Raw genomic sequence first — 72,089 nt, forward strand, 5'->3', positions numbered from 1 at the left:
AGTATCCCGTAGAGCAGTACAACAAAATCCGAAAAATCTTTATGGGCAATATTGACCAAAAAACGTGTTTACTTAAGTAAGAAGCAGTAGCTTAGAATGTCGAATATCCCGCGGCTAGCCTTGATTAATTAGCCAGTGACAATGGACCCCCAAATTATTAGTCCCCTTTGCTTAGATCTGCGTGCCTTTTTAGCATATATTGCCTTCTCTAAAGAGTAAATTGAGTACAAATGAGCTAACCAGTGTCCAAATACGGGAGGGTCTGGATCCAGCCAGGATGTAGCTATACAAAGCCTAAGAACAGCCTTGGCCATGAAGATTAATGCTCCTCCCTTTCTTCGGTCAACCGAATCCGCTATACCCAACATAATCGTAGGAGGGGCCAGCTCAAGATCATGAGATAGCACCTCCCAGAAAGTGTTGAATTCTATTTAATAAAGGTTCTAGTTTGATACAGGTGGCAAACATGGGAATTGAATCAGGTTTGAACTCGGAACACAGGGACAATAGGTTCCTTTGCCTGAGCCCCATTTTGCGATCTTACTAGGGGTATGGTATAAAAATAAACAGGTCTTATAAAATCTGCCTGAAGGTTAGAGGATTGCAGATCGCATTGTGCGGACTTGAAAGCAAGTAAAAAAACTTTTCCAGTGATGTCCAGTTTCTGTTGCCACTTAGAAGATGTTAGAAGCAAATCCTTGGGCATAAAGGTGTTAAATATGTTATACATAACTCCAATACGTGGTATCGAGTCCCCACAAAGCTTCTCCATCAGGTTACATTTAGTGAAACCCATCGGACCCCCGATCTTTCGTGTGAAGAAAGACTTCACAGCATAGTATTTCAAAGAATCCCTCTTGTCTAGGTTGTATAATAGCTGAAGATCTTCAAACGCCAAGATGTTACCTGCTGAACATAGGTCTCCTAGTTTAGATACACCTTTGTCTACCCAATTTTGAAAATAGAATGAGCTAAAAATATCCGGGAGGTTAGTGTTGTTTCTAATAGGGGTATACAAATTTAACCTACCTATGCCAAGACATTTTTCGTATGGCTGAGAAGACTTTAAATACCCCCAAAAGAGACTTAAATGTCACCCTTTTGTAGTACCCTAGTTCTAAATGCCGCCAAAGCAGCCCCTGGCATCAGGTCCTAGCAGATGTTCGAAAGGCGAGGGCAAGCCTACGGTGGGCGAGGCGGGGATATCTTGTAGTAATATAGGGCAGGATTGTAGTACTGTGGCCCAATAATAAAGTTTTAGATTAGGACGGGCCCAACCCCCTTTATCCTGAGGAAGGGACAAACATTTAAAAGCCCTTCTAGGCTGAGAATATGCCCAAACAAATTGGGAAAACAGTTGTTCGACCTTTGAGATGGTCAGTTTATTAAATTCTAGAGGTATAGCCCTAAATAGAAATAATATTTTAGGGAAAAAGATCATTTTTAGTAGATTACAACACCCAACAATGGAGAGATGTAAGTTATTAGGGCGATTGAGGGCTTTCCTTGAGTTGGAGATAAAGGGGTCGGCGTTGTGATGTACTATGAGGTCAGTATTGGCTAAGATGTTAATGCCCAGATATTTGGTTTTAGTCACTATCCTTTTGTTGACCCAGCTGATCTTGCTATTAATTATTATTTGAGTTTTTCCCTGATAAAGAGCCCAATAGATGAGCCTCAGATTCAATTACGGGGATAGCCTTTCTTGGATTTGTGTCCAATACCAGGTCGTCGGCATAAGCCATAGTTTTGTTTTCTAAGCCAAATCTTTTCACCGATGGTATAGCCTGGTTAATTGCCAGTTTTTAAATGAGAGGGTTGATGTAAATGGCAAAAAGCAATGGGGAGCAGGGACAACCTTGGCGGGTCCCCCGCTTGATATTAATAATTTCCGTCAATCCCCAGTTGATGGAAACCCTAGCCGTAGGGGTGATGTACAAAGCCTTTATCGCTTGAATGGCTTTGGGCCCAAAATTCATTCTCTGCATGATGCATCACAGATAGTTTCAGGAGACCAGATCGAATGCTTTTTCAGCATCTAGAAAGATTGCTGCCATACGGTCTCCTGAAACCTGTGAGGCATCTAGCACAGTAATAAGCCTGCGAGTGTGTTCGGTGGTACCCTTCACAGGAATGAACTCATGTTGCCAGCTGGAAACTAGCCCTTCGATTCTAGCCTAGAGCCGCGAGGCAAGAATTTTAGAGTATGCTTTAGAATCACCATTGATTAGGGTGATCGGTCGGTATGAGCCCATCTCTGCCGATAGTTTATACTTTTTGGGGAACACTATAATCTTAGCATTAGACCAGTACTCGGGGGGAGAGATACCCTGAAAGATTTGGATCACGACTTCAAGTAAGATAATTTGGATTTGAGGAAGGAAGACCTTAATAAATTCCACTTGGATACAGTCTGGTCCAGCTGCTTTCCCATCTGGCAGACTGTTCAGAGCTGTTGTTATCTCATCCCAGGATTGCGCGAGTTTGAATAGTTCACGATCTTCTTTGCTCAAGGTCGCTAGTGAGATAGTGTCTAGGTAAGTATCTAGATGGCGGCTAAGGTCCGGTTGCTCATCCTCAGAATACAGGTCTTGGAAGATTGCTGCATGAATTTCTACAGGGTCACTCGAGATAATTCCTGCAGGTGTTTTAATTCTCTGAATTTCGCTAGCAGAAACCTGTCATCTAAATCTTATAGCTAATTGGTGGCATATTCTTTTGCTAAATTCATATGTTTTCTCGCGAGCAGCCGCCCATTTAGATGCTGCTTTATCGGCCAGTAATGAGCAAATCTCAGCCCTCGCCGCCACTACCGCCAATTGTGCAAGGTCGATCCCCTATTACCCTGAATAGCTGCAATAAGGTTTTCCTCCGTTTTAGCTAGTTTTGATTGTAAATCTATCAGCTTAGCTTTCTCTAGTTTGTTTTTATTAAGTGAATATTGTAAAGTTTCTCCACGGACATAGGCTTTTAAAGTGTCCCATACTATCATAGTGGGGGCTGTGCCGCGATTGGTGTTAAGAAAAGATTTTAGCCACCGCTTCATGTGGGACTGCTAGCCTTCATCCTGTAGGAGTGCCCTTCCATAGCTCCAGGAATCAATTTCCTTACATGTATTCAGCCCCCGGATACTAAAGCTTAGGGGATTATGATCAGAAAGAATACGGGGGAGTAGTTCAACTTCGCTACAGTGAATTAAGGATGAAGAAACCCCCAAAAAATCTAATCGGGCTAAAGATTTATGGGGAGCGGAAAAAAATGTGTAACCCGGTATATTAGGATACATATGGGACCAAATATCAACCAGCCCATGGGTGTGCAGGAGATTCTTGAAAGCCACTAGCACTTTTGGTTTACGAGAGGTGTGAGGGAATTGCAGGTTGTTACCCCAGCTCGCCGGAACATTAATATTAAGATCCCCACACAGGATGATGGGCAAAGGCCAGTGAGCCAATTCAGTGGAGATTTCATTGAGTACCGTAGGGTCATCTAGAACACTCCCATATACGGAGCATAGAGTAAACAGGAAAGTGGGAGTAATACGACATACAGTGAGCATCTATCTCCCTTGAGAATCTGCTTTAGTTCTAGTGATTTGGGGAAGATGGTAATGCGGGGCAAGGAGAGCTACACCCCTGGTGCGGGTCCCTTGTGTAGTAAACCCAATAACCTTGTACCCTAAGCTATTTAAGAGGTATAGTTGTGGCCCTTTTATGTGTGTCTCTTGGAGACATACTAGATTAGCCCCAGATAATCGTAAACTTTGGGCTAATTTTTGCCTTTTTCGGGTATCGTTGAGCCCACAGATGTTCATAGAAAATATTTTAAGGTTAGTGGTACTCATTAGAGTGCAAAAACAGTAAACCATAGATCCGGGATTCCTATGAATTGGGAAAAGTACAAAACATATTGACAACCCTAGTGAATAAACTTATGGGCGTCACAGGTCACATCATTAGAGTATAGGTCAGCTAATGAAAAAATATATTTTCCTATAGAGTCGGCCTTCCTTTCGTAAAAACCCCGCTCTTAAAGTAACACACATATATAAATTATCCGCAAGCATATTTAATACTTTAGGAAATCACCCTAGGTCGTAACTATGGCGCGTTCCCAGAAATATGTGCCAGCACCGTGTGCAATAGTGTCGCGGTCCCTCAATATTTTTAAAATCCGTTATTAATTTAACTATAACTTAACTACAGATTGATTTCACTGCTCTGGTTTGAAACTATTGCCCTTAAAATCTAGATAAAAAACTATTTTTACTGTATTTTATGCTTGTACACATATAACGGGTTTACACATGTAATGCAGAGGACTGCGTTTGGTACGCAACTCAATTTTTATAAACAAAAAAAGTGACGAACAAATAACATTACCACCATATAATCACCTATCCTTACGTATTTTTTTAACTAATTATAAAAATCTATTTAACCTTTTTTTACATTACATAATTTTTTTTTACATTTATCTAAAAAAACAAGAGATTACAGCTATCTTTTAACCAATAAATACTATTTTAAAATAGTATTATGAATTCTTCTGAGAACTACCAGAAATAGAGGTATTGAACTTACACAAAAGCTTTTAAAAAACCTTATAAATTCACTGCAAAAACATACGGTTAGAGGGACGTTATAGATAGAAATTAGCCTTTAAAAAATCATAGAAATTCACTGAAAAAACTAAAGGTTACTGGGACGTTATACTTAGGAATTGGCTTTTAAAAAAACTATTAGATTCACTGAAAAAAACAAAGGTTACAGGAATATTTTAATTAGGAAATGGAATTTAAAAAACTTGTTTATCACTGTAGGAAGGCTGGCTATCCTATATTAAGGGATTGGGTTATGTTATAACATCTTGTACTGCACAATTCCAGTTTGGAACTAGCTATAAAATGGATTCAAATACTCATTGGAACGGGTATTTAAAATCCAACCTGATGATCAAGGCAGATTATAAAATACTATTTTGATAATGGCACTTTTCAAAGCTTAGTATTTTCCTGCCTAAGGCACACTTATACCTGGGCCTACCTGTCCTTTGAGGGAAAGGGACGAACTGACCAGTACCAGTTTAAGCATTAGACAGATGTGTTTCCCTAAACCACAGGCTAGCACTGACCATAAAAGTGGTATCCCCAGAACTTGAAATAAGAACACTCCTCAACCTGAGAAGAATTAACCAGAAGGGCTTCCTTGCTGTCCTTCCTTAGACTCCATGACTCCGAAGGTCAATTGGCTGAACTATTTGAGCTTCCATAGGCCTTTTTTGCTTTGCAGCTGACCAGACCCAACTGGCCCTGATATGGTCCCCGCTGCTAGCCTCAGGGGAAGTGAGTCCTTTCCCCCAAGTGATATATTCAAGGTCCTGGATCCTTGGCTGTAGCAGAGTGTATCTCTCCCTGCTTGACTCAAGTTATCATCGGATCTGATGCAGAGCAGTACAGAGCGACACAGGGCCTTTCTTTGCAGCACTACACAGCTCATGTTCAATGCCTTCACTTGATCTGACTCAGGGTGACAAATAATCTTGCATTGCAGCACCATACAGCTCCATATCAATGGCTTCATTTGATCTAACACAGAGCCTTATAATGCAGCATTGCACAGCTCCTGATCACCGACTTCAATGGACCGACTCAGAGAGATACAGAGGGCTATGTAATGCAGCACCACTACACCCCTGTACCAAGGACGGAAGGTGTAACTCCCAGAGGGCCGACCTTGGTTCTGTACTTGACCCGCACCCCATTGTGGTTTGCCTGAACTTTTTACTTTGTCCTGGTCTGATACGACCAGATGCCTTTAATTTAATAAGATTTACAATATTTTTCTAAATAGGTTTGGGCATTTTCATGTGCAGAGTTTTTACTTTATTTTTGCTTGAATGCTCCATAAATGATTTTCACATTGCCTCTAAATCAATGAAGCTTGACTTATTTTGTGACAATCTCCCAGAGGGTTGAGCACAGGTATATTTAGTGACTTTTTTGGTTCACCCTGATGAGGATTTTGATCATTCTTTGTAGTGGTTTCTCAGCCCCTCCAGCATATAGTTTACTTTCTTACACCGGCGCTTAGCTTATTCATTACCAATATAATCCCTGCAGTCTAAGGTATTTTTTTTCAAACTGCGGGCGGAAGATTGGCGGTAAATCACAGATCTGCTTCACTGAGGAAGGGGAACAAAAAGACTGTCTGAAACATGGGTAGTGGGGAGAGAAAATGGCCATGCTGTGGGAGGTGCTCTACCTCTGTGAAAAATACCATGTTTTAACAGTGGAAGTAATCTTTATTAGGATTTCTGTTCTGCAGCAATTCCTGAGCAAGAATTCCCCCAGGAGAGGTACTACAAAAAAGGGAAGTGTTTCTTTTTTCTACTAAACCTATCAGATGAATATCAGTGCTCAAAGGGCTGAGCTGTGCCACTGCCCACTATACTCACTGAAAGATACCAGAGCTGACTGGCTGCATTAGCCTTAAACTTTCTATAGTTCCTTTTGTACTTGGAATATATAGACATTCTAAGGCATAAATATGTTTTTTTCATCTCAAATATTCATGGTTTTAGTGCTAAAGCCTATTCTAGTGCCCTACGATCTCTGAGTCAAAGCTCTGATTTTCATCGTAAAAACCTGAAGGAGAACCCACCTATGGATTTATACTAGTAAGGAAGTTTGGGCTTTGGACAGGGTTTTGGAGTAAGGTTCCCTTTGTTCCTCTAGATGGAAATTGAGTTTGCTGAAGACCCTGGAGTTGATGGTGGAGGGGAAAGTGCATCAAAATAAATAGCTGGATGCACCAAAATGCCCAAGTTCCACCCATGTAGAGCCTACCCGACGTGAAGTAATGCATGGAAGTGGTATGTGTTGCGTTGCAGTACTTTGTATTTACTAAACCACACAAAACAATGCGAGGTAGGTCTGCTTAGTAAATGACAAAAATTATTTTGCATTAGTGCACACCAAAAAAGTGACGAAGCCTGATGCCAAATCATAGTAAATCTGGGCCATCATATATATGTAGTCACTCATTTTAAAATCCTTCTTTATTAAGAGAGCTATCAAATGCTTTTGTTTATTTGGTCATGTTTCACACTCTTCTCAGTTTGGATATTGTAAGCATTATTAATACTGAACTTCATTGTTAAGATGCTTTGCATTTAATTTTGAATACCAGTTTGATATGTAAACACTATTTTCTACACCTATTTCGGTTCTACATATTAAAGCACTGACATTACTAGAAGCTGCATGTGGTTTATCACACATGACATTGTGTGTGAATTGATATTTACCACTTTTTTGCTCAGTGTGGCCTTAAATCCAACACATGACATGTTCCTGGAGATATAAAGGGCCAAAGGGCCTAAAAGATTGTGTCAATTTGTTTTGAATTTGGAGTTGGATGCCTGGTAAAATACCTTAGCTCATTTTGGAGTTATAATTTTAAATAACTTTTCTTTAAAGTTAATGTTGGAAATCTACCTGTTTTGAATACATTTATATACACATCATACTGTCTCCAATTTGGATGCGACAAAGCAGTCACCCATCTGTAATGTACTAGACTTCCCTATATCAGTTTGTCAGTTACTTTTTTCTATTTTTCTGTATTGTAAGGCCATATTTTAGCCATCTAGGTATGAATCATAGAAATCCTGATAGCAAACAGAAATAGAACTGTATTTGGAGGTATTTGGTTCAGAATATTCTAGAAGGTCAGCTGCCATGTCAGATCCTGGGATGAGGCAGTGTTAATATATGCATTTCTGTATCTCTGAGAGGCTTCCATAAAAGAAAGAGTGGAAATGTATGTTTGATGGGTCACAGTGTAATCCACCGAAGCCTAGTTGTAGATGGAGGAGAGACTAAAATAAGAGGTATGTTAAGTGGTCAGTCCTTCAAAATTTACACCATGCCAACATAAATTGAGGATGATGAAAGGAAAAAAGAGTCAAATAGGTCAGGATATTAAGCATAGAGCTAAATACCTATGCATGGGATGTTTTGCAGAGGTACAAGGCCTCAGTTGTTTTATTCCATTATTAAAGGACCATGGATGATGATGTAGTATTTAAACAAGGCAATGGTAGGCAGCTTAGTGTAGGTAGTGCTAAACCTGACTGACTTGGAAATTAATTTGTTTAAACGCTGTACTGGTGCCTTTTTGGAGATCACACTACTGTAATTCTCCTTTTACATGCTTCTTGAAGCCTACAAATATTTTCTTAAGTAATACAACTGACAAATTTTAAGTCACTTCGAAAAATTGGCAGGCTATTTAACAATGAATTAAAAGCGCATACCTTAAACAACAATATGTCAACTGGCAGTTCACAAACCTTTGCTCCGAGAAAACACTCTTGGATGGAGGAAACACCTTGCTCCAATCTACCAGAGAGCACACTGGCCCACCCTTAAAGGCATTCTACCCACACCTGGAAGCCTCATCCAGGGCCAAAAGAAATATGATCACATACTCCCATCCTGATGGATCTCAACTGGCTTCCCTTGCTGGCCTGCACAATTTTAAAAAACAGCTGCATCATTTAGAAAGTTATCTCAACCAACACCTCTGCATCTAAATGGCATGCTTGCCATTTCTATTGGCTCTGGGCACATGTGCAGCCAGAACACCTTCAGACTGTAGGCAGTAAATTGTAAAAACAAAAAAAACAAACAACACAAGGCAACCAGACATTTTCATCTATGCACAAAGGATCTGGTACACCATCACAAGTATTCACCAGGACCTTCCAACCCCTGCGCCAATTCAGTACCAAGTTTAAGATGTATCTTTCAAAGAACACTACATCACTATGATGTAACAACACTCATCAGCTCCCAGAAAACCAAATAGCCTTTCAATCACCTTGCCGCTGAACCTATACTGCACTCAGGGCTCTCCAGCCCTCGAAAAGATTTTATCCAGGAACGTTGTGTATGCTCTATCTTTGTAAAATGCAAATTCCTAGTGAAGATAGTGGATGCTGCAAAAAACTCTAATTGTCAGTGATGTAGCAGAAACTGCACTTTATTTGTAGGGGTGCAATATAATCACACCTGTAAAGCGCATCCCATATAATCTTCTGTTGTATTAGCTTGAAGTGTTAGAATTTTGAAATGTAATAACATGAAACATGATGTGTTTAGGCTGTTAAGGAGTAACATGGAAAATCAACGTAGAATAGTGAATGTAACTAGCAGAAAATATTAACTTGAAAAACTCGTGTTGTGGTATTGATATCTATTCATTTACTAAAATCTTTGTTAGTTGTGCAATTTTACATGTATTAATTGAACATGCCTTATTCCCTATGCAATCTCGTAAAGCTCACATGCCATAGCTGAATCTTGTATGCCGAAAGTGCATTTCCTGGGAAACTCTTGCTTTAGAATTAATAGCTGAATTTCATCATAAACCCGAGTCGATAAGGGAAAAGCTGCTGTGCTTCACATTGGTGAAGGCCTGCGAAAGAAGGTTAGCTTGTTGCAATTCAAGAACACCGTTATCCCATGGAAAGCTATCTTTGAGATCGTGTTCAGAGCAAGGACTCTTGGCAAAGAGCTTCTTAGAGCAAGCTCTGCTCTCTATCTTTATGTCACATGAATCTCTTATTTTGGGGAGACTTCTTAGAGAGACTCCACAGACTGACATCTTTTAACTTTCTTGTTTGAAGATGCTTAAGTAGGGATGTCATTTTAGCGTTAGTGTAGGGATAGATTAATGCTTTATATTCATCAACCCTTGATGCAGGGAAAATTGGACTCATGCTTTCTGATCCTCCGTAGTCTGCTGCTTGTATTCATTTTTTTGTTTATGTTGCATAATTCAAACTGGATGCACAGTTTTGGCATTATGCTGATTCTGATGTATTTCTGCTCTCTCTTCTTGAGGTGTCTTTATATCCAGATATTTTTGGCTTTATAATAAATTAACTAACCTCATGTGGTTGTCTGTGGTTACTATGTGTTGAGAGAATTTCCTGTAAAGTTGATTGGCAATAATAACGAGTTTCTCCTCTCTACGGTGACATGCTGCACATACTGCTAAAAAGAGCCATTGGATTGTGATTCTAGAATACGTCCAGAATTTATGGGCCAGGCCCTTTCACCTGAAATGTGTGGAAAGGTGCAGACTGAATTAATTTTTGTTTGACCTTATCAATGGCTAGTTTATTTTGAATTTCTTTGTTTTACTGAAGTTCTTTTTTGGAGTGTGTTTATTTTTCTTATTGTTTGATACAAGATTGAACAAAATGTTATTTCACATAAATTTGTAATTTTTCAGTACTTAAAATTAATTTAAAAAGTTAATAGCCTTCCTTTCATATCTACAGTCAAGTAATTGATTATTTTGTCAGAGTATCTGCTAGTGTTTGACATTTTTAACTCATCATGTATCATTTCTCCAGTTAAGCACCCCATTGTTTTCTTTGTAATTGTCACATTTCTCTTATGTTCTGAATCATATTCTACTGATTACAAAAAATATCCATTCATTTAAATTGTATTAATTATTTTATAAAAACAGATCTTTTTTTAGGCACGCAAGTATCTGTAAAATATATAGGATGTGGCCCTTATACTGAAAATGTGGAGACCCTTTCTTATGCAAATAATACATGTATGCATTCATACATACATATAAAACATATGCCTAGTAGTAACTTGAAATATGTGTGCATACTTATCTACCAGTCAAGTGTAACATTTTGTTCAAGAAAAATCATGACCATTGTGTACATTGAGCCCTGTTCATTGGGTTGACTCAATTATGGAGAACAGCTTCCATAAAACGGAAAAGTCAAGAAAACAATTGAAGGAGGGACATTTGGAGAGCCTTGCGAAACCACAAACATAAATTCAAAAGTGTAAGTCTGTAAGCATAAATTATAACTCACAAAAGTAAAGATTAGTTTGCACACAGTCAGTTATCATGCTCGTTTCCACACATGAGGGTCAAATATACCAATAAAATGCACCTTAAAATTATACTTTAAATAACAACATACTTTAAACAAAACTTTGATACATTATACTGTCAGAACAAGAGACATGTAGTTTCACACGATGTCATAAAACATGATTTTTTAAATGAACATACTTATAAAACGCAAATATGCATGCACAAAATACCGAAATATTGAACAAAATGAACAACTAAAAATATCTGAACGGATTTACCAAACGAAGAGAGCCATTGAGAACACTTCCACCAAATATCACTGCAGTTGCCGTTCTTTAACCTACCTAGCACCCAAATATAGGGCTTCACCATTATCTAAACATACCAATACCTGATTATTGTGACATACAGTGGGTCACAGATAATGCACAACTTTAAATGTGCACATTACAAGGGTCTTCACCAGAACCCAGACCATCAACAACTGATTATTGTTACACACTCTGGTCATCAATGGAGTACCAGTCTAAATAACCACATACAAGATGGAGTGAGGAGTATGTATGAGAAGATCAGCCATGTCTGACTGCAATGGGAGTGGCATTCTTATCCAAGGAGGAACGACCATGTCCATGGCTACGTTGGGCAGATCCTGATTTGGGTTCTTGCTCAAGTTCATCAGTGGGAGGAGTAGAAAGTGTGGTGTTGGGGCCTTTAACGTTGCTTTTGTACACCAGGTAGAACAGGGGAATGATTAGGTCCTGCAGCTGTGACTGGTGTCATATTCGTCTGTGCTAGAATTATTTGTAGGACCTGACTGTCTCACCTGGTGTCTACTCCCTCACCATTTTCAGATGCATTTTTTTAAGGATTACTTTATAATGCTACCATTATGGGTGGAAAGTTACATGAAGAATAACGCCTGTACCCTTTTAGGGTAAAGGCATCACTGCTTTTGTCCAATGTTTCTTTTAAAAAACACCAGAGTGGATGAATATTTGGCACATCATAGCAAGGAAGGAGGTTATTCTATTGCACACAATATGCAAAGTACACATTTAAATGCATATCTAGTCTAAAAAATGTGGTTGCATGCATGCTTTATGCATAATTGCACTTAAAATACATTAACTATGAAGAAAGCTCAAATTAAGTACTGCACTTAGCCAATATTGTTATGTGGTCAGGCAACAAATACCTTTCTGCATACTTAGGGCCTCATTTATAGCAATTTGGCATTAGGCAGCACAGCAAGGCACCTTGGTTCGCTGCCCTATGCCAAAGTGAAAGGAAGGCACTATATTTAAGCAATATGGTGCATTCCTGTCCTTTATGCCAGTGATGGTGCCATTTGGCAGCCATGCCCCATCATAGGTACCCTTGCACGATGGTTCAAGGGTGCCCCATTGCAGGTACGATTGTTTGAGTGAAGGAAGAGGCACCTTCGTGCACAAAAACAATCATATGAGACATTATCTTCATTTTTATGCACCACACATATAAAGAGCAAAACGAGGAGAAATTAACATATCTGTCCATGTTATGCCTCACCTTGGAAAGCACACAGATGTGATGTTTCCCTATGTTACATCACTTTGTAAATCTGAGGGAGCATCAATTTCCATGGGTGTTCCATGGGAAAACCCACTGCAATTCCCATGGAATGCCTCCCAGGCACAAAGTAAAGCAACTCAGTGATTTGTGCTGCATCACCATGCTCATGATTTAGAGGCCACTCAAAGCCTTCAAAGATGGCTTTGCATGGCTTCATAAATCTTTATGAGAGCTCCGCATCATGCATGTACCCCTTTCCGTGGTGCAAATGTGACGCAGAGTTGTCATAAATAAGCCCACTGAGGGATGAATTTATGGCAATTTTGGCATAGGGCAGAGCAGCAAGGCACTTGCTGTGTTGCCCTACACCAAAGTACAAGGGCAGGAATGCACTGTATTTAAGCAATACGGTGCATTCCTGTCCTTTCTGCCTGGGCTTGTGCCGTTTTGGCTGTCTATCACCAATGTAGGCACTCTTGCACCATAGTGCAGGTTGCTTCCATTGCAGGCAAGATTGTTTTTGCACAGGAAGGGGCATGTTCCTGCACAAAAACAATCCTATGAGGTAAAATAAATATATTTCTCCTTGTTACACCTTGCGTTGGGAGTCGTTACAGATTTGATGCTTCCCTAGGTTTGAATCACTTTGTAAATCTGAGAAGGATCACATTTCAACCCGCTGCAGTGCTCATGTAACATCTCCTGGGTGCAGAATAAGGCAATGCAGCTGTTTACGCAGTGTAGCCTTATTGATTAACAAGGCCACTCAAAGCCACGCTGGGTGGCTTTGCATGGAATCATAAATCTTTATGAGAGCCCTGCGTCATCCATGTACTACTTTACATGGCTTAAATAAGGCCCTCAGGGTCACAAAAAACATAGCATAGAAAGGACCCATTTAACATTAGGCATTTCAAGTTTTATTTATTAACAATCTAGATTTGTTCTTTATTCTCCCACTGTAGGAAGTTATAATAATTGTAATTCTCTGCTCCATAAATATTTAGAGATTATACAAAACTTTCAATTAAATAGTGTTGGAAATGTAAGATTATCTACGTTTTGAAAAATATAAAAGATGCAACACTTTTTCTACCTCTCAATTTGTTATTATTTCTTAAAAAGCTTTGAAAATAATATTGCACCCATGGGGTTGTTTTCATTACTTTCCTTAGCAAAAAACCCTTTACCATACCTATTATATTGAATATAAAGGAGCTGCTCCTCTCTAAGTTAAGCAATTTGAAAGCCCATAACCTTGATGTTATTAAAGATGAAAGTTACCATTAAAGTTAAGCTGCTAAAATCATCCTTTACTTAGATTTTCCTGTCTTTTATATGACAATCTCTAACGTTTCTCTGAAATCATTTAATCTACACCACTCCTTTTCACAATCATGATTATGAAATGTTTCACCGAATTTGCTTACACAATTAAATACTTTGGAGCTTATTTACAAGCCCCTTGCATCACAGGTGGATCACCCTTTATGACATTCCAGCGGCGTAGAGTGCACACCAAATATAAGAGGCCATGCAAAGCTGCTTTGCATAGCTTTTCATGACCTCATAGATATGGTGTAAGAAATGCAGTGACTGTGTCAGGTTGGAGTTCCATGGGGGTGGTGGTAAGTGTTCCCTGGCAACATCAATGAGTTTCTGATGCATTCCCAGATTTACAAGAATCTGTACACCTGGAATGCATTAAAACTGTACACCTCTCAAGGACAGGCATCACAAGGAGAAATATGTTTATTTGTCCTGATTTTTTCCTCTTTCTATGTGGGCTGGAGAATGCAGCACACATAGAAAGAGGAAAACACCTCCATGGATTGTTTTTCTGGCAGGAAGGTTTCCCTTCCTGGACAAAAACAATCCTGAAAACAATGCAGACACCCTTGTATCCTAGTGCCAGGATGCCTGTGTTGGTGCTAGGCATCCTATTGTGCGCCAGCACTAACAGAAAGGACAGGAATGCACCATAGCTTGTAAATATGGTGGATTCCTGCCCTTTCGATTTGGCGATGGGCAGCACAGCAAAAAGACTAGCAGTGCTGCCCTATGCCAAATCATTGTAAATGAGGCACTTAATTTCTTTAAACAGACATGAAATACTGAGGGCTAATTTATGAGAACCATGCATCACTTTTGCACCACATAAAATGATACAAACGTGTTTCAGAGCTCTCATAAAGATTTATGAAACCACAAAAAGCCACCCTTTTTGGATTTGATTAGCATCATAAATCATGAGTAAGTCGACGCTTCACACCCATGGAATTTTATGTTGCCCCACGTCCCCAAGTGATGTGAACATGGGAAAGCATCAAATCCATATGCCTCCCAAGGTGAGCAGTGAGGAGGAGAAATATGGTCATTTCTTCTCATTTTTTCCTCTTGCTATGTGTGCTGTAAAAAAAAAAGAAGTAAATGCCTCTTAGCATAGTTTTTGTGGAGGAAGGTGCCCCTTCCTGCACAAAAGCAATCCTGCCTGCAATGTATTCACTCTTGCACAACGGTGAAGGGTGCCTATAATGGTGCTTGGCTGACTAAACAGCACCATCACAGGCAGAATTGTCAGTAATGTACTGTATTGCTTGAAATTTGGCACTACTACACAATTACAAAGTGATGTAAACCTAGGGAAGCGTCAAACTCCTACACCTCCCGAGATGAGGCATAACGATGTGAAATATGTTTAATTTCCCTCAACTTTTCCGCTTTCCATGTGTGCCGCATTTTGCAGCACACATAGAAAGAGCAAAACACCTCTTATGATTGTTTCTTTGCAGGAAGGTGCCCCTTACTATACAAAAACAATTCTCCCTGCAAAAGTGGCAACCTTGCACCCTGGTGCAAGGGTGCCTACTTTGGCGCTAGGCTGCCAAAACAGTGGAGGCACAGGCAGACAAGGCAGGAATACACCATATTGCTTAATAACGGTCCATTTCTGCCCTTTCACTTTGCCATAGGGCATTATGGCATTTTGGCATAGCGCAGCGCATCCAGGCACTTTGATGCGCTGCCCTACGCCAAAATGACATAAATGAGGCCATGAGCATTTTAGGTCAAGCCTTAATTATCCAACAGTGACACCACTCACAGTATAGTTTCTTATGAATGAAGGATGGAGACGTGAGGGCCCGTGGTTGGAGTTTGGCACCAGGGCACACCATCAGTGGCCAAGCCCTCTCTAAGTACTTCTGATCAACCTTGCCAATCTACAAGGCTGGACATGAGGCCATTCATAGGTCGTTGGACTCGTATTGGTAAAGAATATCCTTTAGTCACCAGCAGCTACCTCCCCAGATATACAGGCTTCGACCATTGTATGAAAAGCACGATGAGTGACACCTTAATTACCGACTAGTCAGTATTATATATATTATGACAAAGGCATGACCAAGACTTCATGACATAGATGATATTGCGAAACAACAAAAGGAGAGGCAGGGAGAATCAGGAACACTCTCTTAGTCCCCGGTTATCGTATATAAACAAAAGAAGAGAGGTTAAATGTATCTCAGAAGCCACAGAGACGGAGCGATGCAAGGAAGGAATATCAAACCCAATTTGGGTAGATAAGAAAGCCCTCACACACCGACCTAGTCAGTGTCATGCTTCATCATAGGGCCCCACCAAAGAGGCCGAGTGCCTCTTTGGTGTGCTACGACGCCAGAAGACTGCGGAGCTGGTTGTGTGAGTGGGCGTGCAGTGAGGTATAAAGATAAAAGTGCCTATAGAGTATCTCAAAACCAAAAAATGTTTATTGGTAGATCCCTATGACACGGTTAAAAAGTTCCTATGTGTCTGAATTTACAGCCAAAGGTAATGGTTTGGTTTAATTCAGAAATTGCATTAAGTCAGTCAACATGTTTCAGCCTTTTACAGTGGTGTTAATTTACCTAGGCATTCATCAGGACTAGTGTAAACCCCGGCGGTATGGACTCTCTAATCGTCCACCCTAACCTGGGGACGTGAAAGTGAAAAAGTAAAAAGTGTAGTGAAGTGCAAAAGAAAAGGGGGGAGGAAGAGCAAATAGCCCATTCCTAAAAAACTCCTGATTTAGGAGTGTTTCTGCACTTTAGGTTATGGCGCTAGCTGCACCATGGGTCTCGGGAGGGGGGTAGGAGCGTACCTGGCACACCGCCCTCAACGCTCGCCACCCGCTAAGCACCTAGCTTAACCTCTGAACCGGACCCCGACGATATTGCCTCACGAGCCATGAGTTTTGAGGGACTGATGAGTACATTTTCCTATGAATAAAGTGTGCCCCTTTTGTTTCCTGGAAGAAGTGTTAGTATATCCCTTGGGGTGTAGGACATTTTTTACTTTGTCTCATCTAAATCTTCTACATGACAATAGAAAATGAGCTATTTACAGGACCTTTAAAGTGCCAGTACAAAGTCATGGGTGGATTTGAAGCAGAATCCATTGTCATAGTGTCTTATTGTGGCGAGCGATAAGGCCCGAAGATAGCAGAGGTTGACTCCATGCAGCCCAAAATCCACTCACATAGAAATACGTTCATATTTGATGAACCAGATGCTTTCCACCCTTGCAAGTTTGGTTCTGAATCCGTTTGGTTTCATGTACTGGGGTTCTTACCTGATGACAATGTATGCCCTTCCCCCTTTAAGTGCCATTGAGAGCACTCTTCTGAACAGAATTCAGTGGGGTACTAATGAACGTTCTCTAGTGTGAGGCAGAATAAGAGTGCTCAGAGAGGGAAGGGGTGTGGCTATTATACTGATTCACTGGGAGAGTATGTAATATGCCAATGAAGAGTACTTTCCATAGGAGTCTCATCGATGATATGCCTGCAGGAGAGAAGCCCAAGTGTTCTTGATGTGAGAATGATCAGTAAAAAGTAATTCTGAAACAAGTGTCAAATAGGCAGCGGACCCTTATTCTATCTGGAGAGCTGCAGCCCGTGTATGAATGTCCTCGGAGGCTCAAAATGCCTGCGATCAGGTAATCAATAAATTACCTTTTATCGCGATAGTTTTATTATCAAACAATAGTAAAAAGCTCGCTACCAAAATACACAGTGCAAAAATTAAACCCAAATTAAGGAAACACAGGAGAAACTGCTGATCTGATGTTCTTATTTATGAATACCAAGAAAGAGGGTGGTAAAGGAAAGCTGTTTACATCCTCCAAGGAAGGCACCAGCTCTGATTATCCGTACAAGAAGACTAGGGTGACCAACTGGCATGGTTGCAAATTCAGGATGGTACGTGTAAAAATACAGGACAAAGGGTCAAAATTCAGGACCAAAATTCAGGACAGAGGGTCAAAATTCAGGACAAATCTTTGGGACAAGAGGTACGTTTTACAGAGACTTTAGAGGAAGTTGGGCAATAGTATAAAAGTTTGTAAATAGACAACCACTTAAGTACAAGTCACCTTTGAGCAACTGTGCAGGTCTTTTTGGGGTACTTCATATGATTACGATCTGTTTATATGGTTACTGCACTGGGTTGTCCAGTCTGATATTTTGTTTACAGCCCATGGACCTGAGCAGGCATGTTTGGTGAGAGAAGTGCTCAGGAAGATCTGCTCGGATAGTCTTTGTTACTAGCATCTCATATCTGAGTGCCATTGTGAGATGTAACGCGGCAAGCATAGATGAACTAAAGGGAGGATTGCTGTGATTACCCACTATAGGGAACGCATTATGGGTGTTTCAGCAAGTGGAACTTAAAATAAGGAATCTGACTTTGCTTATGGGTGCTTGGCAGAGAGGTGCCCTAGCTAACACAAGTCACAAAGGTGCTTTCTTAAAGAAGGCACTTTCAATACACTATTACATAATTCATTTTTGACACCTTGCCTATTGTTATAAACACAATATACAGCTCATGGCATAATGAGCCTCTCCCTAAAACCTTACACCTAAAACAAAGCATGAAAACATTTACAAATAATAGTGTAACATTCAAGTAGCAGTTGGGTGTCAATGAAAATGTCATATGCATGATGTATGGATCCCACACATAAGCACGTAGCAAATAAAGAATAGTAATACATAATCAAGGGCGTAGCCAGAAAATGAAAATACCTCCCACTTTAAACTCAAGCTCTTATGGCACCAAGGAAGCAAAGTAAGTCATCACAACCCTCCCTGGAAGAGCTTTCTTGTCCAAGGATCTAGCCAGTCATCCTTCCGTCAAACTCCTGACATCCACCATTTCAAATGTACTTTCTGTTAACTATTAATTCTTTCATCCACCATTCAGTCTTCCACCATTCATTCTGTCCTTCCATCTGTGGTCCCATCCATATCCAAACCTTTTCAACCATTTGCAATCCTATCCATCGTCTATTCTTCCATCCATAATTTCACTCATCCATCCCTCCATCCACCCTTTCACTCATCCATCCATCATCCATCCACCCTTTCACATAATCCATCCTTTCACTCATCCATCTTCCACCCATCCTTCTAATCATTTACCCTTTCACCTAAGACATCCGTTCACTCATCCATCCACTCTTCCACCCATCCATCCATTCTCTCCTCCATCCTTCCATTTACCCTTTCACCCATCCAGCCACCCTTTCACTTATCCATCCATCAACTATCCACCCTTTCACCAATTTATCCTTTCACTCATCCATCATCCATCCACTGTTTCACCTTATCCATCCTCTCACTCATCCACCCACTCTTCCACTTATCCATCCATTCACTCATTCATCCAACCATTTATCCTTTCACCCAAGCCACCGTTTCACTCATCCATCCACTCTTCTACCCATCCATGTCATCCATCAGCCATTCATTCACCCTTTCACCCATTTATTCATATATATCCATAATTTCTCTCAACCATCCACCCATTCACTCGCCCATCATTCACCCTTTCACTCATCAATCCATCCTTTTACTGATCCATCTTTCATAATTGGTGGTGTGAAGGGTGGGAGCCCCCAGGACAGCGCACACATGCACACACCACTGTTCTTTCACAACCTCTACTGTTCACCTTTACTGGCACAATCAAATATTTTCTACTGCTGCCTGCAGTAAGTCTGGTATTTTTATAAATGGCCCTTGTATTATTATTGGAGCTGTTTGTGTTTATTCTTGTATACAGACAGACATGCACAAACATTTCTCTTTCTCTCTCTTTCATTACAGACAATAAAAACAACAGATTGATTTACATTTCTTTAACAGTTTCATGGCGAGATAAAGCGTTGTCCTTTCCTTTCACACTACAAAATGAAATGGCACCGGAGAGTAACAAGATCTCACAATTTATCAAACACAAGCAGGTACATTTGTTAGAAGATAGGCATCTTCTTATGAGAGAAGAGCAATATTATGCTTTCAACTGCACGGCTCCTCAGAGATTTTGAGCCAAGGCGCTTTAGAGGTTCCAGGGTGGGAATTATTCTTTAGCCGCTTAAACTGCCCATTGTCATTCTGTATGTGACAATCAGCCACAAACAGAATGACAATGGGTGGGTGGGGCTGCTCTTGTGCTCCGAGGAGTAGTGCGAAGCGCCCCATTAGTGAGTTGAGGCCTTTGGCAGGGAACAGGTCTTCTCCCTGCAGGGCCCAGAATTACGGACAAAAGGCGTCCGTAAAAGGGAACCTCACAGACAAGACGAGGTCAAAATTACGGACAGTCCGTGAAATTTACGGACGGTTGGTCACCATAAAGAAGACGCTTCATTGAATGGCCTGTGGCGTCAAGGTAACAAGCATGTAATACCATTATGCATACACATCAGGTGTCACGTAGTCTGGTATAATGCTTCAATGATTTTTTTATTTTTTATTTTTATTTTGTGTAATTCCTTATATGACAGTCGAAAGTGCTATCCTTGCGGCATAAGTAGGAAAGTCGTGATGTCCTGTCAAACGGTCTCATGTATTCAAAACCAACCATCTCATGAAACTAATTAAAACCCTCATCACCTCCAGTATTAAAATGTCTTTTACATTGGCCTTCTAAAAATGATAATTGTCAGACTACATAGACCACAACATGAGGCTGCCAGAAAATGCCTCACCATATGTAAACTATGATATATCAGACCTGTTCTGAAGGTTTTCACCGGATTTTAGTGAAAAACATGATTCAATATAAGGTTCTCTGCACCGTCCACAGAGCGTTCCAGGAAAAATGCCCAAAGCACCTGCAGAAATTAGCCCGACTTTGCATCCCAGCTACAGCTCATTGGCTGCTAACTGAACTATTGAGACTCATCACAGAGCATAGGACATATTGTCTCCCTACTTCACTTTTTTTTTCTAAATATAGAGTGATTTATTTACCTTCTTTCACTCTGAATTAAAAATAAGGTCAAACATAGTGTATTTTGAAACTCCCACTTAAGAAGAAAGAGTATTCAATTGAAGCCTCACCTGTCTTACACCGTATGGAATACAACTGAGCACCAGGTGTTGTGGAAATTCTCATAGATAAAAATGATTGGAAATCTTAATCTCTACCATGCAGAAAATGTTGTCAAATCACGTGAGGAGAGTGTATAGTGGTTGGTGGAGGAAATAGACGCAAAACAAACCTAAATAATGGAGGGAGCACATATTTATATACAAGCCCCTTGCATTACTCCCTCATTGGCAGTGGGTGAAAGTCAACACATCCAGGTTCAAACAAACAGGACCGTCTCCCCTTTCTGTGTGTATTCAATTGCATTGTGTGGGTACTTTGAGAAAACCTAAATCACCAATTCAGAAAGTATGAGGACCCAAGCGACATTTGTTCTGCACACCCATTGGATTTTTTTTTTAAATTACTTGTGCATAAGCCATGCCCACCATCAGCATCAATCTGTTTATTACGGTGCAGTAGAGATTACATATTAGGTTGAGTTGCAGTGCAAAATTCTCCAGTTACTGGGGGAAGGGCCTGATCTAGAACACAATTCGCCAATGACATTTCTTTCCTTATATTACGGTATGTAAAATGAAAACATATTTATTTTCTTCACTTTGATGTAGCATGGTGAAGCAAGATGTAGCAAGGCAATCTTCTCTAGATTTACAACTCCCTTCAGAAATCAGAGGAATTTTCATCACTGTTCAACTCTAAAACAGACCGTAAGTGTTTGTGATTTTTGTAAATACTGTAATTGTCGACCGCCATCAAGAAATCTCCACTGGTATCATCTGCTTTATTTTCCATATTATGTTTTTTTCAGTTTGTTCCTCTTTGGGCTTATTTATTAGCCCCTTGCGCTTGCCTTACTCTGTGCAAGGGAGGTGTTCCATGGGTGTTGCGTTGGGTGTTCCCACTCGACTCCCATGGTTTCTGGTGCATTTCTAGATTTACAAGGACTGGTAAACTTGGGAATGCATCAAAATCGTACTCCTCCCGAGGTGAGGTGTAACAAGGAGAAATATCTTTTGAGCGGCTTAAAATCAATATTCCTGTCCGGTATGAGGAAGCTGTCATATGTATAATGTTAGGAGCCAGTGGCATGGAAGGTGGGTCAGACTACCATTTTGAGAGATTTCCTACATGGTGGCTTCACCTCTTGTGCTTTTGAAGCATATTTTGAGTATTGTATAAATCCTCCACAAATGGAAGGGTGCGATTTTATACCTTTTGTCTCAAGAGCAGGAGTGATCCTCCAAGTTACTGTATTTTGGCTACATGGTGTCCTTCCACATAAATACTTTTGAAATTAAGTTTAAAGGATGTGATGCTTAGGCCCACGCTACCGGTGTCATTCTTCGTACACAAACATGGCTAAGTAAGAGTGGATGTATGACGTTACAACGAATACTTTTACAACGCATACCTTTACAACGCATTTTTTACAACGCAACATCCATTACAAAGCATGCCATTACAACGAATTTTTAAAATCTACCTTTACAACGCATTCCATTACAACGCATAATACCTTTACAACGCATACCATTACAACGCATAACATTACATTGCATATATGGTAAGTATTGGATAGTGTAGGGGTAAAAATTACTATTCTAACTCCAGGGGGTGCAACCGTAGGGTAAGTGTTGGATAGTGTAGGGGTAAAAATTACTATTCTAACTCCAGGGGGTGCAACAGTAGGGTAAGTGTTGGAAAGTGTAAGGGTACTATGCGTTGTAATGTTATGCGTTGTAACGGTATGCGTTGTAATGACATGCATTGTAGTGGTATGCGTTGTAGTGTAATGCGTTGTAATGGTTGAGTTGTAATGGCATGCGATGTAATAGATGTTGCGTTGTAAAAGTTTTGTTGTAATGGTAGTGCGTTGTAAAAGTTACGTTGTAAAGGTTGTTTCCCAGTAAGAGTTGTATGACAACCCATGATGTAGCTGCCCTAATCCTGATGACAAGCCTCATGTAAGGAAACAATACCACTTTACAGGTACTACGTTCACTAAATTATATAATAAAAATGAATGTGGCAAATCAGAAGGAAACTAAGTGACAGCATTGCTTAAATTGACTAACTTTTGTGGAGTGAAAAGACAAATTGTGTTTGATAATTCTTCATTAGGTGAAGATGAAATATGTTTCCAAACATTAACTACAGAATCATTAAAGAGTTCACCCAAGCCGTTGCAAGCTTCTAGGTGCAAAGATGTGCTATAAACTGGTGAATCCAATGGGCTGACAAACTTGGAGATCAGGGAAAGATGACCACTTTTGAGTCTGAAGACTTCAGTAAAGTTGTCAAATAATTGTATAAACTCTCTGAAAAAACGCATGTGTAGGTCCTTATTCATAACTGGCCTTTAAGGCTTACTTGAACGCTAACAATGTATTATACCCGATTCATTATTGATAATCATGTGCATATTTTGTATTGACCCAAGTGTTTTTCCTCTGAACACATTTTTCCCAGTAACATCTGGCAACTTTTGCGCAGGGAAAACAAGATGTTTCTGTTTTTTTCACAGCCCAAGTCAAAACAGGGAAAGGATCCAGCATTATCAGATTATCTTCATACCACAATAGTGAAAAAACACAACTTGGGGTATTGGTATTTCCTTTGGCAAAAGATCGAGTATTTTCCCAGGTAACTCTTTTTCTGCATTTATTTGACTAATTGCATGGTCCAATTGACATCATAACCCCTGAATACACGTGCAGATCATCATGATGTTGCATCATACATTGTTGAAAAGAATTCTAAAGAATAACAACCGTGATTTTTAATATATTGCTAGATTAAACATGGCAAATATTGACAGTCAAACACAGTCACCTGCAGTACAGCAGACATCTAGTGTTGAGTAATCAGCATGAGATTCTGGACTCTATCACATTAAGAGAGCACTGTGAGACCTAACTGTAGACTCAATTCCTGACACAGTTTTGGACATACTGGGGTCTAATGTAGTTGAAGAGCTGGGGCAGCACTGTTTCATTAACAAACTATGGTAAAGTGTTGCCTATCACAGGGACTTTCGAGGCATGTGTTGTATTTGGCTGGTAATGTGGCAGCATTTTTTGACATACCGAAAGTAAAAAACAGAACATTATGCATCAAAATATGTAAAGCAACATTAACAGTACAGTTAAAACATTACAGAGCATAAGACATCAAACATTCAGCATGGAATACATCACAAAAACCACAATAGAACACACCTTCACATTGCAATAAAGCTGTACAAAAAAAACAACAGAAAAACAAAATACCAGACAGCAAATGTACAGAAACATTCTTGTCACTTATTAGCACCTATAAAAAGAATAAACAAGACAGCAGACGTTTTGCATCAATGCACCCAACATCCCCATATCAATCAGGTCCCTCCCACAGCTGCTCCAGTTTAGGAAAGAATTGAATGTTAACCTCTTTAAAGAGCTCTCTATCACAGTGCATTAACCATCCACAAATCAAATTCCCCCCCTATTATTCATTGACTTTATTTATGCTCTTCTTTGACCATGTAAAGCGCTCCACTGCTTTTTGGCCACGTTTGCCATACAGAAATACCATGTGCACACACACACACACACATACAAACATAGCTCTAGAATGCAGTTTAAGGGTGTTTAGAACAAGCACTGACATGGCCTTCCCCAAAGAACAAGAAATAGCCTCAGTCGAAACATTTAGTAATCTATTAAGTGTCAGTGATAGTAAAAGATGTAGTTGACCAAGAGATTTCCCATCTGTAAACCAAAGTTTCAATTGGGGCTTGACAAAAAATGGGTTTTAGTATGATATACAAAATATATCAAGGCCTTTTGTTATATTCATCCCAGTGGATCATGTCCCCTTCTTGCAGCAGGAAAAAAGAGAATGTGATTAAATTATTTAGGATGTCAACATACATTTCTGTTAGGTTGCAGAGTCTTGCGAATTAGAAATGGGGGAAGCCTTTTGGCTCCAGATGGACTCTGTAGAACTGTGATGTAAGTGTTAGAGCCAAATGCACTTAAGACTATTATAGAATGTGGAGTTCCCAGTTACACACAGAAGAATAAAGACTAAACTCTGTGTGTGACATAGTCCTTTAAAGGGACCCAGGCTAGGGAGGATGCTACAGAGGTGACTAAGATATCATTTGGCAAATACAGCAGCAATACATGTCTCAGTCAGAGAACAGCCCTAAGACCTGCAATATGATGGTATTCTTTGTCATGTCGAAAACGTGGGACAATGGGGTTGCTTCATAAAAAAAAAACGTATATTACAAGCCCAGATTTATATTTCCTCCTGGATGTACTGTTCAGTTTTTCTTTCAATTCCTAAACACTCCAGGTTGCAAGCCTGGTAAAAAACGGTTGTTCTTTTTTTAGTCACAAGGAAAATATTTTCCATCATATAAACACCACTTCCCCTACATCACTCTCAAATTTAAGGGTGATCCATCATGGATCAATGTCCCATAATTTCCAGGGTGTTTAAGGAACTATATTAGTGTTTGAAAATACCCATTAATGTATGTTTGCGGGTGTTCACAAACGTACCTCAATTTTTAAAGCCCACTTCTAACACTGATTAGGGATCTACTACTGCAGATATCTCAATAGCCATGGCACATACTTTGATAGTAATAACATCATTGTATCCCCTCCAGAAATCCTTTCATGAGATCCTGTCAGGCATATCTTATGGTATTTTCAGTTGAGAATGTTTCTCTCGTCCAGGAATCGGGAATACAATTCATACAAAATGTTTCAGTATCAACATTGCCATGAGATTCCAGGCTGTTAGCCCTAATGCTGTACTCATCAGGCATGGTAAGCCCTTGAAATCTATGTTGTGCGTGTAATTTCAGGCAAATACTGGAAAGCAGGACTAATCCAGCACAGTTTATTGTGACTACTCGACGAATTTCTCCTTAAACTGTTGTACTTTCCTGTGTGTAGGTACGACTAAAAGTACTTGATTAGCCTGTTATTTCCCTCCATGTTTACAACAGTTCGGGATTCATGATAATGTACCTCCTGGCTACTGTATAAAGTGCTCTAATTCCTCAGTGTGAAAGAAGAACTGTGTCGAACTAGAAAATAAATAACAACCTTAAAAGTTAATCTGCCATTTCAGAATAATTTATAACAAAACGCTTCAGACTAACAGAAAATGTTTAACTTTATTTAGATCACAATTTGGGATTTCCAGTAGGAGGATTATATTAAGTCAGTTGTAAGTCAATGAACTGCCAAACGTGGAACAGTGTGCCTTAACTACAAATGTCTAAAACATTGGGAAGGGGTCTAGTCCTTTGATGGCAATATTTGAAACACAGGGACCGATTTTCCAAAATTGTGCACTAGGTTTGCATCACAAAAGTGGCACAAAACAGTGCAAAATATTTATTTGGAATTTACTTTCCAGCACACTTTGGGCCCGATGTAGGTAGGACTTATTTACCGATTTTTAATTACCGAATTTTACCGATTCGGTAATTAAGAATCGGTAAATAAGAAGGGGGGGTATGTAGGAACATCCAGATGTTCCATTTACCGAATCGGTAAATATCTGTATTTACCGAATCGGTAAATACCGACCGTTAATGCTCCATTTATTCCTATGGGCTTTGAAGCCCATAGGAATGAATGGGGCATTACCGGTCGGTATTTACCGAATCGGTAAATACAGATTTTGACAAGGGTGCAGGGGGTGTCACTTTGACACCCTCTAGCACCCCCAAAAAAGGTTTGGGGGCCATTTGGCAGGCATACCTGCCCTAAGGGCAGGTCTGCCTGTCATATGGCACAGGTGTACATGCACACATGTGCATGCACACCTGAATCGGTATTTTAACATCAAATTGGAAAGGGGCGACCGCTCGGTCCCCCCGAACGTATGGATGGGAGCCCGAACCTCCCGGGAAGCCATTTTGGGCGGGGTGGGCGTGGCCCGGCTGGTATGCCCAAAGCGGCGTAGCCGGAGCGCGCCTTCCCCCGCCCGAGAGGGGTTGTCCTAGACACCTCGAAGGAAGACCACGCCCAGTAGGCGTATCAGGGACGGGTACACGCCCTCCCGCAGAAGGATAAAGGAGCGGGAACCCAGAAGATCGTCCTCTTGTTCCTCGGATCGGAAGGCTGCTCCCACTCGTTGCTCGTGAGCCCTCGACGGAACAAGCAGCAAGTTTGAACGTGGTAATCGGATCGGAAGGCTGCACCCACTCGTTGCTCGTGAGCCCTCAACGGAACAAGCAGCAAGTTTGAACGTGGTAATCCTGTTTTTCTCTTTCAGTTCAACACGGTTTTTCAGGACCTCGTGGATCGACCAAAGGCGGAGGACTCGTAACCATGCCTAGCAAACAAGCAGGAAAGGGTTCCGAGATGGAGAAGATGTTGCGCCTATTGTCGAACCGGATGGCTTGTATGGACCGAAAGCTCGGTCAAGTCCAATCGCTCGGTAGAGGTTTGGCGGAGGTAAAGAAACAATTGGCGACAATGAACGACCTAGGTCAGCCGAAAAAGGTAATAGGCCCGGCCTTGCCGGGAGTGGTTCCCGGGTTAAGAGGGAAGCGGATCAAAGAAAGGGCGGTCTCGGGGGGGGTCCCGGCACCAGAGGTGCCACCCATCGTCCCCCTAGTACCGGCTGGTGTCCCGGTTCAGGAACCAGTTTTAGGCCAGCCTATCCCAGTGGTGATCACCTCGACCGAGGATGATGAAATGCCCCCAGAATTGGCCGCACAGTTGACCGCATGGCTTAAGACAAAGGTGGGGGGCACAGCGACCCCGGGAGATCCGGCCGAAGAGGCCAGAGTGTTAATGAAGCAGTTGCGGCAATCGAGAGATGACGCGAAGGCGAGTGTTCCTCTTGTTCCCCCACAGGTGGCGCCAGGAGTACCAGCAGCTGGTCAGGAGAAGGCGGCGGCAACAATAGCCGATCCGGGTAAGATCGCATTGCCAATGGTGGGGGAGGGCTCGATACCCTCAAGGCGGGAAAAGGTTGCACAGCACGTTCCCTTGGCCACAAAAGAGTTAATATGGGGAGACAAGTATGTCAACATGTTTTCATTGTTAACGGACCATCGTGAGATGGAGTATGCTAAAACGCAGAAGGATTTGTGGCACCCTAGTGTATGGCGCGCCAAGATGGCCGAGTTCAGGATGGAAGAGACAGTGACGAATTGGGTTAAGGCCTTCTCTATATTTACCGCAGTTATGGGGGAACGTAAACCTGATGTTATGACTGAGTTGGTTTGCTATCAGAATCGCATTATGGATTTTTATTCAATGTATGAGGGGGAAGAATGGAAAGGCTATGACATGAAGTTCCGAAAAGCAAAGGAATATGATGCTTCTCTGTCTTGGGATTGTTTGGACTCGGTGTCATGGCACAAGCAACTCCTGCCAGGGGCGACAGGTACGTCCTCGCCAGGCGGGAGCGGGTCCGGAGTTGTCCGCCAAAAGCCCGGGGTGCCCTTTCGAGCAGGCACAGGTGAGGGCTATCAGCCTAGAGTTGGCGGGAAGGGCGGACAAGGAGGGGTCTGTTGGGGCTTCAATCGAGGCAATTGTAACAGACCGCAGGGGACATGCAAGTTTAAGCATGTGTGTGCCGGCTGTGGGAATTCCTCACACCCGGAAAGTACATGTAGATCAAAGAATGGCGGGATGGGTGGAAAAGGAGGACCTAAGCAGGAGTGAGGTGGACCTTTGTAACCGTTTGCCTACACCCGTTGATCTAATGGTTATGATTCTGTGGTTAAACAAATACCCTGATCATGTGTCCGCTGGGGTGTTGAGGAAGGGATTCTTACATGGCTTCCACATCCCGGTGGGGGAAGTTCAGGGGAATTCCTTTTGTAAAAACCAGTTATCGGTACGGCACAACCCGGGCGTGGCAGAAAAGAAAATAGCAAAAGAAGTCAGTTTCGGCCGAGTGGCTGGCCCCTTTTTATGCCCGCCGGTGGCCGATTTCATATGTTCCCCGTTAGGGGTTGTCCCGAAGAAAGACCCGGGGGAGTTTAGACTCATACATAACCTTTCTGCTCCCAGGGGTTACTCGGTAAATGACGCCATAGACCCAGAATTTTGTTCGGTACGATATGCATCGTTCGACGATGCCGTGGCCATATTGAACCACCTAGGCCGTGGGGCGCTGATGGCGAAATGTGATATCGAATCAGCATTCCGGTTGCTTCCGGTGCACCCGCAGGATCAGCGCCTGCTAGGTTTTGCATTTCAGGGAAAGTATTACATGGATAAATGCATGCCCATGGGTTGTTCCATTTCATGTGCATATTTTGAGATGTTTAGCTGTTTTTTGGAATGGGCATTTACAGAGGCCACAGGGCATAGACATGTTATGCATTATCTGGATGATTTTCTGTTTTTGGGGGCAGCCGGTGATATGAAATGCGCACAGGCGCTGTATGATTTCTGCATCCTCATGAATGAATTCGGTGTCCCTTTGGCACCAGGTAAGACGGTCGGACCATCTACTTCACTGGAGTTTCTGGGTATTGAGCTTGATTCTGTGGAGGGGTGTTTCCGACTACCAGTAGACAAAGTGATCAAGTTCCGGGCTTCCTTGATGCAATGCCTGAGTGGGAAGAAAGTGACCCTGCACCAGTTACAACGAACAGTGGGTCAGCTTAATTTTGCCTTGAGGGTGATTCCTATGGCCCGCCCGTTTTCGCGCTCTATCGCGCAGGCTATGGGTGGTCTCAAAGAGGCTCACCACCGTACGAGACTGTCTGGAGAGGTTCGCCAGGATATGCGTATTTGGTTGGCATTTCTGGCGGACTTCAACGGGCGAGTCGTCTGGAACTCCCCGCCAGAGTCTTCGGAGGAATTAGGTCTATGGACCGACTCGGCGGGGAGCGTGGGTTTCGGCGCCATCTTAGGTGATCGATGGTCGGCACAAACATGGCCAACATGGTGGCACTCCGACGGCCTCACAGGTAACATTGGATTTCTGGAGTTATTCCCCATCTGGGTTGCTCTGATGACATGGGCCGATGACTTCAGGGGACGCTCAGTGGTGTTTTGGTCCGACAATATGACTGTCGTAGATTGCATAAATCAACAGGCAGCACGCTGCAAAATGATTTTGAGATTGTTGAAAGAGATTGTGCTGCTGTGCATGAGATTGAATGTACTGTTCAGAGCAAAACATGTGCCAGGTGTACTGAATCATGCGGCTGATGCACTCTCTCGTTCACGTATGCAGGCATTCAGTGGTTACCTGCCCACAGCAGACTTAGAGGCAGCACCATTCCCAGAAGCAATGTGGCTAATCGGTGCCTCGGATTACAAGACCTCGGGGCAGCGAGTTTAGCCCCCAGGACAAGAAAAGCATACGAAGGAGCGTTTCGTTCTTATTGCACATATTTGGGTCCTGTGGGGAGTCTGCATTGGGGGCAGGAGGAATCCTTCCTGGGGTACCTGGTTGCACTACACAGGGAGGGCCGATCAGTGGCAACGGCCGGTAGGCATAGGGCGGCCATTTCATTAATGGCCCAGGTACACGGCATAAAAGACCCTACGGGTTCCTTTTTGGTGAAGAAAGCCCTTCGCGGCTGGCAGCGCCTTGAGGGTTGCAAGAGAGATACGAGGCACCCGATTGGCTTAGACAGACTGTCTCTGCTTTTAGCAAAGCTGGACGAGACGTGTTCCTCCCATTACGAAGCAGTTCTGTTCCGGGCAGCGTTCACACTGGCATTTCATGGGGCCATGAGGGTGAGCGAACTTGTCACGAGGAACAAGAGAGATATGGAGGGAGGTTTGTGCAGGGATCACATCCAGATAAGGGGTGATTCGATGGTAATCATGATAGCCAGGTCCAAGACCGACCAGGGGGCTATGGGAGATAGTGTGGTCGTACAGCGCAAGCGAGGGTCCCCCGTCTGCCCGTTGAAGTGTGTGGAAGACTATTTGGCGCTGAGAGCGGCCGCCTGGGGGGGGAGCTTGCTCCGACACAAGGATGGCACCCCACTGACGAGATTTCAGTTTCAGAGGGTGCTGGCACTGGCAATTGCTGACGCGGGCATGGACCCGTGCGATTTTGGGACCCACTCCTTTCGGATAGGGGCTGCTACTGAGGCTACAGCCAGGGGTCAGAGTGCCGAGGAAGTGAAACAATTGGGCCGTTGGTCCTCGAATTGCTTTAAGAGGTATGTGCGATTGCACATGTTGTAAGTGATCAATTGACATGCACTCACGTTTTCTGTCTTTTGTTTACTTTGCAGTTTCGCGGGCCTGCCATGCAGGGCGGAATTGGAGGTCGACCCTACATCAAGAGACCAGTGGTCAGAGATCACCGACTGGGGAGAGGATGGTATGGGTCGTGGGCCACTCATACGTGAGGCGCGCCGGTGACGTATTCAAGGAAGGTGACGCGATTCACGCACCTGGGGAATACGGGTTCAGAGTGGCTTTCCATGGGAAAGGTGGGCTCGTTTTTGACCAATTTGAGTCATATTTCGATGGACTTTTAAGGCGGCATAGGTCACCGCCATCTATAGTCATAGTACATCTGGGTGGCAACGATTTGGTGACACTGGGTAGACGAGTGTTACTTGAGCGAATCCTGTCGGCTGTTAGCTGGTTGGCTAAAAGAGTCCCGGGGTGCACGATTGCCTGGTCCCACATGATTCCTAGAAGGAGGTGGCAGGGGGGCCTTTCGGTGTCAGCTCTGAACCATTCAGTTAAACGGGTCAATAATAAGATTAATAGACTGTTCCGTTCTGCACAGTTGCATGTCATTCCTCATGGGTGTATCCGGGGTGACCATATGTATCTGTATGATGGGGTTCACCTGTCCAGGGAGGGGAATGATTTACTCATAGGAGACTTTGTTGCATGGCTAAGAGGTTTGAGGAAGCATGACCTATAGGAGGAGTTGGGGGGGACCGGATCGTCGGTCAACTATCCGGTCTGTGGCGGTAAGGTCATGATCGGTGAGCAGGAATTTAAAGGTCCCTAGAGTGGGGCGCCACCCACAATGGATGGGAGCGCCCGGGGGAAGACGGCCATTGGCCCCTTCCACGGGGAGGTGGCACCCGCTAAGGATGGGGCGCCTAGGGGGAGATGGCCATGGGCCCCTCCCAGGGGGGGAGGCGGTTAAATGCCCCTCCTGACTAATTTCCCGGGGGCCGGATATCCGCGACGGTGGATAAAGAGTATGGGGTGGGGGGGAGAGTCCACGCTGTCCTTCCTACAGAGACCTCATACGGGAACTCGGACTACCCTTAAGATGGCGTCGAGTAGAAAGGGGGCCCCCACCACGACAAGGGAAGTTACAGTTGGCAATGAGGGTAGAGCCCTCTGCGCATGCGCTGCTCACACGGTGAGGGCGGGAGTTTGGTAGTAGGGATCTGACACCGGTAAAGACCTTGCCGTTGGCCCTTAATGCTAGGATGTACAATTTGAATTAGAGTGTATGCATTTTCAGGATGTTAGCCAAAAGTACATGACTGCATCGAAATGTAATAAATGTCAAATTGTACATAATGCATAATGATGAAACTTTTAATTTAATGTTTTAAATTTTGTTTCATATTTTAATAAATACGGCCGGGAGGGTGACTCCCTCCCGTCTTCCAAAAGTTCAACAATTGTCCGACTTCCCATCCTTGGGGATGTGTGTTGGGAGGGGGTGGCGGGCATCCCGGCCATATGGAAAGGGGCGACCGCTTGGTCCCCCCGAACGTATGGATGGGGGCCCAAACCTCCCGGGAAGCCATTTTGGGCGGGGTGGGCGTGGCCCGGCTGGTATGCCCAAAGCGGCGTAGCCGGAGCGCGCCTTCCCCCGCCCGAGAGGGGTTGTCCTAGACACCTCGAAGGAAGACCACGCCCAGTAGGCGTATCAGGGACGGGTACACGCCCTCCCGCAGAAGGATAAAGGAGCGGGAACCCAGAAGATCGTCCTCTTGTTCCTCGGATCGGAAGGCTGCACCCACTCGTTGCTCGTGAGCCCTCGACGAAACAAGCAGCAAGTTTGACCCACCCACCAGCCCCTGATAGCAAATGTTTGGAGAAAATAAAGTTTTCTGAGTGATGAAAGTATAGGCCTTCTTTTTCCTTGGTAGAGTGAATAAAGGAATGTTGAGAAGGTGAATATGGTTTGCATTGGAGAAGTTTCTTCTTGCAGAAATGATCAGTAAATGAACAGTAAGATGATGCTGAATTTTTTCTTTTTAGTAGGTAAACAACTGTCGTATTTATTTGTCGGGCGGTAAGGTCATGATCGGTGAGCAGGAATTTAAAGGTCCCTAGAGTGGGGCGCCACCCACAATGGATGGGAGCGCCCGGGGGAAGACGGCCATTGGCCCCTTCCACGGGGAGGCGGCACCCACTAAGGATGGGGCGCCTAGGGGGAGATGGCCATGGGCCCCTCCCAGGGGGGGAGGCGGTTAAATGCCCCTCCTGACTAATTTCCCGGGGGCCGGATATCCGCGACGGCGGATAAAGAGTATGGGGTGGGGGGGAGAGTCCACGCTGTCCTTCCTACAGAGACCTCATACGGGAACTCGGACGACCCTTAAGATGGCGTCGAGTAGAAAGGGGGCCCCCACCACGACAAGGGAAGTTACAGTTGGCAATGAGGGTAGAGCCCTCTGCGCATGCGCCGCTCACACGGTGAGGGCGGGAGTTTGGTAGTAGGGATCTGACACCGGTTAAGACCTTGCCGTTGGCCCTTAATGCTAGGATGTACAATTTGAATTAGAGTGTATGCATTTTCAGGATGTTAGCCAAAAGTACATGACTGCATCGAAATGTAATAAATGTCAAATTGTACATAATGCATAATGATGAAACTTTTAATTTAATGTTTTAAATTTTGTTTCATATTTTAATAAATACTGCCGGGAGGGTGACTCCCTCCCGTCTTCCAAAAGTTCAACGATTGTCCGACTTCCCATCCTTGGGGATGTGTGTTGGGAGGGGGTGGCGGGCATCCCGGCCATATGAATTTGATGCTAAAATACCGAATCGGTAAGGCTTGTGGGACTCAGAAGAGTCCCACCTACATACCAAATTTACCTAATCGGTAGAAATACCGATTCGATATTTTACAGAATCGGTAAATTTACTGATCGGTACATTTACCGATTCTGTAAAATATGTGTCCCTACATACCAAAGCTCAAATACCGGTCGGTAACGGCCGAAAATACCGATTTTCGGCCGTTACCGGCCGACCTACATCGGGCCCTTTGTCTTTTGTGCTGCAAAGTTATCCAACAGTAACGCAAAGGGAGCATCTCATGGGAGGTACCTGATCATTCAAATGCAATCCCCAATCGATTAACAAAGGTAGACATGGTTTTGCTCCAAATAAATAATGCCTTTTTGAGGCAGTTGTAAAAAAGAAGAAATGTTTGCATTTTACTTAAACTTTCAACATTGGCATTTGCGCTGCACGATGGCGGCTGTGTGAGAGGAGCCGCGGAGCAGTAATGTGTGGTGGTGGTGCAACAAACCCCTGGATACCCCGAACTCCTACCGTATGGCAGTGAAACTAAGGACTGCTTACATACCACTGTAGAGCCTGTAATTGCCGACTCGACTCCTGATGCAAGGCGGTGTGTTTGGCCGCGTGAGAGTGAGCCCCGCAGCAGAAGCAGCCTGATAGAATCAACAGCTGAAAGCTGAAGCCGCGATCACAGGTGCGCTCGGGCTGGTTACATCGGTACTCGCTTCCTGGTCACGGAGCGTTCGGATCGTCGAGCCTGTCTCCCGATTCCCGGCAGCTTCTGCGACTCGGCGGAGGGTGAGGCTTTGGAGCAATTCCTGTGGGTGTGGGCTGCTTCAAGGGTATTCGAATTTGAGGATGGCCCCGAAGGTAGCCTCTGGTACAGTAACCAAGGCGGCGGCAGCGGCGGCTGCTAAGAAAAAGGCTCAGGCTACGCGGGCTGCCTCTCATACAGCAGCTGCTGCTTCAGCTGAGACTGTAAACTCGGTACGAAGAAAGGAAGTGGCTGGAGCAGTACAAGAGCGGCCAGAGGTCTATGATCAGTCCAAATCGGACAGTCAAACAGCGCCGAGGCCGAAATTGAAGCAGACTACATCAATTCTTGAGCTTTTTGCTCGTAGTGGCCAAAACGTAAAAAACACAGCAAACAAAATCCCTTTCATATCAGCTAAGGAAGGGATACCTGAGTCTGATTCAGATGTAAATGCTGCTCCAACGGTGGCCACTACGAGTGTGATACAAACATCTACAGTGGAATCTGTAACAGAAATCAATGCAGTTTCAGCCGATACAAGGGGAGAGGGAGGAGGAGAAGGAGAGGGAGAAGGAGTAATCCAGCTGACTCCAGGACCAGCCCGCGTAGAGCTACTCGATCAGGAGCATCAATTAAGCGATGGGGTAGCAACAGGGGAAGATATAAATGGGGATGTAAACATTGGTGTTCCAGTTACACACCCGCATATGGAGGATTTGACGGCTGTTGAACTCATGGATACCGCTGCCACTCAGGACATACGGAAAGGTACTTTAAAAGAACCTGACTGCAGGAAAAAGGACAATGTATCATGTCTCTCCCCGGCTGCAGTGATTTTGGCAGAAGGAGTGGAAAGTGAGCAAGAGAAGGAGAAGGATAGCAGTGAATGCTTCTATTCAGTGACCGAAGAGGCAGAGTGGTCCGATGACGAAAGGAGCTCTTCTCAAGAGGAAAGCAATATAGAGACGGATAGCGACCCCGACCTAACTCCCTCTAGTACAGCTAAAAGATCAGATGGTAACGCTAAGTCTCATAGTCAAGCACATAGGGATTTGAGTTGGGATCACTCCTCAACTACACCACTACAGGGAATCCAGGAGACCGAGGCCCCTCACCCCCCCCTTTTGGATGTTATCTACCAGACAATGCTTACGCACAGAGAAGAAGCCAGACAGGACACGAGGAAGTCGCAATCAGCAATGCGTAAGTTACAAACTGTTGTCAGAAAGCTATCAAAAGCACATGCTAATGTGGGGGATAGAGTCACGAATCTAGAAGAGCGGATTGTAGCGACTGAGTCGGAGGCTGCCTCTGCATCACTTAAGGTTGACTCTCAGGCGGTGCAGGTTGTTGATATCCAGTGGAAGCTGGAGGATATGGAGAACAGATTGAGACGCAACAACCTGCGCGTCCTCGGGGTTCCAGAGGGGATCGAGGGGTCGGACATGAGGGCTTTCATCATTACCCTATTTAAGAGTGCATTTCCTGAATTGGCAGACTGGAACTGGTCTTCTGAAATTCAGAGAGCCCACCGAACTCCATTTAAAATCCGAGCTGGGGGCTACTTCTGACAGACCAAGGGCAGTCCTTATATTTTTAGGAAACTTTATCCTCAGACAAATCATATCTGATAAAGCCAGACCTGATGCCAAAAGAACAAGTGAGGGCATATCTTTCTTTGTAAGACCAGATTTTTGCCACGCAACGGTCGAGAGGCGCTGGAGACTCCGACAACTGATCAAGCCTCTTCAGGAAAAACATATGCAGGTCTATCTGGTAAATCCAGCACAACTTAAAGTTGTGAGAGAGGGCAAAACTCAATTTATTTCATCTGAGGTGAAGGCTAAGGAGTTTCTGGACTCATTATAACCCGCTAACAGGGGGAAGTGGTATTAAATGAGCCTTGATAAAGATATACGGCAGGCCAAACAAACAAATGTTGATGTTTTCCTTAGGGTGTTGTGTTTAATCTCCCCTTTTCTCAAGGGGATAGGGAGCTAGGAGGGGGGGTATCAAGGGGTAGGATATGTTCTGTTTAACGTATGATTTTGGTGATTCACAAGTGCATCCACACACCACACTGCTGCATCCATCCATCAACGCACAGACCTCGGTCTGAGTGCTTCTAGGGGGAAAGGGTGGGATGGAAGGGGGGGGAAGGGTGACCCAAGGGAGGGTCATGCACTCAAGGGTGGCGGAGGGAGGGGGGGGGGGAAAGCAAGGAAAAAAAGAAAAAACTGAGAATTGACGCTATAGAAATCAGACCTGTATGGCTTTATTTGTACAGAATGGCTAATGTCAGTAATCAAACCTCGGATTCAAAAAGAAGGAGATGCATAAAAACCGACAATGCTTAGCCTTACTACCTACACGATTAATATAGGGGGGCTGAATGATTGGCGAAAAAGAGCCAGACTCACAGAGTTTGTTAAATCTGAACCCATAGATATCCTGTGTATGCAGGAAACGCATCTCTCATGGGCAAAAAGAAAGTTGTTAAAATTTGGTGGCTTCGAGATGCTTTCATGTTCTTCCCAGACCTCAACAATAAGAGGTGTGGTAATCTTGGGAAAATTAACTTTGGGAGGGGTCAAACGGGCTAAATCAGATCCAGCAGGGAGATGGGCTATAGCAGAATTAGGATGTGGGTTAACGGTCTGTGGAATCTATGGATCAAACCATGATGATCCCACAGTATTTGAAGTAGTGGAAAGTGAGTTGTCAAGCTGGCCCGTACCAATCTTGGCATGTGGTGATTTTAACATTTCAATTGACTTCTCCAGTAATGTTCCCTATAGTGGAAGGAAACCTAGAGTTTCAAGGGCACTCCTATCCATGATGACATCACATGGTCTGGTTGATATATGGAGCTCAAAACACCCTGACGACCCAGGCTTCACGTATTTTTCCTGCCCCCACCAGAAGTACTGCAAACTTGACTATGCTTTAATCTCCTCAGGAGAGATTGGGAAAGTTAACATTAAAAAGCTCCCCAAAATCCTATCGGATCACAACCCATTAATGATTAGCCACAATGGTTTAGGTCCAACTAGGAAAAGAAGATCTTGGACATTTAACCGTAAACTATTAGCTGATGCCGCATTTATAGAACATCTGCGAAACTGGACATGCGAGTTTTTCGACGCAAATCAATACAGTGCCTCGAGAAACTCGGTCTGGGATTCATTTAAAGCAGCACTAAGAGGGGAAGTAATTAGCTACACAGCCCAGCTAAGGAAAAAACAACAGGATGACAAGAATAGACTTCTGGGTGACTTGGTTAAAGCAGAGGAACAGCATTGTCTGGCATTAACTTTGGGGAAGGAGAGTGCTCAGAGCCAAACTAAAATTTGCCTGATTAAAGCCGAGATACAGAAGCAACTGGCGGATAGGGCATCTATAGATTACTGGACCTATAGGAAGAAAATGTATGAGACAGGGGAGCAGGCCGGGAGGGCACTATCCTTAAGAATTAGGCAAGATAGTGTTAAAAATGCCATAACATGCATACAGGATGAGGGACGAGACTATACTGAACCCCAAGATATTGTATCTATATTTGAAAAATTCTATGAGAATTTATATAGGGAAGATGCAGGGGATACCCCCCCAGACACCGCATGTAGGCACTTCCCAGACTTAGTCCCCAAGCTAAATCAAGACGAAATGGCAAGCCTCGAGTGCGATATAACTATGGAAGAAATACTAGAAGCATTGTCTCAGTTAGCCGCAGGTAAAGCTGCTGGCTCTGACAGTATAACCTTAGAGATCTATAAATGCTTGAAGATCGAGATAACACCATACCTGCTAGATCTTTTTAACGGAATTATATGTACTGGTATAATACCAGAAACGTGGAGAGATACCAACATTGTGGTATTCCATAAAAAAGGTAAGCCAAAAGAAAGTACTGGCTCTTATAGACCAATTTCTCTTATAAATTCCGATAACAAACTATATGCAAAAATCATAGCCACAAGGCTGGGGAGGGTCATCGGTGGCCTCGTCTCCCCTTGGCAGCATGGGTTCATCCCTGGTCGTGGCACAACGGACCATGTGAGAAGAGCTATATCTATATTTGAGGCCCATGCTGGGGGGGGAGGGGGTCGCCATGATCCTCCTCGATGCCGAGAAGGCATTTGACCGTGTTAGATGGCAGTATCTCTGGGATGTACTACAGGGGAGAGGCTTCGGTCCAAAAATATTGATATCTATTAGGGCCATGTATCGCGACCCGATGGCTTGCATACAGATGATGGGTCTGAGTTCGGCTGGGATCAGGATAGAAAGGGGCACCCGCCAGGGATGTCCCTGCTCACCAATCTTATTTGCCCTGTATATTGATCCATTGATTAGGCAGATATTGGTGAGTAACAGCATAAAACCAGTCATAACCAATGGGTTTGAGAGCAAAATCCTTGCATACGCTGACGATCTAGCAGTTTTAACACCTGATCCAGTAGAGACTATGCGAACATTAGTAGAGATTACCAAACAATTCGGATATTGTTCTGGATACAGGTTAAATGAGGAAAAAACACAGGTGATCTGCTCAAAGAACATAATAAAAATGGATCAACGGTATGTCTATTCTGCTACATATCTGGGGGTTATTATCAGAGCAGAGACTGGGCTAATTATACAGGATAATTTCAACCCACTCCTCAAAAAAATAGAAACAGACTTAAAACGTATGGATGCATTACATCTATCTATCATTGGCAGAACAAATGTTTTGAAAATGACAATGCTGCCCAAACTTCTGTATCTATATAGATCTATACCCTTCTTGATCGAGGAACAAATGTTAAAAAAAACTGAATCCATCTTTTACAGCTTTCTGTGGCAATATGGCAAGATTAGAAGAGCAGCTAAATATATGTCTCTTCCCCAGGAACTAGGAGGTTTGGGTGCCCCAAATATAAGATTCTACCACTGGGCATGCTTAATAACCCAGATGTCTATCTTATTCCAAGCTGGTGGTGGGGAGAATCATATCAGGGATCCAGCCTCTAATCTGTATATTCCTCCCTCAATATACGAGCTTCTTATGGGGCAGGAAGCCGTGGGTGCCTTATTGAGAAAATATGGTCACAGATTTTTTAAGAAAACTAGGCTTAAGATTATACTGGGAGCTTGGGACTTATGGAAAAGAATTCAGAAATACCTGCAGATTTCCAGAATTAATAGATATTCACCTTCTTGGAAATCAGGTTTCTTTCCGAACCTTAGTATGGATGGGGCATGGAAATGTTGGGAGCAACACGGCATCCAGACGATAGGCGATATTATGTGCAATGGTAAGTTGATGTCATTCGAAGCTATTCAACAGAAATACGATCTATCTATAGGCCATAGCTTTAAGTATATCCAAATTGCACGAACTTTCAGAGCAGACGTAATTGCCGCTTGCTCTCTCGCTCCTAGCCCCATCCTCGATTATGTAGTGAACGACGGTGACAGGATAAGGGTAGTTTATCAGGAGCTGCTGGGCAGGCTACCTAATGATCTTGAGAAGCATGAGGCAGCTTGGGCAACGAAATTACAGGACCCAGATGCAGATCTTGATAAAGCCCTATCCTTAGACAAGCAGGTACTTAGGTCCTCTAATTTGAAGGCTCAACACTTCATGACTGTTTTCAACTTATACTATACCCCCGCTAAGCTACATGACTGGGGGATGAGAGAAGATAGTAAATGTCCTAGATGTCAACAAGATTCGGCCGATCTGGTTCATATGTTTTCTCTCTGCGACAAACTTGCCACAATTAAAACTGAGATCGAGAAATTTCTGGAGGGGCTGCTAGGTTTGAAGATCAGCCTATCCCCAACAGTTATGATACTCGGGATTGATGGCAAACTAGGGTTGAGTGGAAGGAGAGAGGCAGAGGCTTTAATTTTTCTAGCAGCAGCCGTTTTATGAATCTTGATATCAGCTAGCTGCAAGGACGCCCCCCCCCCCCCCCTCCACTTTCTCAATGTGGTTGGCCAGATTCCTCACTATACATAACATAGAATCCTCTGTGTATTCTTATAAAGGTACAAAATTGCGGGATTTCGGCCTTGAAATGTGGGCACCAGTGAAGTTATGGAGGGAGGGTACGGCTGCTAACGGTGCTTTTATGTAATTTATTACTATTCAGTTTGAATTTTGTCAACCTTTTTAAACAAGGGTATATATGTACATAGTTATAAACCGATCTTTTTATATGGATTGATTATCTTACATACTTTTTGCAAATTCAGGTAATAACAATATCAAATCTAAATGCTGTATTGATGTATTAACGGGATGATTTAGTATATGAATTTTGTGATTTTTTATCGATGTATCACATCTGTATTTTGATGTCTGTTTTATATTATGTCAATTCTCAATAAAAAAAAAAGAGATGGCATTTGCGCTGCACTGTACAGTACACATACAACATTTGAAAAAGTTGTATGTTTGCCCTCAAATAGTATTTTGTACTGGAAGGGTCCCTACTAATGCAAAAAGATTTGTTAGAAATGATGCAATCATCTTTAACTATGGTGCAAAGGTGTGTGTCTAATGCTAGGCAGCTTGATTGTAGGCCAGCACTAGTGAGAGGGCAGCACTGTGCCATATCTGAGTAGATATGGTGCTGTCCATCTCTATCCCCCTCACACAGTACATCAACGTTGGTTGCTGTGCTGCATTGCATGACAACTTTGTATATCTTAGGCAAAGTTTATTGATTCCTTGCTGAGGAACAGCAAAAGGCAATTTTGCAGGTAAAATATGTATTCTCAGCACATTGTTAAGAAAAAATACATCTAATGATAGGAGATCATTTACTGTCTGAAATTTTTTTTCTCTTCATAATGAGCAAGGATTTTTTTGTATCTACCTGAAATATCTAATCTTACTTTTAACCAAGTTTGATGTCTCTATGCACTGCAAAATCTTGCATGCGCTCCTGACATAGTCTAGCGCTTGAAATTTCTCTCAGGCATGAAGCCCAGACTTACTAAGAAATCTTGCAATGCAGCAAGTAAAGCTGCTTCACTGTGCTTCATTTAGTGGATAGTGCAGTACAGCACCATATTGAACAAGATGTGGTGCTATTCTGCTCTCTCCCTCCACTGGAGCACTTTATGCCGCAATCAGCAAATGCAGACACCCCTTACCGTAGCATAAGGGTGTCTGCATTGTGGGAAGCACAGTGTGCTGTAGAACATAGTTTGTGTTGGATTATAATTTGTGAGGCTAACCCATGGTAGACCATTCCCTGAAGACCTTTCTTTTATAAATTATGGTAGGTCCGCAGTCTTATCATACTGCTCCTTTCTTCTTGTCCAACACACCATTCTAAAAACTCACCCATTTCTCATTGTACAGGCTGTCCCTTGCATCACCTTGTTCTGAGGAAGACCCGCCGTGCTTATTAGTAAATCATGCACCCCATTGAGTCAAAACGTCCACGTGCTTGTGATAATCCTGATTTCTCTGCCCCACGTGAAAAGGAAATTTGAAACCCTAAGCGGCGCAGAGCTTTATTGACCAAGGGATGGATGTCTTTTGAATGACCAGTTTCAGCATTTCATACAGCACTGTATATATGTTGTTCACATTCAGCACTTTTTCCGCACCTTTGTTCATGAACTTTGACAGCCTGTTAATGCCATTTTTACACCATAAACTATAAAGAACGTATGGATTTATCCTTAAATACAGACCTTGATTGATTTAATTTTGGTGTGTTTTTGTTTTTTTGATTCATGATATTTGCCTTTTCTTCTCTTCACTTTTCATTGATTATTACTGAAAGGTTTGAGTATTGTCATTCAGTAAACCTAGAATCAATTCTGTACCTCACAGAACCAACATATTCCACATTCTTTTACACTCAGGTTCTGAGGGACACTGGGTCACCCCATCATATTAGATGGATTATAAATACCAGCATAACCTTTTGTGTTAAAAAAAGTAATGCAAACCTGAAGTCTTTCTAAATCGGGTCATAACCTGTTAGCAGCAAGTCTAAATAAACAGATTGCGAAATTTTTCCTTTTTTTACATTTCTAATAGCAGCAGAAGGAGCCCAAAGTCTCATGTTTTATGTTCTTAGTGCCTTTAGACTTAGTAAACGCAGCAGTGCATTTTCTATTTTTTTCCCTACATGAATAAGATCTTATTCATTTTTCTGCTTCATTCAATCCATGATACTCTGCTGGAGATGAGTTGTATCAGATCTCAAACTTACTGGTTTGTTATTTACATTACACTCAACAACAGGCTGCTGCTAACCTAGAGTGAGTGTTGGATTTTCTCATAGGAATTTTCTTCGGTCTCATGTTCACTGGAGGTAGCAGTATAGACATTAGTTTGTCCAAATCAAGAACCACATGCACAAAAAAACTGAGTTCGTTTTTGAAGTAATGCATGGCTAACTTTAAAACCAGTCAGATTGGTTAGTTAGTTCTGACAAAAAATATAAAGGAGCCCATATCAGGAGAAAGGGCAAACATTACCTGATTTCCTTGCGCTTTATGCTGTTATTCAAGATATGTTTGTTAACGCTGTGGTTAACTGTTAGTGGTGTGCACAATACTATTTATATGAGCCCATGGTGACACTCATTGAGTGATAATTTCATTATACCTCATTTGGACTGGAGCCAAGATTTAGCTACAGCTTGCCCCTGTCTTCAATGTCACAGTGATAAAAACAGTGATGAATTGGAATATGCCAAGAACAATTTCTAGTGGTTAAGATTAATTTAAATTTTTCAGTTCATAACTTTTTTTTCAAGGAAGTCATCATAATTGGAATTTGTGAGAAAGCTGAATATTAGTTGAGGTGGATGGGAGTCCCCTCTACTTAGTAAAAATGTCTCTATGTTGTTAGGTCAGTAAAGGTTTCAGTAGTTTAAACCTGAGTCAACCCCTGATAGTTATGGCACACATAATTTAAGAAAATGTATAAAGCATCTAGAAGTGCTAAAACAGTTTTGGAAAGCATGAAGATACAACACAATTGATAAAAATAGAGAATAGGTTAATGAACAGAATGACACAAAACAATATAATTTCAGGCAGGGCAACCAGGTATGTGAACCTAAGTGCCACCACAGTCATCTGGCTACACTTGAGCAGTACCTTGGTGCAATTCCAGGTATAAACCCGATTCAACCCAGTTGGAGGTTTTAGCTTCATACATAGTCGCAGAAATGGAAGTCAAAAATCTTCCAAGTTCAAAGTAGCCAGCTGTGGCTGAGAAGGACTCCACAAATCTGGTTAGTCAATGGACAATATCCTGGTAAAGCCATTGACTTTTGGTGGGAAAGCTCAGAGCAGGAGAAATTCATAATTCACGCCCAAATAAGGTTATTGCCCATCTAATACTTTTACTGCCTTCACACGGTTTACACATAATTGAACCTCCGTGAGCATTTGTTCCAGCCTTTCTGGGAGCTTCCCTAGGGATCCTTGTTGCTGTGCCAGTGGGCCAGGCCAGTCCTCCAGGACATAGTGGATCTGACTTGTTCACCCACTGATCTATCCAAACAACCACAAACAAAGTTGTCAATTGTTAGAAATTGGGCTTTGGTTGACTGGGGTGTGAGCCCTGGTCAAACAACAGCCACCATCAATTGCAGGGTCAACCACAATTATTCACTAAATTAACCTGTGCTTAACCCTTGTTAGCTTGGCATGAAAGGCAGTCAGGTCTAACTTAGAGGAAATGTGCAAAGTATTTATGTAGCATACAAACAGTAAATTAAAAAATATATATTTATCACCAAAACTACACAACTTCAATCAGTAGCACTGGAGACATGAATTTATTAAAAAAACAGCACCTAAAAGATCAAAGCAACAATTGCGGACATCCAGTCACATTAGACTGGGGCAGAATCGAAAATGATGGCCGTCCTCAATGGAGCACAGTTTCAATACAAGAAGTGGAATGGGCCCGGTCAGAAAAATATTCTGAGAAGATAAAATTTGGCAGGGCAAGGCTGCAGGAGGTGTTTGATGAGGGAGCGTTCTTGGCGGATATCCTTGAATTAAAGCTGCAGGGAAGATTTCTACATTTGAACTTAGGGCCTGATTTAGATCTCGGTAGACAAGTTACTTCATCTCAACAATTACAGATATCCAATCCATCGGTATTTATACCCCTTAGGATATAATGGGATTTACATTTCGATGGATGGGATATCTGTCTCCGTTGTGACGGAGTAACCTGTCCATGGAGATCTAAATCAGGGCCTTTGTCTCTGAAATGGAAGAAGAAATTCTCCAGCTGGATTACGCAGAGGGATGTAGCTGAAGACAGTTCCACGAGGTCAGATAACCCTTTGATGAAGGTCCGCTGAAATTGTTTGCTACTGCAGAGCAAGAGAGGCAACAAAGTAAATAAGACCAGTGATACACCTCTGGAGGATAGGCAAGCAGATTCTTCCTAGTCTCCTTCATGTTCTCAAAGCAGTTTTTAGCCAAACCTTTTCCCAACTTTTGGATTTTCTGGGCAACTTGAACACCACTTCCAGGTTTCCAGAACTTGGGGGGGGAGCACCACTTGGAAGGCCAGGACTCTCTCAGGCCAGTTCCAGGTGCGACATCCAGATGGAAGAAACTTTTTGTGTCCCTGTGGCTCTGAACAGGAAGACAGCATATTTGCCCTTGTGAGTCACTCTGGAAGGCCTAGGACAGTTGAAAATCCAGTCCTTGCCTCCAGGCAGAACATAGCAGAAGAGCAGGGCAAACAGGGCAGCAATCCAAGCAGGCCTGCATTCTGGTATATCAGCGATCCAGCAGAGTGGCAGTCCCTCCAGAAGCAAAACCGTCCTTCTTCCTGGCCACAGGAGTGTCCAGAGGCCCAAGAGTGTACTGAAGAGTTGGTGTTTGAAGTTCTACTTTTATAACCCAGTGCCCTGGTTCTGGAATGTGTGAGAAGTGGTCTTATACTGAATGGAGTTTCCTGACTCCCCTGCCATGGCTCCAAGCTGCTGAAGTGCCAATGCAGGTTTTTTGGCCCCTTGTGTGAAGGCAGAGCACGGGCTATTCAGTTGTAAGTGGACTGTGCTCAGCTCCGCCCCTCATCTTGCCAGCAGATGACCAACTGAGCCACACCTAATCCCTTTGTTGTTGGACGTTCTGGGCGGAATTCATAAAGTCTAACTGTCATTTACACCCAGTCATTTGAACGAGGCCAGGCTAGAGGCACAAAAGGGATAGGGGCAGAAAAAAGTCAACTAAATCAAAATCTAGACTTTTCCATTAAATATGGTTCTTCACTACAATTCTAAATACACCAAACATGACATAACCACCAGCTCCCAAATGCAAATTACAGTTTATTAAATATATTATGGAATCCCCAGTGTTATCCAATTGGAGGGGTAGGCCTCACAGTATTGAAAAACAAATTTAGGAGTTTTTCACTACAGGACATGTAGAACTTAAAAGTACACATCCAACCTTTTAATTACACAGCACCCTGCCCTATGAGTAGAATGTAAGATTTGCCAGTACTCACTATGAAAGCATCCCGGCAACACTAGATTGGGGACTGCCATGTTCGGTGGTGGTGTGCATTACAAAGATGTAGGGATTCTGCCTGTGTGAGGTGGGTGGCTCCATGGCATTCAGAATAGAATTTGATCAAGCCACTAGCACTAGTAATAGTGTGAGATCAGCTATGACTTGAAATGGCAAATTAGCACACTAAACCATGGTGAACAATTTAAACTCATAGGGGGTAATTGTCTGCACAATGTGCATCAGGTAAAATCTAGCTCAGACTGTGCAGTCAAACAGGACATACCTCAGAATGTGGTATGACCTGCTAAAATATCATTACCGCTTTGTCAGTGCCCCTCATCTCAGTATTTACATCTTGAGGCACCTATGCCCCAGATAGCCTTTTCCACAAGAGCACAGCTCCGAATTATTAGTCCTTTCTTTATTTTTAGTACCCCTGTATAAGAATAATAATAATAATCCACATTTGTAAAGCACAAACAATCATCCGTAAGGGTGTCCAGACGCTGGAGGCCGCCAGGAAGATTAAGCAAGCTATTTCCCAGAGTCACATGGTGCTGGGCTAATCTGCCCCTGGCACCGGCGATCGAACCGTGATCTCCACATTCCAGCGTCAGTCGCCCTGGCCGCGGCGCCACACCCATAATGGTAACCTGCTTGTTCCTAATATGAAGATGCCTCTTTGCAAGCACTTCAGGTAGAGAATAAAACTGAAGGTAAATTAATATTTCCTTAGATTGCTGTTGTGATGGACTGGCATGGCAGCATTTATTATGCCACGGTCATGGGTGCTGGAATGGGTATCTGGCTTTTTAATAGGTCTCATCTCCCAACACAAGAGCTTGTTGCTGAGAGCCAGTATATAAAGAACTAAGCCATTCGCTCAGTAATTTTGGATACATGGAGACCCCTAAATGTGCTGAAAAGCAGAGGCACACTAAGCAATAGACAGAAGTTGAAATAGAGGCGCTTCTAACCATCGCAATTAGTCATCTAGAATTGTTAATCAAGGAGGAAGTAAATGCTGCTATTCAGGAATCTATAGACAAGCAGAATAAATTGAATGGGGATCCCGATGACGATTCATAGGAAGGACCAAGGGGCAAAAATGTACATGCTCACCTTACAAGACTTTTTTGTCTTTGAATAGACATATGTTAAAGTTTGAAGCAAAACCTCAATAGGAAGACGAACCTTTTTGTTGCTCAATAAAAGCATTTTGTCAAAAGCTGCCCTCTAACAGGGTTTGAGGAGGAATTGATGCAAACCCTAAATGTAATTTCTCTCCTTGACAGTATGGCACCTTCTTCATTGGCTTCGGAAAGAGCCTTCCTGCCAGATACTGTTGAAAAGAAGATGGAGAGGTTGTTCAAAAGATCTTGTGCCACATCACAATTTGGAATGAGAACTGAGATTTAGGTGGCATATAAATCTCAAGTAGTGTTAAAAGACTTTCAGGCGCAATTTAACTGAATATGGAAAGGAAATGACTGGCAATTCTAGGGAAAATAGATTGGTGCAATTCCTTTCCTACACCAAATTTGGGGGCATAGTTATCAAATAGTCATGCAGTGCAGTGAGTCACCTTGCTGCGCTGCATGACAGGGAAATAGCAGGAGTTTGGGGTATTTAAAGTAATTTGGCCCACACCTGCCTTTGTCCCTGCCCCTTTTGGCAGCCTAGTGCCAATGCAGTGCCTTTTGTTGCATGCAGTATTGCTTTTCCTTCCTGCACAAAATTAATTCTGAGAGGCATATTCCTCTTTCTCTCTGTGCTGCAGCACCCATAGAAAGAGGAACTAATGAGAAGAAATAAAGATATTTCTCCTTGTTACACCTCACCTAGGAAGGTCTATCTTTTTGGGCATTTCAAAGTGTACTTCTTTTGGTAAATCTGAAAATGTGTCAAATGTGTCAAAACCATGGGAGTTGGGTGGGAACACTGACACAATTCCCCTGGAATGCCTCCCCAGGGCAGAGTAATGCAACACAGTGATTTGTGCTGCCCTACTCCCGATTTATGCAGTCACTCAGGGCCACGCAAGATGGCCTTGTGTGGCTTCATAAATCGCATTTTGGATTTGCGTCCTGCTTTAACCATGTTGCAAGATGCAAGCGCAACACAAAGCCCATCATAAATATTCCCCTTCATTCCTTCCAGCCCTCAGCTACAGTGGCAGAAGGATCAGCAGCAGGGGGGAGGAATGTATGTCTCAAACTTTGGAAGATTGATCAAAATCAAAGAACTGTAATACATAGACTTTCATTCTTGGGTGCAAAATTATTTGGCAAACATCTGAATGATATGGCGCAAAATTCAGAGGCAGAAAGAAAAATACTGCACCCATTTAGGGTACCATCAGTAAAGAAATATTTTTTGCAAAGTATGCTACCCCAAAAACCCCCAAGAGTCCAAACATCCTTTTTGAGGCAAGGCTCGAGGATCTATTGCCACTTTCTTTGAGAAATCGTAATCACAGGTAGCTTAACAAACTTCCCTCAGCAAAGGAGACTATGAAAAAGGACAAAATAGTTCTTCAAATTGTAAAAAATGGGTATGTTTGACTTTGTGAAACTACTCCCACAACCTCGATTTGTGTCGAGGCCCATGCCCAGGACAAAGACAAAAAGAATAGCTATTTTGGATGGAGTTCAGACTCAAATGCATAAAGGAGCAGTAATATCAGTACCAGTTTCGGATTGCGTGATTGTCCTTCAATAATTTTTAATATGACTTAAAAGTTGTTAATATGTTTGTTAGCTACACACTGTTTAGAATGTTAACCGTGCAGTCTTTGATCCTATGGGACTTCCTTGCACCAATACAACTGCATGATTGAGATTTTACATACCGATTCATCCAGAAACTTAAAAGTGCCTCAGATTTGCCATAGGAGAATTCACTCCATTATCAGTAAAGCCCTCTTCCGTTCGACCTGTCCTAGTCACAAAGTATGGGCCATATTATCAAGAAACGGCGATACATTATCGCCGCTTTTATCGGCAGGAAGCTGCCGCTAAAGCGGCGATAATGGGCTTGATAAAATGCCCTTGTGAATTCCCATAGAAGCCCGGGTTCTGGTGTTAACCTGGGCTACCAATGTTGATACTCTTTCTTTTTAAGTCCAGGGGTGTTTCAAACAGTAACAAGGTGATTTGGGAATCCATGGTGGATTTAGTTGTGCCCTCAAAAAAAGTCTTCTTCTTCCAATTCTCCTCAGACACGTTTTAGTCGAAAGTGTGGGAAATAAATGCACGATTGATCCCTTGGCTGCATGAATTCTGTATGTCTTTTCACCAACTCTGCTTTTGCCAAGAGTATTGAATACAATTCAGGGGGAGGAAGTGGAGATTACTTTGATACCTCTATTTTGGCCACATAGACTGTGGTTCCATCTGCCAAGCCAGCTTGTAGTAGAGATATGGTTCAATTTCCTTTAAATGCTCCAGCTCTTCAGTTCCCAATGTTATCACAAAACCTCCTGTCAACTTTACATAGAATGACATGGAAATTTAAAGGTGTGCCCTGCAGAGCCTAGGTTGCTCTAGGGAGCGATTGATATTCAATAAGCAGGCATGACAGTGACACTCAAATCTTACTTCAAACATTTGATTCATTTTGAGAAACAATGGCTTGGAAGAAAAATCATGTGACCAATTTCAGATTTTTGACTTTCTGAGGGATGGGTTTATAATGAGTCCATCTTCATCCACTTTGTCGGCTCAGTGAGCTGCAATGGGGAGTCTTTAAAGAGTCAAGTTCAAACATTTCCAAATGAGTTCCATTAGCATAAACACTCCTTAAGAGTTCAAATAGAAACAAAAAGGTAGTTCCTCTTCCAATTGAAAATTGGGACGTATAGGTGGTGATAAAGAGATTACAGATGCAACCATTTGAGCCATTACCCTGTGCTTAATTTGAGCCAGTGGTTGCTGGTGGGAAACACCAACACTTATTTCTGGTGTCCAAGACTTATTTTTCTGCATCAGGTATTTACTGCAAGCAAAAGAATGAAAAGCAGGCACACCGAAAAGAAGCGGAAGAGAAGATGTAAAAGTGTCACAAAGGGAGAAAGCAGGAAGCTGCAGTAGTGATCTGAAGGGACAGGGAGTGGTTGTAAATGGATTAAAGTGGCCTAAGGTGGCTTTAGGATTACGCATCCTCAGTATTCTGTGCTCGCACATCAGCCACGTGCTTCAGGGGTCAGCTTTATGCACCAACATTAATTATGCACTAGCCTTTACAATCTGCAGATATTGTCTGAGTGTCAGCGCAGGTGGCTTTACTGATTGAAATTATATTGGCTAGGTGGCTGGGGGATTCAGGGTCTCTAGTAATAACCTACTCATACCTTAAGTTCTTTCTGAATGTAATAGCTCTTAAATCAGACCTCATATTAAGACTGAAGGGGCAGGAGAAATTGGATTGCTTACAGGAAATACTTTTTTCAGTTTCTAACAAGCATGCTTGTCCATTTCCAGCAGAGACAGACATAAGAAGCACACTTCGGGGACCTTCGCAGAAGCGTGTCTGCATTTACCTTGGGCACTGCTGTTTCTTCTTCGTGTCTGTCGCTGCCGGGTGCTGGGCTCCTGACGCCGTTGGTGATCCCTGTTGACGGCGCCTCACACCATCTTGGCTGCCGAGGGGAGGAACTACGGTTCCCAGCATCCATAGCGGCCGGACACCACCGCCACTTCCTGTCCCGCGCACCAGGAGGTGCACAAAATCGAGGAGCTCCCTCGGTGGAGCGGGGACCTTCGCAGAAGCGTGTCTGCATTTACCTTGGGCACTGCTGTTTCTTCTTCGTGTCTGTCGCTGCCGGGTGCTGGGCTCCTGACGCCGTTGGTGATCCCTGTTGACGGCGCCTCACACCATCTTGGCTGCCGAGGGGAGGAACTACGGTTCCCAGCATCCATAGCGGCCGGACACCACCGCCACTTCCTGTCCCGCGCACCAGGAGGTGCACAAAATCGAGGAGCTCCCTCGGTGGAGCGGGGACCTTCGCAGAAGCGTGTCTGCATTTACCTTGGGCACTGCTGTTTCTTCTTCGTGTCTGTCGCTGCCGGGTGCTGGGCTCCTGACGCCGTTGGTGATCCCTGTTGACGGCGCCTCACACCATCTTGGCTGCCGAGGGGAGGAACTACGGTTCCCAGCATCCATAGCGGCCGGACACCACCGCCACTTCCTGTCCCGCGCACCAGGAGGTGCACAAAATCGAGGAGCTCCCTCGGTGGAGCGGGGACCTTCGCAGAAGCGTGTCTGCATTTACCTTGGGCACTGCTGTTTCTTCTTCGTGTCTGTCGCTGCCGGGTGCTGGGCTCCTGACGCCGTTGGTGATCCCTGTTGACGGCGCCTCACACCATCTTGGCTGCCGAGGGGAGGAACTACGGTTCCCAGCATCCATAGCGGCCGGACACCACCGCCACTTCCTGTCCCGCGCACCAGGAGGTGCACAAAATCGAGGAGCTCCCTCGGTGGAGCGGGGACCTTCGCAGAAGCGTGTCTGCATTTACCTTGGGCACTGCTGTTTCTTCTTCGTGTCTGTCGCTGCCGGGTGCTGGGCTCCTGACGCCGTTGGTGATCCCTGTTGACGGCGCCTCACACCATCTTGGCTGCCGAGGGGAGGAACTACGGTTCCCAGCATCCATAGCGGCCGGACACCACCGCCACTTCCTGTCCCGCGCACCAGGAGGTGCACAAAATCGAGGAGCTCCCTCGGTGGAGCGGGGACCTTCGCAGAAGCGTGTCTGCATTTACCTTGGGCACTGCTGTTTCTTCTTCGTGTCTGTCGCTGCCGGGTGCTGGGCTCCTGACGCCGTTGGTGATCCCTGTTGACGGCGCCTCACACCATCTTGGCTGCCGAGGGGAGGAACTACGGTTCCCAGCATCCATAGCGGCCGGACACCACCGCCACTTCCTGTCCCGCGCACCAGGAGGTGCACAAAATCGAGGAACTCCCTCCGCGTCGCGGACGCGCGCGGACGTCGCCGGGCGGAGCCCGGGCAGAGGGCGGGCCGTCTGTGGCCGTCCGGGGACGACAGGGGACGGGCGGGCCACCCCCCTAAGAACATCTCAACCGTAAGTGTCATACCTAAGCGCAAACATGGGTGATTCCACTACCATAAACACCCACATTGATATATCCTCCCAGGATGCTGATACCTCTGCCTCAGTCTCCCTGATCACATCTTTTGAAACACTAATTGAAACCGCTTTCAATGAAATTGTAGAGACAGAGAGGAGGTTTTCAATGGGTCCTTATATGACTAACAACATACCAAGTGCTTCCGGAAACACCCATATTACCCCCGAGATTACAGTGGTTAAGCCACCACTTCCACCTGCAGCCGTGCCTACTGTATCGGAAGACGAAAACACAGTTATATATATAGCTACAGATTCTGCCCTATTAAGAACTACAGCAGTTAGCCAACTGGCACCTCTGTCTAAGGAAACCACCCCTATTAGCATACCTGTTTCCCAGGGGGATGTCATTACCCTGGATGTTACGGAGCCCAGCAGTAACAAACCAGGAGGGTGGAAAAGGAAACGATGCATCATTAAGCAAAGTACTAATAAAAGAAAACAACCCTCATCAAACAAGCGTCAGCCTACTCCCCAAAGCCTGTGGAACAAACAAAAATCTCTGGGGGTGGCAACTGTACCCACGGAGGAAAAAGACTCTATGGATATAGACAATACATCTTTTTCACCCATAACCCACCCTGATGGGAACGGTAATACTGTTTGGACCCAAACAACACTAATGGGAGATAATTATAACTTTTCCAAGCAGAATGGGAACTTTATTGAAACTATAGTAGACACTATTTTTAATCGAGTAGAGAAACTTATGATCAACCAATTTAATAATGTTTTTAAAAGACTGGACAGATTGGACAACCTGGTCAAAAATGTTGAAGCCAAAAGAAAGGGGTCTATTAGCCTGGACCAAATTAGAGCCGACCGTCTTTTAAAGGATCTTGAATCCTTAAGCAACACCCTTTCATCAAAAACACAGGCTGCTTGCATTGTATTGAATAAGGGAACAAAAAACCTGGAATCATCATCATTATCGCCCATTACACAACCTCCAGCCCAACCACGAACTGTTAATACAGGGGCTAAGTGTGTAAAACCTAGTATGGCTGTTAAAACCATCCCTACCCCTGCACCAAGGAAAATCACCCCTTTGGCCACTACTAACAAAAGTGTAACCAGCAAGGATGACTACCTTACCCAACCTATTACAGCCACAACATCAGCTGCAAACGATAACATAGGTTCTACCCAAGTAAGGTTAAATAAGTCCTACAAAAACGAAGGGCCGGTGCGTCCTTTACACTTACCACCGGATGCCTGCCCATTTGTTTTGATTTTGGCAGGAGTACCAGTGCTGAGGGAGGATCAGGGGGAAACCTGGGTTCAACTCCGAAACAAATGTATAGACTGGCTAACTAAACATAAAGGGGTCGGATATGACATATCAAGAGAAATAATATCAGCCCGTAGGGTGCCTTGGATTGGACCACTACCTAAAGATAAGGACGGAGATTGTGTAGTTCTTAATTTCAAAAATCCAGGAACTGTAAGACATCTGCTTAATATAAGTGGTAACTGTTCAGCAATTTCTACGGTTGTAACTATGCTACCTTTAAGCTACTTTTACAGACAGCCACCTATGCAATTCCAACCGCCTTTAATGCATTTTTATCCTCTACCAAGGCACCCTCAGCCACCAGCCATGCATTTCCAGCCAGTTGCTTTCCCCTTCAATACATTTAATAGATTTGCACCCCTGTCAGGTTTGGATATGTTGGACTGACCATCTCTAATTAAGCCAGCCTACTCAGTTGCTTCCTTATCATCTGTCACCAACGGAAATCAGACAGATATAAATTCCCTGATAGGAAATCCTGTAAGAGGCCAATCTACGAATCATAAGTCCTCGGACTCTGTACTTTCCGTTGTGAGTTGGAATATAGCGGGTCTTAACTCCAAACTGAAAATCAAAGAATGGCTTGACTGGGTGAAAACTAATTGTGACTTGTTGTTGCTCCAGGAAACTTGGTGTTTAACTGACCCTACAATGGAGGGCTTCTGCTGCTATAACTCAAATGCCTTAGCCTCATCTATGGGACGGCCAAGCGGGGGGCTATCCATTTGGTCAAAGATAAAACCAGGGGTACAAATCAAAACGATACCAACACCAGGCAAAAGTTTTATGGCTGTAAAATACATTAATAGGATGATTTTATGTATAATTAATTTTTATAATAATGATTTTGTTAATCATCCCAATGGAAATTTTTTGTCCTTGTTTGGTTTTATTGATGATATCGTTGAGGGTTTGAAATATGGTCATTATGATGGTATTTGTATAGGGGGAGATTTTAATGCACATATGTATCGCACGAGTGCTCCGTGTCAAAATGGAGAGGAATTAAAGAACATATTAGCCTCACGTAACTTAGTGAATGCCATGGAAATCGCTGGTACTAGCGCCGAAACAAAATTCGCACCCACCTATATAGGCCAAGGCTGCGCCTCAACGATTGATTATGTATTTCTTTGTCCATCTCTGTGTAATATAATTAGAAAAGCTGAGGTTATTTGTAGTACATATAGTGACCACTATCCGCTAAGAATACATCTAGACCATCCTCAGACAAGAAAGGCTGCATTAAAGGTTGAGAGTGGCCCACAAAATCTGGTACTGTCTACTGATAGACTTAGACTAATATGGAAAGGGGCGGACAACAAAGCTATTCTAGCCAATGTAATCAGAAAGCACCCAGTGTTAATAGACATCTGTCTGTCCTTTGAGAGCACTGATGAAGTGTTGATTGGGGCATTTGGTAATCTCTGTGGGGCAGTGAGAAGGGAATCCTCTAAACCATCTAGGCCCAACACAGACCACAGCCCACGCTGGTTTGATTCCGCGTGTTCTAAAGCTAATAGGGAATTGAGGGCGGCCTTACAACTAAACCCTAGGGATTTTAACCTAGTGAGAGAACTAAGAACTAAATATAAACTCGCCCTACGGACAAGAACAGAGGCTTTAGTGGTTAACCATTGGGAGTTACTAATACGGAATGTCTCTCTAAAAGACACCGCGGGGTTCTGGAAAGAAGTCAAATCACTCAGGTCTTTTGGTTCTAACATCCAACCAATTAACTGTAACATCAATGGAGAGGACTGGGTGGAGCACTTCTCCAAAATCTACAACATAGCTGCCCCTAGCATAGATTCTATTTTCCCTATAAACAATAATGATCAACTGAACTTCTCAATATCTGAGGTGGAGGATGCAATTTCTGATAGTGCTAGTAATAAAGCCCCTGGCCCTGATGGTCTTTCTATCGACCAGATCAAATCGGAAATTAACTTTTGGGCCCCCCTATTATGTAACTTATTTAATCATTTGACCGATAGCTCCATCCCCGAAACCTGGTCGAACAGCGTCATCGTACCAATATTTAAGAAAGGTGACAGGGCCGATCCGGCCTGTTACCGACCGATTTCGCTGATCGACAATACATTAAAAGTCCTTGGTAGGGTATTATTTAAGAGAATAAGGGATTGGGCCGAAGATAATAATGTGTTACACTGCAGCCAATTGGGGTTTAGAAGCCATGTGGGCACTGTTGAGCAGTGTCTCAACTTGAACCTAATCATGGCCAAATATATTATCGTTAAAAAGTCCCCACTTTATTTAGGTTTCATGGATCTGAGTTCCGCTTTTGATTTTGTTAACCGCTCTAGGTTATGGTCACAATTGCTGGAATATGGTTTAGATGATTCTTTAGTACATTTCCTTTCATATTTACACAGGGATCTTAAGGCAAAAGTACGCATTAACAACGAAGGTGAATTATCTGGTGACATTTCCATCCAAAGAGGAGTCCGGCAGGGCTGTGTACTCGCCCCTTTACTTTTTATTTTATATATCAATGGGCTGAGCCCTGCTCTGAGTAAGAACACTAAGGATGTCCCAATTATTAATGGTTCCCCTATCACTACCTTACTTTACGCGGATGACGCTGTATTGATGGGGCGTACCCCAAATGCGTTGCGCTCATTAATTACAGGGTTTGTTGTTTTTATGTCTGATTTAGGTTTAAATACCAATTTTAAAAAATCATTTATCATGAATTGTGGTTTAAAAAGATATAATATCCTTTCAATCAAAAGTGGCGAAAATGAACTAAAATGTACAAGTACCTTCCCCTATTTAGGGTTATTATTCTCTAATACTGGCTCGTGGCAGCATCACACTGCCCTCGCAAGAAATAAGATTGGCAAATCAATTAATTCAATTCTATCTCTTCGCCAACCGAGAGTGGCAGATGTGATTACCCCATTGTTAAATATTTATCGTACCCAATGTTTGCCAACTGGGACATACGGATCCGAAGTGTGGGGCTATTGTAATAGCTTGCCTCTGCAGCTAGAGGAAAATAGATTTTGTAGGAAGGTATTGGGTGGTATTTCTTGCACGCCCATCTTTATCTGCCACCAAGAACTTAAGTTGTCATACATAGCTGATTTCATAAAGTCAAGGCCTACGCTTTTCTGGTTAAAAACATGGACAAATCCAGCAGCTTCCTTGACCCGTAGCATAATTTTAGATTGTTTATCTCATGAACGATCCAACCTTATACCTTGGCTAAATGCGGTCAAGAATAGTCTAATTAGTATTGGACATGGTTCCCTGTTTAGCTCACCAAATACCATTGTGCCCGCCCATAAGAACATTGTAAAACGGGCACTATATGAGTTATACAAAGAGGAACGCTTGAGAATTGAATTAATGAAACCAGCTATTATTAAATATCTTCCACTAACTGTGACTAACAATATTGTTTTAAATGAATCCTCCAAACCCTGTAGATATCTGACATTACTGATAGGTAGATGGAATCGGAGCCTCTTATTCAGGTTCCGTGATGGCAGTATTGTAAATTTATTGAGCTTTCCACTCGGCTATAACAAAAATCTAGAAGAGCTTGAATGCCAGTGTTCTGTCGGTGGGAAACAAAGTTTATTGCATTATTTTATTTTCTGTGGCCACTATAAATTGTATATCCATCATTACCTATTGCCAATTTTCAGAAAATACAATCTAAGAGATTTTAAATTGGCATTTAAATTTTTGCAAATGCTACCAACCGATGATGTCACATTTACCGTAAGCTGCTTCATAAAATCCTGTGTTAAATCGAGGGCAAGTATGGAACATGCATAACGGTCTTCGGACGCATAACGCACTTTAAACTTTAAATACAAACTATATAGAAATTTATGAATGTTTTTCTAAACTGTTTGTGGTATAATTCTATGTAATATGCACTTTTTGCCATATATGCTGCTCATGTCTAATTGGGATGTATTTTAACATTTTTAACTTTTAACTTTGTATATGTTTTCACGTATTTTAAAAGATTCATTCTGTATGTACTTTTATGGATTTTTCAGAATCCGAATAAAGATCATTTCATTTCATTTCATTTCACACTTCTGGTATATATGGACAGGCCAAAAGTTTTAAGAGATTCAAATATATTTTTTTTATTTCACATGGAGTAGTAAACTGAGTGAAAAGGTTTTTAGGTAGCAACTCTTACTAGATAGGACAAACAGGTGCTGTCACAGGCATATATGTCTGCAAGTTGTGCGGTACCAACACAAGTACATAGGTGCTCTGCAAGAGCAGTGTCCACTTCTTGGTCAGAGATAGCTGGTATGTCCTTAGAAGAAATCCGTACGGCAGCAAGATGGCCCACCCAAACAATACAGGTTGGATATAAAAGTTGCTGAGTCAAATAATTTGCCCCTGGGGGCAAAATAAGCTGCAATGAAGTAATTGCATTAGATGTTATATAATGAATAAAGTATCTAAAAGGATCATATTGTTGGTGCCTTTTTATTAACCCCTTCAGTGCTAATGACAAGGGTAACTCGTCATGGAGTTTCCATTGATTTCAATGGAAATTACATGAAGAAGAGCAAATACCCTTAGCATCCAAGTGGTTAACCTTTGTACATCCTCATGACATAAATAGTGGGAAAACGAACACTGAAAAAGAGTCAATGATTGCACCTCAGTAAAGAACCCAGCTTCTCTCCTCAACTAATGGGTCACATACAATGCAGGTTACTTATGAACAGCTGCTCACTATTAGGAGAGGTGGGGCTTCTTATTTAAGGGGTATTAAAAATAAACCAAGGACAAATTATTCAGACTGGAGCATTTGTCGAAGGAGCTGTCTGGAGGCGGAGCCACCTCATGACGTAGATACTAGAAGGAGGGACACTATGACTTCGGGAAATGAAGATTACTTGTAAGTGATGGAACCATTGTTCCTCAATTAGAGGACTGAACAAAAGAGAGCTTGTGCAGCAGTAAATTCCATAACCCACGTTAACATCCTTTATTAGGTTGGAACACTGGCAGCCCTCTGAACATTTGAACATGTGTATCATTGAGTCTGGCATGGCACAGTGGCTGGTGCTTGTATACGCCATACCTTTTTGTAGAGGTTGGTACCTACCTCCCTGCTAAAGCATACTTTGTTTCGCTGTGGCGAGGCTGCTCCAAACAACATTGATCTACTCAGTGACGTCTAATTCACACTAAAGAATCAACACAAACAGCAGGTCTCGAAATGGCAGCAACATGACCTTCAGGATGCTGACTTGGAATATCACCTATGCAAGAAAGGTGTCACAACCTGCATATACACTAACTCATCCATCTTGACATTCACCTCAGTGACTTAAGCACCCATTCCAGGGATCTCACTGTAGCCTACCTACAAGTCACTCATGCCTCAACTGTACATAGTCTGCTAGCAATAGGAGCGAGTCTTAGTCTGCCTTAACGGATCTACTCTGGTGGAAATGGCAGACTGCATGTATTGCCTTCTGTAAAAGAGGGACGTTTGCTTTGCTCATGCCATACCATCCCGGTTCTGGGAGGACGTAAAGCTTGCACTCCTGCTGCCCGATTTGTACCTATCTTGTGATGGGAAGGCTTGTGCTGATGTTATCCTAACAAAACTTGTCTATTGAAGGTGGGGAGCTTGCACTGTTTCTGACCAAGTTGTATCTGTTCCACGAGGAGCAGTCTTTCCAATGCCCCATCTTATAAAACTACAAAGGATATTTTAAATGCATTTACATGACATGCCCAGGCTAGTTTGAAGCTTTTGTTGGACTAAGGGCAATAACTAGTTGAGGGCCACTGACCAGAGACCCTTGTTACAATCGCAGCACACATGCTTATCCAAAGTCTATGATCCTGGACAATTACTTTTCTTCCCACTGCCTCCTTTTCCATGATCATCACATTTGAGAGCACCTTGAAGCCATTCAATTCAAGATGTTTACTGCACAAATATCTCTTAGATATGGTTTAATTGGTGATAATGCTGCTTCCTTTATAACAGCAATAATGGTCTTATATGGGTTGCACAAGACAACTGACTTGCTTCTTGGGCCACTAATAATATTGTCATCAGGGCAGAAGCGGGAAAGAATGTGATACCCATCAAGCATTGGAATTGCACAATGTCCATTCAGGAAACCTACGTTCGATCCCAATTTCCAAGGTTGACCAAACAGCATGACCCTAGGTGATTTACTTTTCTTCCCTGTGCGTCTTTTCCCACGAACTTCACATCTGAGAGAAATGTCGAATAATTCAGTATAGGATGCAGACAGCATAGCAATCTCTCTTGTGTGTGGTGTAAAAGACCACACTGTTGCTCCACCTATAAAAATAAAGGCTAATACGGTAGAAACAAGACTACGGGCTTGCCTCTTGAGCCATTAATAAAACGGTCACAGCATCAAGGTTTTGGTTTGCTATTTCCAATAAAGGTCACTAGGTGCAGTGATATAATCTAAGGTGCTAAAGTGAAACAATACAAAATAAACTTTTCATATTAACATTTGTACCTCAGCTATAAATAAAGCAGCAGTCAGCAAAACTTGTAGTAGGTCAGTAGTCCAAGATAAGAATGAGCTGTTCTCAGCCCGCATGGTGCTGCTTTTTCAGACAGGATGCAACAAAGGCGGGACTGCACAGAATTATTGGACCTTGCCATCACTGCTTCACTCAAACTGCCCTACTGTACTGGTAGAGATGCTTTTGTGTTGGGCTCATGGTTTGCAGTGTAAAGACCTATGAACTCCCACTTCCCACACCCAGGCAGCTGTGAGTGTGCCTTGGCAGAGTAGACATGGCTTGTTTCATAGTACAATTTATGATTACAGTAAGTCTCTCTGAAACACATGTTGCACATTCTATGTCTGGATGCCAAAAGTGAGTTGCATGGTGTTGGAGATGGCCCTTTTTGCAGGGTTATCCTTACACTTTTTGCTTCTACTTCACATTTTTTCCTGACTTGCTGTTGTTGTTTTTAGGACTCTGGGCACTTTATCACTGCTGATCAGTGCTAAAGGGCATATGTTCTGTGTGTAAAATGTGTAATGGATTGGTGTTTCCATGATGGGCCTGTTTGATTTATGTGTCAGTCCCTAGTAACGTGCACTGAGTGTGCCAGGGCCTGTGAATCAAATGCTGTTAGTGGGCTGCAGCACTAGATTGTGCCACCCACACAAACAGCCCGTAAAGTGTAACGCTGGCCTGCAATTGCAGAGCCTGTGTGCAGTCTGGGACTACCATGTCAACTTAGCAAGTGCACTCACTTGCCAGTCCTAAACATTCCCTTTTATGCATGTTTGTCACCACTAAGGTAGGCCCAAGGTACCCCTGTGGGAAAGGTGCATAGTATGTGAAAGGTTGGACATGCCCTGGTGTGTGTGGCATGTCCTGATAGTGAACTATAGCCAATTTCGTTTTTCAATATTGCAAGGCTACCTGTTCCCATAGTCCAGAATGGGCAGTTTGATTATAACATCCTATAATCCTAACTGACCCAGGGAACATGGTAGAAAAACACATTTAGCATGCCTGAACTCAGAATGATGAAATACATATTTTAGTGAAGTTAGTTTTAATATTCTGTGTTTGAAAATACCACTTTTAAAGTAAGAATTGTCTTGCCTAACCATCCAGCCTGCTTCTGCTAAGATGTGTATTGCATGTCTGGTTTGTGAGTGACAGGGGCTGGGTTGGCTCCAGGAGGCAGGGTGAGTCAGCACTAGGCTGAATAGACCTGTCTGCATTGGGAGTGGTGGGAGGAGTAGCACCTGGACCTGAATACGGCCACAATGCTGGCTCCACCTCCTGTGGAGCGTCTGATAACCCTGGCTCACACTGACAAAGGAAGAAGTTGTGCACTGGCGGAATGCACCCAGAACTCGTTTGGACTAGGTACAGACACTCTCTTTCAGGGAACAAAGGATTTAGTGGTATAAATGTTGGGGCTAAAACCCCAGAACTTTAGAACTCTTTTAGATCAAGAAGACTGCCAAGAAGAAGAGCTGTAGAAGCTGTGAGGAGGTGCTCCTGACTTCAACAAAGAGGAGTTCGATCTGCAACGCATGTGGCTTTGAGGGCCCTGATGACTCCTGCACCGACGTCTGCAGATGCAGTGCTTCCAGAAGCTCAACAAGAGGGCGCGGACGCCTGCATTTCTAAAAGGTATTGTTTGCGGGTCTTCCTGATACCATAGCTGGCCCGCGACACTGTGGTCAGCCAGAACTGTTTGGATTTGGTTGCTCACGACGCCGTGATAGCCCCGGACAGAGCTATCAACATCACAGAACTGTTTTTCAAGGTTATTTTGATAACTAAAGATTTTTAAGTACTGTAATATGGATTTTTATCATTTTGGTCTTGTTTTAAGTATATAAAAATATTGGATATTTTTCTAAACTGGTGTGGTGTCCTTTTGTAGTGCTTACACTGTATTACTGTTGGTTATGTGCAAATGCTTTACACAGTGCATCCAAGATAATCCTGAGTGCTTGTGCCAAGCTACCAAGGGGGTAAGCAGGGGTTATTTTAGGAGTGGAAGAAGGAAGAAGGGTCGCTATTTAAACAAAGTTCCAAACCCTTGCCAACTAGAGACCCCCATTTCTAACACATGGCCTATTCGAGGAGTGCTGTCAGAGGAAATTTGCCCAGTTGTTGGCTGAATATGTAATATGAAGCAGGGATTTTTTCACAATATTTGATGCAAGAAACCTAAATTCCTAGGTCCAGATGCGTGAGCCCACAGGGGCAATATTCAATCACCAAAACATGGTGAAGGAAAGTGAAATAGGGCCTTTTGCTCAGCCCTCCTGTTTTTAATCCTGTGGCAAGGAGACAGCAGTAAATAATATTTTAGTGCAACCACACACAATGTCAATGTTGGTCTGATACTTTAACAAAGCCAGAATATAAATGTTGACATAAATGATGACTGAGGTCAACTCTGTCTCCTTCTCCTGCTTCTTCATCCTCCGCATGCTTCATAAAGATATTCAAACGGCTACCCCAAAGCACAAAATGCACCATCACCCAGGCCCTCACCTCTAGCTGACTGGACTAAGACAACACTCTCTAAGCAGGTATTGCAGCTCACCTCCTCCAACGACTACATAGCATACATAACACCGCAGCCAGACTGGTCCTGCATCTCCCTAGATGAACCCATATCACCACCTACCTCAGGGAACTCCACTGGATCCACGTATAGAAAAGATACTAGTTCAAGCTCTTGACTCATGCATACAAGGCCCTACATAACTGCAGACCCTCCTACTTCAACTACCGCCTGAACTTCCATAAGCGCACCAGTCACCTTTGTTGCTCATCCCTTTCTCTAACCCTCACCCCTGCATCTGACATAGCAGATGGGGAGGTTGTTCCTTCTCCTTTCTGGCAGCAAAAAACATGGATTGTACTACTCTTTCATCTATTGACCCCCCCATCTCTTTCAGAGTTCCAAAAGCCCCTAAATACCTGGCTATTTGGCTAATCTACTATACCCTGTCATTGCCATGATACCCTCACAGGTGACAAGTATAGCTCTACAAATCTACTGAATAAGAGACCCATCTACAACCAAACTAGGGAACCCATAACTAGGAGACTTATAACCAGTGAGCAGTAGTACTCTTGAATGCTTCACCACATAATTGTTATGTATCTTAATTCCATAAAAGGTTTGGCTGTTTCTTCCAGGAGTTTAGTAGTTCTCATGTGTTTATGGAAATCTTTCTTTTTAGAGAGAACTCCACTCTCTCACTTTTTAGTGTATTAGCTATCTGTGTTGTCATGTCTTGTATGTGTGAAAGAAAAACGTTCTATTCTTTCTGCTACTACCTCCTGTCATTAATGTATTACCTATATTATGGAAGGTTGCACTGCTGCTCTACATGTTGTTACTATTGTGCGTTGTGAAGTTCCGTATCACACAGAAAAAAAAATTCATGCTGCAATTGGCAATGTTTGCTTTTAATGCATAATGTGAGTGGAAGTGAGAACCCTCACATAATATGTGTGGAGAGTATACTTTTAGATTTATATGTGAAACAATCATTTTTTAAATGTAGTAGTTGACTGAAAACATTTAGAACATAACTGACAAGTTAACTTTGGAAACTTTTAAAACATAGCTGTAAGGTGGCCAATTCTGGCATTTTAGCCAACAGCATAGGTGAATACTGGCATCTTGAGACTATGATGAAACTGGTAAAAGCAAAACTACAAGCCCCACAATCTACTAACATACCATTTGTTGAAAAAAAAAAAAGATTATGCCGCCATATATCCTGCCTCAAAGCACAGAGTTGTGAAATGCACAAACAAAAAGCAGTATAAACAGCCCAGTGAGTGAGAGGGCAGAGATACCCATTGCAATGCAAATGCCAGAACCTCACTGCTAACGAGTTAACATTAGCACTTCATAGAAATCCTGCAAAAGGCATAATCTACCACAAGTATGTAAGAAGCAGAGTCAGATGTGTCTAGAGACATGCTGAAAGGAAAAATAATGCCCCGTTGACCCGATTCTCAAACGCATCCAAGTAACACCCACGGAATTTGACACATTCCCAGATTTACAACATGATTTAACCTTGGGAATGCGTCAAAAGCCTACATCTCCCCAAGGGATGCTTGGTGGAGATGCAAAGAGGATAAATAACATTATTTCTCCTTGTTTTTTTCTCTTTCTATGTGTGCTGCATTCAGCATCACACATAGAAAGAGGAAATTGCCTCCATTGATTGTTTTTGAGCCTGAAGGAATTTCTTCCTGCACAAATACAAGCATCCCTACAATGCATACACCCTTGCACCATGGGTCAAGGGTGCCTACTTTGGTGCATTGCAGCCCTTTGAGTGCCAACGCAGTAAAAGAGGACAGTAGTGCATTGTATATTAGAGATAGAGCACATTCCTGCCCTTTTCTTTTGACGTAGGGCAGCTCTGCAGGAGGGCTTGAGGTGCTGCCCTACGGCAAAAAATTGTACATGAGGCTCGCATTTTGCAAGATACTTGAGTTGAAACCTTAGCGTTACGTAAGGTCCTGTTGAACTTTATTTTCATGCTTTTTTATTTCCTCACCTCTTTCTAAGCACTTTCAGTCAGAGCATTAACTTTTTTCTAATGGCAATAGCGCCAGGAATATCACTGCCGCTTGACAAACTGCTCCATGCCCCTCCAATAATACTATCAGTCTTTACAGATAGTATCCATCATGTCATCCTGTGTCTGCACTGCCAAACACCAATCATAAATTCTAACAGTTTCAAAACCGTTTTATGCTTTTCTTATATTATATGCTTTTATTCCAATAATCCAAATGCAACCTATTTCAGTTTGTGCACCATAAAAATACACCTTTGACTGCACATCTTCTTAAGATACAGAGACTTGTTGCATACACGTCAACAAATGTATATATCCGTGCATGGTAAATTTCTAAACCAAAGCTTTATCAGGTTTCATGAGAGAGCTTAAAAAAGCCCATTTTGTGAAATGAAATTAATAGTCCATGTTGTGAATTTATGTTTCTCTTCAGATAAGTGTCAAGGGCCACATGCACAACTTAATAGCGTAACGCTGCACCACAAGTCTCCTAGCTGTGCTGGCCTGCGTCAAAATGAAAGGGCAGGGGAATACGGCGTATTCCTGTCCTATCTCCCTGCACACAAATTAGTGCCTAGCGCCAACGCAGGCACCCTTGCACCATGGTGAAGGGTGTCTGAGTTGTTGGCAGGATCAGTTTTTCTACAGGAAGGGACACTGTCCTGCACAAAAACAATCTATGGAGGTATTTACCTATTTCTATGTGTGCTGCAGAAGAGGAACAAACAAGGAGCAATAAAGTTTCGCACACTTTTGACGCATTCACACGTTTACAGATCCTTGTAAATCTGGAAATGTATCAAAACCCATGGATATTGCGTAGGAAAATGTACAGCAACACCCATGGAACACTTCCGTGATGTAGAGTAAGGCTCTTTGTACTCTGCCTTGCCTTACTCCTAATCTATGATGCCATGCAAAGCCATGCAGGGTGGCTTTGCATCGCCTCATAGGTATGATTGAGAGGCCTGCGCCACCTGAGCCTTATAAAAAATGATTCTCCGGTGGCACAGACCTCTTGAAAATGAGGCCCCAGGTTTCTTTTACTTATATCTATGCTTGTTTGAGTGTAACACTCAATAATGATAGCTAAGACACAAACTGGAGTTCCTGAAGGACTAATTTATAGGTTGCCTTCTTGTTGGTGTTATCCCGGAACGAGTCTGCAGTCAATAGCGCATATCATAAATGGATAATAATGTGTGAATGCATGCATCAAGATGAAGAACAAAGAAACATTATGTGCAATGGTCGATACATTTTCATCAATGTTAGTCGCAGTAGAATGCATTTTACATTCCATCTTGTGGTCTACCTCTTTCCCCTTTTGCTACAGTTTTTTTAAATATTTACAAACATAGTGAGGAATAACTAGCATCCCATGACAGTATCCCTGTTTGATGATTTTACTTCCGAGTTACTCAATCTAGTATCACAGTTTTATTAGAAAAAGGCCCTTGGGGCATATTTAAGAAAGAGCTGTGTCTCCCGTGCACCACGCAACAGGGCACAAGAGCAGTGCAATTCTTAAGTTTGATTTATCAATACACGCAGGACCACTTTGTGTGGCCTTGGGTAGTTGATAAATCTAGAGTAATGCTATGCAGTACAAATCCCTGCCTTGTGTTACTCTGCCCCAGGGAGATGTTCCATGGGTGGGGCGAAGGTGTTCCCACACATCCACCTATGGATTTTGGCACATTCCAGGATTTACCTTTAGTGGTAGACCTGGGAATGCATCAACACGCTACACATCCCCAGATGAGGTGTAACAAGGGGAAATATCTTTAATTCTCCTCATTACTTCTTTCTATGTGAGCCCCATTCTGCAGCACACACAAAAGAAGGAAAATACCTCAGGGGATTGTGTTTTTTGCAGAAAGGTGTCCATTCATGGACACAAGCAATACTGTTTACAACACAGGCACCCTTGCACCTTGGTGCAAAGGTGCCTGAGTTGGCGCTCTGTAGTACATTGTGCGCCAGCACTGGGAAACAACAGAAATGAGCAGTGAATTGTTAAATGAAGCGCATTCCTGCCCTTTCTCTATCACAAAGCACAATGCAGCAATGTGACCTGCTGTACTGAGCTGCAGGATTTGTTGGTAAATATGCCCCTAGGTATTTGCTCCAGCATGATGCAAAGTGATGCAAAGCAGTGCAAACCAAAGTATGCTATTTATAATTCAGTGAAAAAGGTTCAATGAAAAGGTACATTTTTTACAGGGCCAACCATTTTTGTGCTGATTCGCTCCACTTGGTGTCAGAGGGCGTTTCTAGGATAAAATAAAGCAAACACGCATAGGGTTTGACACAAAGCCTGAGCTCCTAAGGTAGCTGCACTGAGCTTTGCTTTAAAAACTGACACCAGTTTGAAGCAGATGCAAAGAAAGGGACATTTATTATTTTCTTCAAAAAGAATGCATTACAGTTGTTCTGTAGTACACATCCAATGCATGGGAAGCTTCTGGGTTTCTCTACATATAGGAATTTGTACTGCCAGAGTATGTTTCTAGTAGAAATCCTAGGCTAGGCATCTCACACTCACCTCTGAACCACTGTGAGAGGTAGTGCTCGAAGCAGCATGTTTATGCACCACCACGGGGAAAGACACCAGCAACAGGCCGAAAGCAGTATATACCGCATGCACTTTTTTCTACTACACCCAATGCAGCACACCACAGCAAATGTGAATGCTGCTTTGCAGAACCGAATATTTACTCACTCATGTTCGAATAATTTGTATTTTGCAAGTTAGTAAAAGATTGGCAGATGTCATGCTGCACTAACTTTGCAATCCACATCCAAGGGGAGTGATGTGAGCTTCCACACTTCATCAAATCTACTGCTCTTCTTACACTAACAGCATTTAGGTTAACAGCGGACCCAGGGAAAGGGGAATTACACAAGAGAGAGAAACAGAAAAACTGGAAATTGTCACATTGTCTGGTTGCACAGATTGGCTTGTTCCGCACTGCAGGAGCATTGTTGTGTAAAGGCAAGTCGAGATTTTTAGTATGGCTATTGCTTCACCTTCTCTGTATTTCTACCCCTCTGAAACTCAGGGGGCAAATCTACAAAATATTGGCGATTGGCAGCACCACAAGCCTTTTTGCTCTTTAAATGAGGTCCCACAGGATTAAACGCATTTTTTTGTATTCAATGTTGCCACAAATTTGCATTGGATCCGCTTATCTGAGATTAAAATAAACAGCTTGGGCTCCCACTCTTTTTTAAAGGAAGCCCCCGGGTGGGCGAAATCGCAGGGGCATATGTAAATTAAAGGTGGGGGTACCTGGGCCCCCTCCTAGGGTTTGATAAAACCCTGAGGACCACCATCTCTGTGGCCCGCACGGCACCCCTTGCATCCTGGGTACTCCCTATCAGCACTGGGGACCACCACTTCCCCAGAGAAAATTCTAAAAAAAGGAGGGGAGCATGTGGCCCCTGTCCTGGAGCCAAAGATGCCCCTGGGGACCGCCACCCCCAGGCACAGCTCCTGCTATGCCCCATTGTGCCTACCCTGGAACATACTTGTTTCCTGTGGTTTGGCAGGAGCATTACCACTCCTGTCAAGCCATAGCAAAATGTGCTTCACTTTGTGCAAGCAAGAGCTTTTTGTTCTTGCTTGCTCAAAGCAAAGGACAATTTCTTTAAAAGGGAAGGAGCTGCATGTTAGCAACTCCTTTGCTCTCAAAGCAATGCTGGCTCCTGCAGGAGGTGGGGAGCTGGCAGGGACCACGGGGTCCACAACATTTCTAAGTGGGTGCCCTGGGTGGGACCAGGGCGCCCAAACTAGAGGCTGGACCCCAAGAGATGGGATTTCCAGGGCTGAGATCAGCCCAGAAGGGTGCTGCTCAGGCCTGGCCCCAGAGGGACTAAAATTGTCCTGGAGAGGGGGTGCACTTGGCAGCGTGGGGGTGGGCAGGAGCCCCCCCATGCATTATAATTGAGAGAAAGCCCCAGGAAGGAGACTGTTCCTAGGGCTACAGGGGCCCAGGGGCCCCTGGGCCCCACATCGTAATTTGCCATAGCCCCTGGGACGTGACCCACCCCAGAGCTTAATTAAACAAAGCACGGGAGATCGCAAATTGTTTTTTTGTATTTTCGGTGGGATTCATGCATCCTGCGCAAATCACCCTGATTTTTTAATATTAATGCTAATTTTGGCCTTGGTTGTCCCTGTGAGACTGTCATGGAGATGGACTTTGCCTTTACACTGTGTTAAGTTAGCATGAGCTTATTAGAAGTTTAGACTCCATTTTTCCTCTCTGCTGCTTCTGCACACGGCACACAATATCATAAATGTTTAGAGTCTAGCAGAATATTTTGCTTCACACGAGAACAATATGTTTTCCTATAGTATCAGCCCTGCTTGGTAAGCTTTGTCTGAACAGTGAGTACCAAGGCCTTCAAGGTTATTTCAACACAGTGGTTGTTGTTCGGTCTGATCAGTGCACGTCCTAGACATAACACATATGCAGCTGTGGCCACCTCTGATTTTGGCGCGTTTAATAATGCACTGCGAAGAGCATGCACACACAATTTGGAGAACATTCGCATGCCGAGAGCTGGCGTAGAAAATGATGTGATCCCTTTCTACTAGGACCAGAGGTATGGGGCCGCCCTTGTAAACCCAAAGAGACCTTCTGTAGATATAATATAATATACTAGCAAGGGAGGGTTAGACTGAGGTGCTATTTAGCCTTCTTCCCTTTTGCATTTTAACATGCTTTCTCCCTTTGTATTTTATGGAATAGTAACTATGCTGATAACCTTGTTGCCTAAAATATGTTTGCTTGTATTAGCTAAGATACTGCACTTGAGAACACAGCATTAGAAATAAATCTTTCAAACGTGTCTTCATTTATTCCTTGTTTTGGACTGTTATGATAGTATAACGAAAGAGTGTTCATGTGTTCCACATTACCTGAGGTGTTCTAAGTCCATGTTCTGGGTTGTCTAATAATTGGGGGTATGGAAGAACCAATGAGACACTGATTGCTAGTCTGGTAGGGGATTTTGTATACTAAGGTGAGTTTTGGTACACCCTAATTCACTGAGGTTCCAAGTCTCTATCAGCAGTTCTGTGTAGGAGCAGAATCCCTGCAACAGGACCCCCTGAACAGGCGTAGGTAGTCCGGGTATTTCTACCCTGCCCCCTTTTCCTGATTTTAATACTTTTCTTTCCTTTTTTCTTGTGAATCGGTTCAACCAAGTCACATGAAGGCTGCCAACACTTCCTGGCTTGAAGTGTTGGCAGCCAATCAGAGTCAAGCTCAAGATCGGGAGGGTTCACAGATCCACTGTGGTCACCAGATACTAATATTTCTAAATATATGAATTTCTCAGGAACTACTGAACGAATTTGCACCACAGAGTGCTCTCTGGACCAAGAGCTACCTTTCTGCCAAATTTGGTGTAAGTCTATTCAGCAGTTTGGGCTGTAGCTGCGACAACGTTTTACTATAGAAATTAACATAGAGAAAATACTTTTTGGGACCCCGCTTTTTTTCTTGTCCCCCACTTGACAAATCTCTCCAAAACTTTCAAGACAGGAGCTGACCGGAGAACCCCATTAGTTTTAAAAATGTTGTGAAGATTCGTCAAACGGCACCAAAAATATTGGCAAATTAAAAAAGGCTTTTCCTATGGAAACTAAGTCCTAACTATAACCACCTAATGGCGACAGTCAATGTGTCCCAGTCAATGTGCCAAGGTCATTGCCACCACAGTGCGTAATCATGAAGTCAGGGGGTTGGAGAGGCAAAAAGGTTTTAACCAAAGGCAAAACCTGGTGCCACTTAAATCCTCTCTGCGCAATCCATTTAATGTCCACATTTTTCAAAACTAGGTTTTTGTCGATACCTCTGTATTCAGCATAACTTTTGCACCAGAAAACGTAGCTGTGCCCTACACTCCACACTGAGAGAATCTTGAAGGGATGTCTGGAAGGAATGAAAAGATGTCTGTAGCTGAGGTAGTCGGTGGTAGAATGAGAGATATCTAAAATAGTGGAGAAGATGTTGTTTTTTTAAAAGCTTATAAGTGATTGGCTACTCAAAAGTAAAATGCATGTTAGTTTGCTGAGATATCATGTTTGTGATTCATTATTAGAAAATGTTTGAACGGTACAGTAGATACCATAAGGTAATATTTTGCAAAAGTCAACCACACCTGCTGTTTGCATTAGTAATCTAGGGCCAGATGTAGGTAGCCAAATACCGGTCGGTAACGGCCGAATTTGGCCGTTACCGACCGGTATTTGGCTTTTGACATGTAGGGGGAAGGAAACAGGCCAATTCGGTAATTTTACCGAATCGGTAAATATACCGGTCGGTAAATTTACCGACCGGTATTTTTACAGAATCGGTAAAATTGAGATGTAGGTGGGACTCTTCTGAGTCCCACAAGCCCTACAAATTCGGTATTTTACCATCAAATTCAATTTGATGGTAAAATACCGATTCAGGTGTGCATGCACATGTGTGCATGCACACCTGTGCCATATGACAGGCAGACCTGCCCTTAGGGCAGGTATGCCTGCCACATGGCCCCCGAACCTTTTTTGGGGGTGCTAGAGGGTGTCAAAGTGACACCCCCTGCACCCTTGTCAAAATCGGTATTTACCGATTCGGTAAATACCGACCGGTAATGCCCATTCATTCCTATGGGAATGAATGGGCATTACCGGTCGGTATTTACCGAATCGGTAAATACCGATTTTTACTGATTCGGTAAAAGGAACATCTGGATGTTCCTACATCTCCCCCCTTCTTATTTACCGATTCTTATTTACCGAATTGGTAAAATTCGGTAAATAAGAATCGGTAAATTTTCCCTACCTACATCTGGCCCCTTGTGTGCTGAACTTGAAACTATGGTGAACTTGTGACCTATAAGTACAGTTGAATGTTCAATGAACTGTTACCATGGAAACTGGCATTAAGTAGAATGGGGAAAGGGATGTAACTTAACTGGCGATTTAAAATGTGAAATAGAAACTTAAATATGAGTGAACTGTTACTAAATTAAGGTTTTCTAAGATAGTAGTATGTGTAGAAGTAGTGTAGTAGTATTATTAAAAATAGGTTAATTGAACTCCCCTGTGGATCCGTGACTCCACCACGATGCTTTCCTGAGGCACTGCGGTGGAGTCACAACTCCAGAAACTTACAAAAGCAGTTTGGGCACCATTTGAAGACAGTTAGAAAGGGTTAATATGTCTAACCAATAGAAATCTGTTTTACAATTTGAAATAATTATGGAAGCAATGGGATTTGATACTTACATTTATTTGAGTGTAAAAAGAGAGGGACAATTTGCCATTTCTGGTTTCTCCTTGCTAAGAGAGGTGCATTACATTTCTTGTGTGGAAAGAACTTTTTTTAAGAGTTTCTGATATTTGATATTCTGCAATACTACCTCAAACATGAGTATCACATTTGTAAGG

The sequence above is a fragment of the Lissotriton helveticus genome, chromosome 4_1 (genome assembly GCF_964261635.1).
Source record: "Lissotriton helveticus chromosome 4_1, aLisHel1.1, whole genome shotgun sequence".
Classification (NCBI taxonomy): domain Eukaryota; kingdom Metazoa; phylum Chordata; class Amphibia; order Caudata; family Salamandridae; genus Lissotriton; species Lissotriton helveticus.